Below are 72,089 nucleotides of genomic sequence, written 5' to 3'. Positions count from 1 at the left end.
AAAGTTGTTGGACTTTCACATTCAAAAAAACAATGGGACAAAAGACTCACCTACGCTGGATGGTGATTCCTCAAGGATTCGAGTACACTTCTACAATGTTTGGTAATGTACCGGCAAGGATTAAAGCAATTGGAAGAATTAGAACAATGGCAAGGTGGGAACATGACAATTACTTTACTAATAGTGTTTTAAATCCTTCTTTGCTTTTACCTGTGAATGAGGGAAAATTGCTATCTCATGATGAATAGCAAGAAATTGAACAAGTATAATTCCAGCTGTCCAGACCAAAGATATATCCCCCTAGAAACTGTTCACTAATGGAGGGAGCTTAGTAATTGAGGAGTAGAAAGCTCTGAACGTGCAATTGTAACCCTGGAAGAAGAAACAGAACTAAGACCCTTGCCAGCCAATATAGATAAAAGGTCTAGTTGAAGCAGTAAGAAGATACACTGTGGGAATTAATGTTATTGATTGCCGAAAGAATTGTCTGAAGGTGCAGGATTTGTCTAATAAATAATCCTAAACTTCACAGGAGACTCTGTTCCTCCTCTTCCACTCCAGCCCCAATCACCAAAGAGAGGTGAAAAAAGATTCTTTTGAATTACCATAGTGTAATGGATATAAATATTTATTGGTATTCATTGACACTTTTTCAGGGTGTCCTGAGGCATTACAGTGCTGAGCCAACAAAACAAGCAAAAATATCCAATTTTTACTAAAAGAAATAATTCCAAGACCTGGTACTCCAGAATATCTCTCAACAGACAGAGGACCTCATTTTGTAGTATAAATAACCCAAAGAGTATCTGGGTTAGAATCACAGAATCACTCGGATTGGAAGAGACCTTAAAGATCATAGAGTCCAACCACAACCTAACTATACTACTGTAACTCTAACAACCCCCACTAAGTCATGTCCTGGATGACCACATCCGAACTGCTTTTAAACACATCCAGGGATGGTGACTCAACCACCTTCCTGGGGAGCCTATTCCAGTGCTTAACAACCCTTTCTGTAAAGAAATGTTTCCTGATACCAACCTAAACTTCCCTAACACAACTTAAGGCCATTTCCCCTCATCCTGTCACCAGTGAGAAGAGACCAATCTCACTCCCACTGTAAGCACCTTTCAGATATTGGAAGACTGCAAAAGAGGGTTCTTGCAAATGAAATGAGATTTACATACCACGTGGAAACCACAGTCAAGTGATCAAGCAGAGAATTAATCAAACATTAAAAAGACAGATTGGAAAATTATGTTCAGAAAGACATTTGAAATGGGTAGAATTTTTCTCTTTGGTATTGTTGAAAGTTCAAATAACCCCTAGACTTATAGAAGGAGCTAGTCCTAGTCCTTTTGAAATTTTGTATGGAAAGCCATATATTATAGAATCTGTCTGGAAAAGGTGATCAGATGTACGTGGCTGGTGAACGAACATGTACTGTATATCACTTGCATTGGACAAGAATTCTTTCTTCCCTCCATAGGTATGTATAATTAAGAATTCCAATGCCTCTGGATGTGCCTATACATTGGTTTAAATCTGGGGACCAAATGTATCTCTGAACTTGGAAAGATGAATCTTAAAGATGGAAAGTTGTTGTGGTTTAACGTTGTAGGCAGCTGAACATCTCACAGCCTTCTGCTCTCTCCCTATTACCCAGTGAGATGGAGTAGAGAACCAGAAAAAAACCCCAAAAATATAGAAGAACAACTTGGGAGCTGAGAAAAATACTATTTTCTAAGAAGAGGAAGAGAGAAATAATAGCAATGATAATATATGTATATGTTTATATATGTTTATTAAATAAGTGATCCACAAGGCAATTGCTGACCACCTACTGACTGACGCCCAGACAGTTCTCAAGCAGCAGCTGCCTCCCGAGCCAACTCCCCAGGTTTATACTTTTTTTTACGTGATATTACATGATATAGAAAATCCCTTTGTACAGTTTAGGTCAGCTGCCCTGGTTCTGTCCTCTCCCAGCAACTTGTGCTCCCCCCAGACCCGCTGCTGGCAGGACAGTACAAGAACATGAAAACGTGAAATTCTTGGCTCTTTACAGCAACAACTAAAACATTGGTGTGTTATCAACATTTCTCCTAGAGCCAATACAAAGCATCACACCAGGCACTATGAGGAAATCAAACCTGTCCCAGATGAAACCAGGGCAGAACTCAATAATTTTTTCAGTAACTGTCCAAGAAAGATCAGAAAATAAAGGGTTGTGTCTGTTTATTACTTGTTTTTCATTCTTTTATTTTTAATTAATTATTTTTGCTTTGTATTGTGACCTACTAAAATCATTTTGTGTTTATCCATCCCTAGCCTGCTTTGCTGTTTCTTTCTACTCATTTTCTCCTGTTTACACAAATAGTGTCCCTTCCAAAATGATGTTTGGAATATTTGTACTTCTGAGATGTTATCTCTGATACTTGTCTTGACTGTTGTCCCAAAATCTAGGATTTTTAACTCAGTGTGCTAAGAGCCAATACACACACAGAGGCAAGGTATTTATTTTGTTTCTGTGCAGAGATGTGTGCTAGGTGATTCATCCATAAGAATAGCACATCTTCTGTGTAGTACAGGATTTATTTCATAGACTCAAGAACGTAAAACCACCTTATCTCTATGTATACTGATAAAATTTGCCTACATGAATAGTTAACTACTCTTGTTTTCATTTGAGATTATATCACATTCTACTATCAGTTCTAGTTTTAGTGATTAATGCTCCAGGCTAATGACTTTTGTACCAGTATATTCCATTTAACTCTTCATACCAAGACAAGTTTAATATGAATCTTCTTTCAAAGGTCTGGATGACTTGTTTTCTTTCAATAACATGACCTCTATTTCTGATGAGTGGTTGAAATTAGTAGTGTCTGGACGTAGATTCTTTTGGGATCTATGTGAAGAGAATGATAATTTCTCTAAGATGATTTAAAAATATAAAGATAACTGACTGCTCCTGCTTGGTGTGTCCAGAACTTGGGGGTCCTGGTGGATGAGAAGCTGGACATGTGCCAGCAGTGTGCACTTGCAGTCTGGAAGGCCAACTATATCCTGAGCTGCATTAAAAAAGGGATGGCCAGCAGGGAGAGGGAGGTGGTTGCTCTCTACTCAGCTCTTGTAAGGCCCCATCTGGATTACTGCGTCCAGGCCTGGGGTCCCCAGCACAAGAAAATGCAGAGAGAACGGGTCCAGAGGAGGGCAACTAAAATGATTAGAAGGCTGGAGCACCTCTCCTATGAAGAAAGGTTGAGGTAACTGGGCTTGTTCACATGAAGAAGAGAAAGCGGAAGACCTCATTGTATTCATCCAATACTTGAAGGGACTGTATCAGCAGGAGGAATGATGACTGTTCACATGAGTTGATGATGATAAGACAAGGGGGAATGGTTTTTAACTAAGACAGGGGAGATTTAGGTTAGACATTAGGAGGAAGTTTTTCACTCAGAGCGTGGTGACACACAGGTTGCCCAGAGAGGCTGTGAATGCCCATCCCTGTAGGCATTCAAGGCCAGGCTGGATGTGGCTCTGGGCTGCCTGCTCTAGTGGTTGGTGACCCTACCCACAGCAGGGGGGTTGAAACTCAATGATCTTTTATGTCCTCTTCAACCCAATCCATTCTATGATTCTTTCCTTTCCTTCTTCCTTCCTTCTTTCTTTCTCTGTCTTTCTGTCTTTCTTACTTTGTAAAAACATTAGTCTCTAGCACCAGCCTTCTGATGGTGTAACCGTATTCAATTGTTTGGGTTTTGTTTACCAGTCATTGACCACTTTGCTAATATAGCTACTGTTGACATCATTCCTCATCCAAAAAGATTAGGCCTTGTGTTTTGTTGCATCATTCCAGGATAGCTCTCCAAGACCAAGCTGTCCATCTATATATGAAATACTTGACTTCAGAGCTTTATAATGAGACTTATTTTAAGTGAGAAAAATCTCTGTAAATGAATGGAGTACTCTCAGAGTAAAAACAATAATTCAGAATAATAATAAAAATAATAAATTTTTCATCTGTTACTTGGAGATCTCTGTTGCTAGGGTGTTTGATATCACAGAGTATAACCCTGTCCCATAGTTACAATTTGCATAGTTTTGTTGTTCTTGTCAACAGAGTTAAGGATTGTACCCTTATCACTTATCTGATTAGAACGGGCTCTGAAAGTTAATGCTTGAAAAAGAAAAATCTTATGCAGCCCATGTAACCATCATTTCATTAACGATCTGTTAAACCATGAATCACCTACTGGCAGAGCCTTTTATTGACTGAGTAAGAGAAACGTCCTCAAATGTGATATCTTGCTGGTGCAGTGTCAGGGTGTTATCCGTGACAGTGACCCAAGGGAAACCGAGAAGGGAGAGAGGAGAGAAAAAGAAACTGCATCAGTGACCACGCGGCCGCCCGAGCAGAGCCGTGCTCCGGGGGGAGGGGGGAAACAGCGGGAAGAGATGAGTCTACAAAAACAACGGCACGATCTGAGAAGGAATGGTAACTTTACTAAATCTAATAAAATTGAACAATTGAGAGAGAGAGAAAATTTCCAAACCAAAAGCTGTGAGCTTACGTTAAGGAGGAAACTGCAGGGGAAGCACACGTGCTGAACCTCCACGGCAGCCCAGAGGAACGCGCCCAGGCAGAGCTCCGCCTGGCATCCGGTGCGGAGCTCCGCCCCTCTGCTGCTCTCACAGCACTAACTCCTTTACTGCTGCATGATGCTCTGATGTGGAATACCGGCATCAAAACCACAAAACCACAACATTCCACCCCTTATTCCACATCATCACATCATGCTTAACACACATCTATACATAACCAAAACAGTAATAAGTTACATAGAAACATATATATATACATACATATACATGTAATTACAGACTGCATTCCCCCAATATCAAATTCCCTTGTGGAACACACTGGACGTCCCCATTTTTATCCATTACCCACCAGGTGCACCCAGGTCCCTGTGCAAAAACGGTTCCACGGAGGGGTTTGCCCTTTCCAGAGGCTGGAAGGACCCACACCGCTTTTCCCAACATGCTCCTTACATGTACCACAGGGGCCTTATCTCCCTCTATGGTCTGTAGGGAGCTGGACTGTGTAGGACCCTCTCGGTTGACTGATCCCCTAGTGTTGACCAGCCAGGTGGCTTCTGCCAGATGCTTCTCCCAGTGCTTAAATGTCCCGCCACCCATTGCTCTCAACGTGGTTTTTAACAACCCGTTGTAGCGCTCGATCTTACCAGCAGCTGGTGCATGGTAGGGGATATGGTAAATCCATTCAATGCCATGTTCTTTGGCCCAGATATCCACAAGAGAATTTTTGAAATGAGTTCCATTATCTGACTCAATTCTTTCTGGAGTGCCATGTCGCCACAGGACTTGTTTCTCAAGCCCTAAGATGGTGTTTCAGGCGGTAGCATGGGGTACTGCATATGTCTCAAGCCACCCAGTGGTCGCCTCCACCATGGTGAGCACATAACGCTTACCATTGCGAGTTCGTGGCAAGGTGATATAATCAACCTGCCACGCCTCCCCATATTTATACTTTTCCCACCGCCTTTTCTGCCAGAGAGGTTTCATTCTCTTGGCTTGTTTAATTATGGCACATGTGTCACAGTCATGGATAACCTGTGCAACGGCATCCATAGTTAAGTCCACCCCTCGGCCTCTAGCCCACTTATAGGTCGCATCCCTTCCTTGATGGCCTGAGGTCTCATGGGCCCACCGAGCTAAAAATAGCTCTCCTTTGTTCTGACAGTCCAAGTCTATCTGAGACACCTCAATTTTGGCAGCTCGATCTATCTGGTGGTTATTTTTCTGCTCTTCAGTAGCTCGATTCTTGGGCACATGAGCATCTACATGATGCACCTTTACACCCAACCTTTTTGTTCGGGCAGCAATGTCTTTCCACAGTTCAGCAGCCCAAATAGGTTTACCCTTCCATTGCCAGTTGTCCTGTTCCCACTGCTGCAACCACCCCCATAAAGCATTTGCCACCATCCAAGAGTCAGTATAAAGATATAGCATGGGCCACCTCTCCCGTTCAGCCACATCTAAGGCCAGCTGGACAGCCTTTACCTCCGCAAATTGGCTTGACTCTCCTTCTCCTTCGGTGGCCTCTGCAACTCGTCGTGTGGGGCTAAACACAGCAGCCTTCCATCTGCGATGCTTCCCAACGATACGACACGATCCATCAGTGAAGAGGACATACGTCTTTTCATTCTCTGGTAGTTCATTATATGGTGGGGCCTCTTCAGCACGTGGTGTCTCCTCTGATGGGGATGTTCCAAATTTCTTGCCTGCAGGCCAGTCCACGATCACCTCCAGGATTCCTGGACGGTTGAGGTTCCCCATCCGAGCTCGCTGTGTAATCAGTGCAATCCACTTACTCCAGGTGGCATCGGTAGCATGATGGGTGGGGGGAACCTTTCCTTTGAACATCCAGTTCAGCACTGGCAGTCGAGGTGCCAGGAGGAGCTGTGTCTCAGTACCAATTACTTCAGAGGCAGCCCAAACCCCCTCGTATGCTGCCAAAATCTCCTTCTCAGTTGGAGTGTAGCACTCCTCTGAACCCCTGTATGCTCTGCTCCAAAATCCAAGGGGTCGGCCTCGGGTCTCTCCAGAGGCTCTTTGCCACAGACTCCAAGAGGGACCTTTCTCTCCAGCAGCAGTGTAGAGGATGTTTTCCACATCCTGTCCCAACCATACTGGCCCCAGGGCCACAGCACGGGCTATCTCCTGCTTAATTTGCTCAAAGGCCTGCTGCTGTTCAGGACCCCATGCAAAATTATTCTTTTTTCGAGTCACTTGATAGAGGGGGCTTACTATGAGGCTGTAGTTTGGGATGTGCATCCTCCAAAAACCTACTACACCCAGAAAAGACTGTGTCTCTTTCTTGCTAGTGGGTGGTGACATACTGGTGATTTTGTCAATCACATCTCCTGGAATGTGACAACGTCCATCTTGCCATTTTACTCCCAGGAACTGAATTTCTTGTGCAGGTCCCTTCACTTTGTTCCGTTTAATAGCAAAACCAGCACCCAGAAGAATTTGGATTATTCGCTCTCCTTTTTTAAAAACTTCCTCTGCTGTATCACCCCACACAACAATGTCATCAATGTACTGGAGGTGCTCAGGTGCCCCACCCTGTTCCAGCGTGGTTTGAATCAGCCCATGGCAAATGGTTGGGCTTGTTTCCACCCCTGGGGAAAACGGTTCCAGGTGTACTGAACGCCCCTCCAGGTGAAAGCAAACTGTGGTCTGCACTCTGTGGCCAAAGGAATAGAAAAGAATGCATTGGCAATGTCAATGGTGGCATACCACTTGGCTGCTTTTGACTCCAGTTCATATTGCAGCTCCAACATATCTGGCACAGCAGCACTCAGTGGGGGTGTGACTTCATTCAGGCCACGGTAATCTACCGTCAGCCTCCATTCTCCACTGGCTTTACGCACTGGCCATATGGGGCTGTTAAAAGGTGAGTGAGTTTTGCTGATCACTCCCTGGCTCTCTAGCTGATGGATCAAGTTATGAATGAGGAGCAAGGAATCCCTGTTGGTGCAGTACTGCCGTCTGTGGACTGTTTTTGTAGCAATTGGTACCTGCTGCTCTTTCACTTTTAGTACCCCCACAACAGACGGATTTTCTGACAGGCCAGGTAAAACAGACAGCTGCTGAATGTTGTCTGCATCTACAGCAGCTATTCCAAAAGCCCATCGGTATCCCTTGGGGTCCTTGAAATGTCCCCTTCTGAGATAGTCAATACTGAGTACGCATGGAGCCCCCTGTCCAGTCACTATGGGATGCTTCTGCCAGGTTTTACCGGTGAGGCTTATTTCTGCCTCCAACACAGACAGTTCCTGAGAACCCCCAGTCACTCCAGAAATATGAATCAATTCTGTCCCTTTATAACTCGAGGGCGTTAGAGTGCACTGTGCCCACATTGTCCACCAATAATTGTCACGGTGTTATCCGTGACAGTGACCCAAGGGAAACCGAGAAGGGAGAGAGGAGAGAAAAAGAAACTGTCAGTGGCCACGCGGCCGCCCGAGCAGAGCCGCGCTCCGGGGGTAGGGGGGAAACAGCGGGAAGAGATGAGTCTACAAAAACAACGGCACGATCTGAGAAGGAACGGTAACTTTACTAAATCTAATAAAATTGAACAATTGAGAAAGAGAGAAAATTTCCAAACCAAAAGCTGTGAGCTTACGTTAAGGAGGAAACTGCAGGGGAAGCACACGTGCTGAACCTCCACGGCAGCCCAGAGGAATGCGCCCAGGCAGAGCGCCGCCTGGCATCCGGTGCGGAGCTCCGCCCCTCTGCTGCTCCCACAGCATTAACTCCTTAACTGCTGCATGATGCTCTGATGTGGAATACCAGCATCAAAACCACAAAATCACAACATGCAAGCAGTGTATTCAAAGGAAAGGGAAGATTTACTTTTCAATACAGGTTGGGCTGCTTTCCTTAGAAGAAAAATATTGATTTAACCATGCAGTCACCAAAAACAAAACCAAAAACATTCTGTTACATATTTCAAAACTTTGTAATGTATTTTTACAGAGATTTATCTTTATGATACATGAAGTTGTTTGTTTGTTTGTTTGTTTCAACCCTCATACTATTTCCTGGTTTGCATTTTGCAGTTTTCTGTTTTACTGAACTGGTGATTGCACAGTTTTGTTTTTCTATTTTCACTTGTATTTATGGAACCTAAGTAATATTATTTCAAGTCAATTATTAAAGAATTTTTGGCTTACAGAGATATTTAACAATCCACAGGTACAAAACTTTTGAAACTTAGTTATAAAGCTCAATTGAAATGGTAGCTGCTATATCATGTTAAGAGTATGTTCACTCAACTGCCTAAGGCTGTTCTTTAGAAAACTGAAGAAGTTCTCCCTCTAGTTCAAAATATGCTCACATTTCTTTGTGCTTTATGGTACCAGTTCGTTTTTCCTGGCTCCCATTAGACATTGTGCTGCTGTAATAAAAGAGTTTGGGAGCATATCAAACAGATTTCCAATTTGTTGAAATGTTCAGTTTTGATTTGATAATCTATTAATGACGGCTTTGTTTGTTTGTTTGTTTGTTTTCATCTCATCAAATATTATCCCCCTGCAGATCTCTGATGTATTCATAATGCTAGTTTCTGTTCTTCTCATAAATGGGCTTTGTACCCAACATGAAAGCATAAAGCTGTCAAACTGTTTGCTATCGGCAATTTAGTTGACATGATTTTAGTGATCAGTTTAACTGTAATCCGAGACTATTCTAGGAAAAGTCCTATCCCATTCTGGGGAGAAGTAATGCAAAAATACAAATCATGTGTAGATGTTCATTGGTCATAACTTGTATAGCAGATCCTCTACAGGTCATCTCAGCCACTCCCCCTGTTCAAGCTGGACTGCCTAGAGCCACTTGCCCAGGACAATATTTTGATGGCTTTCAATTATCTTCAAAGATGGTGACTCCACAATCTCTGGGCAAATTGTCAGCTCCGTCATCCTCAGTTAATAAATGATTCAAGGTATTCAGAAGGAACTTTCAATGTATTAGTTTCTACCCATTGCCTCTTACCAGGCACAATTGAAAAGATCCTGGCTTATTCGCACCCTCCTTTCAGGCACTGACATCAAGAAGATCCTTCCTGAGTCTACCCTCCTCTAGGCCAAACAGTTCCACATCTTTGAGTTTTTCCTCATACTTGAGGCTTTGAATGTTTTCCAGTCATTCACAATGGGGGTAGTTTAATGCCTGATTTTGTTTCATTATACCTATTTGCTCTTTTTCATGACAGGACTTTTTAGTCAACTTATTTTTTTTTTTTTCCTTTCTGAAGTAACGCCCATAGTTTTCAAAAGCAGTTTTACCTTAAAACAAGTATTGCTCAGTCTGCCACTGCCTTCATTAAAAAGTGCGTTATTCTTTTGCTGGAATTCTTCAACCAAGCAAGAGCATCCCAGATTCTGCTTGAAAACTGCTGCTGTGAGATTTTGCTTGCTATGATTTTTATTCTAGTTGGATGTCTGCATTGTATTTTGTAATTGCCTGGCTTTTGTTTGCAATAAATGAAGGTTTTACTGAAGGTGGGTTCAGTTCTTAAAATACTTCTAAAGAATGAACATAAGTGGCAAATATTACACTAGACCTAAATCAAACAAAAACCTAAAATGAGAGAAATTTTACTGTATATGGCTCTTTGCTTCTTATCATGTTGAAATAATGCTCCCTGAGCAGTACAGGACAGAACTGGGACTTCTTTTTTAAACTGGTTTGTCTCTAACTTTGTTTAATAACTGTACGTGAGGAAGTAAGGAAATGGCAAACTGAATGCTGATGCCTTTTAAGTTAATGGTAAAAAACCTAATGTTAGTGGGGCTAGAACATCACACTTCCAATCTAGGCTGAATTACAATAGGTCACGCGCAGCACCAGTGTATATTCATGATGATGAGTTGAGGTCTAACAAAGTTTGTTTTGTCATAAAGCAATTAAAGAAGGAAAGTACAGGTTTGACTATCAAATAGGCTTACACAATGATCTCTAGCCAAGAATGAAGATGACTTGGTAACTAAGTTACAATCACCTAGTTATATGACAAATCTACATTTTTACTCTTTCATTTCCTTATCAATGAACAGTTGTTAAAAGCTGTCTTTTACAAAATATCACAGTTAAAAGTAGTCTTACTTTTACACAAAGCAAATTGTGGTATTTAGTGCTGGGGCAGTGAATGACATCTGAGATGTGCAAACCAGTAAGTTTAAAAAAGGCTTCACATATTCTTATATCTGCTAACACAAAGAAATCTAAGCTAACTGTATTAAAAAGTCACAGCTTAGATTTTAGGAGCAAATCACCGTGAGTATCTGAAGGGCCTCTTCTGTTATCTGGGCAATCTTGGTAAACTCTTTATCTCTCATTTTTGGGATTGAAGCTAATAAATCAAACAAATGAGAGAGAGAGAGAGAAGGATGTCCAAAACTGAAGGCCTTACTCTAATGCTGAAGGTAAGGTGGCTAGGGAACAAACACTGCAGACGGACAGCAAGGGAAAAAGGGATATCTCATGACATGTGAACAGCTTTATCTTGGAAAATGGAAGTGAAAAGTCTTTTGGGGTATATAGTTCTTCTCTTCTGAGAATCAGGTACTCAGAAAATGGGCAGTCCATGGAACTGGAGCATTAACTCTTTAACTCCCAGTGCACTATACAATGTTACTACTTGGAACATCAATAACAAAAATCATAAAACCATGACAGGTACCAAAACCCCCCAGTTGAATACATGTTGAGTAAGTTGAATAAAAACTAAACATTGACTGAAAGTTGACTAAAACTGAACTGCAATTACTATTTGCCATTTAAAAATGATTTCATTATTTTGATCAAAGTTTCAACCAAAATAATACTCTTTCATTCACACAAATATTCTGACTACAATATATGAAGTTTGAAAGTAACAAGCAAATTAAAGTGACCTTTTATTATAATAGCAGAGTCTTGGTATTAGTATAATAAATTGTCTTCCTACTAAGGCCTGATGACTTGTAAAATCTTTCTATTTACTGTTTGTTAGTTCTGGCACAAGATATAATGTAACTGCTGGTTCACAGAATGCCTAGTTTACGGAATCTATCATTCTGTCAGTGTTGCATCTCATCTCTCTCAGTTAGTACCTAATGCTGGCCACAGAATTATCCCACTGTGGTTGAACTGGTGTTATGTATTAGTAAAGATGCTGTCTAAACAGGAAAGAATACTTCTTCTTAAAGCAAAATAAGACAAGAGCAGAATGAAAATACATATATAAAATAACAAACAAGTTTTGCATGGTAAATATTAGGTTAAACAGTATAGAAATAACAAGTAAGAATAGAGCAATTTAAAAAGAAACTGTCAACTGTGGAAGGTAGATATGCATGTTGGCTGATGGACAGAATGAAGTGGGGAAGCATGCCATTTTATTTTGAATAGATCACCTCCTAGCCATCAAGCCAAGGGCTACAAAGTTCATTCTTCAATTGAAGCTTGTAAGGAGTCTTCAGAAATTTTGCACTGTGAGAGCCCTGCTGAAGCCAGCTTATCACTCATGCCCTTACTCTGCTCCATTCCTACATCCTAAATAAATATGCTCCTGCTGGAGTGGCTTCGGAATATTTAACAAGAGTGTGTGTGATAATAATAATATTTGATCAATAATGTTTTCTAATAGTTACTTAGTAGAAGAAAAGAGAATTTAAAATGCTAGGTCACAAAGATGAATCATCAGATCATGTCACAAACGAACTACTACAGTAGTCTGTGGTTAGAAAAAGCATGGTACTCTCCAGCCACAGCTACAGCCTACAAACACAGCGGAAATGCAGCTAATCTTAGGATAACAGTGAGATCTCAAGGTCGTGGTCTTTTTTATTTGTGAAGGAACAGACTCCCAGATGAGACTGAACCAAAAGAATCTTAGAATCTTAGAATCAATCTCTCTTGAGGGGCTGGACAACTCTCAGAAATTTCTGCAAGGCCATCTTCTATGGCATAGCGATACTGTTTTATTATTGTAAAACTGAATAGGTGATTAATGGGTCTGAAAAAACTCATTCTTTGTGCAGAGATGAGAGAAGGTTTCTGGAAACTCTAGGGTATTCCCTATAACACTGTAATTTTCTCATGTAAAATAAATGTAGATACTGCTGCAGAAATCCACAGACTATGAACACAGCAGACAACAAAGGAATCTCCATTTCCCTACTCTGAAGAATGGGAGGAGTTACTTTTAACACAGAAATAGAATGAAATCAAAGTTATAATATTTTATGAAGGTAGTGTGATAGCCTTAAATGGAATTCTCTGATTTTATACTACGTTCTTCTAAAATTAGTTTGGCAGGTGTAGAAGATAAGTATCTTGAACAAACAAACAAACAAAAAGTCAGTTGAATAAAGAAATAGAGAATTAATCACTTTACTTATCCTGCCTGACTGTGAACTGAAGACAGGAATGGAAGTTAGTAAGGATTAGGTTGCAGAACGTGTAGGTATCACAAAATTAGAGAACATCCTAACTTAGAAAGACGAGTCCTGGCTCCACCCAGGACCAACCAAAATTCAAACCATATTTTGGAGAGCATTGTACAAACACTTTTTGAACTCCAGCAGACTTGGTGCTGTGAACCACTGCCTTGACACTCTCTTGGTGAAGAACCCTTTCCTAATATCCAAGTTGAGGCTATCTGATGCAGCTCTGTGCTGCTCCCTCAGGTCTTGTCACTTACATTGTCTCTTTCATGAGAGAGAAGAAATCAGTACCTTTCCCTCTGCTTCTCTCATGAGGGAGCTACAGGCTGCCATGAGGTCCCCCCTTAGTCTCCTCTTCTCTGGACTGAACAAATCAAGTGACCTTGGCTGCTTCTAAAATTTCTTATCTTTTAGACCTTTCATAATCTCTGCAGCACTCATTTGAATGCTCTCTGATAGTTTTATGTCTGTCTTAGATTGTGGAGCCTAAAACTGCAAAAAGTAGTGAAGGTGAATGTGCACCAAACAGGTGCCCTCTCCTCTCAACCAACAAGCAATGCTGAGCCTGACACACCCCATAGTGCGACTGGCCCTTTCGGCTATCAGGGCCTACTGCTGACATTCAACCTGCCCTCAACCTGAGATGCCTTTCCATGGGGCTGCTCTCTATCCTCTTGTCTCTCAATCTGTACATATATCCAGGGTTGTCCAATCCAAAGTGCAGAATCTGTTCGTGTTAAATTTCATGTGGTTAGTGACAGCCCAGCCCTCAAATTCATTGGAATCTCACTGCAAAGCCTTTCTACCCTTGAAAAAGGCAATGGCTCCTCCGATCTTGGAGTTATCTTCAAATTTATTTAGTATACCATTTCAAGTCCTGCATTCAAGTCATTGATTGAAACATTAAAGAGAATTGGCTATTAAAAGGAACTCCACTACAGACTGCCTGCCAGTCTGATGTAAAACCATTTACTATAACATCTTGATCCTGACTCATAGGCCAATTGTTTACCCATTGTGTTATGCTTTTGTCTAGCTGTATGTTAGACATTTTGTCCAGATGGACACTGTGAGTAATAATACTGAAACCTTTGCTGAAATCCAAAAAAATTACATCAGCTATCTCCCTTTGGTCAAATAGGTGGGTAATCCTTGTCACAAAAGGAGAGTAAGTTTGTTAAACAGGACGTTCCTTTCATGAACTTGAGTTGGCTGTGATTAACCACTGCATTGTCTTTCAGGTGCTTTTTAGTAAGTCCCAGAATAATCTTCTCTGTAACTTTATCAGGCATTGCAGTGAGGCAGATAGGCCTGTAATTATCAGGGTCTTTTTTCTTCCTTTTCTTGAAAAATGGCACTATCTTTGCCACCCTCCAGTTGAGGACCTTTCCTGATTCTCAATCCATTAGGAAATAACAGATGTCTTGTGATGACACAGGCCGGCTTTCTTGAGAACCCTGGGATGAATCCCATCAGGCCCCATAGACTTATATGCATCCAGCATCAATAAATCCCAAACAGATTTGGAGCTGGGTGGGAGCTTATTATTCCCACACTAAAAGTCTTCCAGTTCAGCACTCCAGGGGTCTCAAAGTCCATAATCAATGTTAAAGACAGATATAAATAAGGCATTTAGTGTCTCTGCATTGTCTGCATCTCTTGTGAGATGACAATCCTTATCAAGAAATGGGACAATTTTATCTCCAGTCCTCCTCTTGTTCCCATTGCTGTTAACATATTTTTAATAGCACTGACAGTACTGGTCATATCAGCAATGCTCATCTCTGACACTGTGAGCCAACACAATAAAATAGGAGGCATTACTTTTGGAGCACCCCTCTTTTTCCTGCTTATGAATTTGATCCTGATCATCTACAGGGAAACAAGATGAGGCTATTAGTGTTGTTTGTGTATTGTACCACAGAACTTGACAGAATTACTAAAGTTTCCTTTCTTGATCCTTCCTCTCTCATGAAACACAATCACAATGGACCTCTGGAGAATATCTAGTCTTCCCCCCACTAAAGCAAGTTCCCTGGAGTAGAGTGCACAGGAAAGCATCCAGGTGGGTTCTGAATATCTCCAGAAACAGTATCTAGACATCTTGTTACAGTGTTCTGTCATCCTCAAATAAGTTTTTTTCTCACGTTCAGGTTGAACTTCCTGTCTTCCAGTTTGTGTCCTTTGCCTCTTGTCCTGTTTCTGTGCCACACTGAAAACAACATGGCCCAATCCACTTGGCCCAATCCTTTAGATATTTCTAAGCATTGATAAGATCCCCTCTCAATCTTCTCTTCTCCAGGCTAAACAGTCTCAAGTCTTTCAACCTTTTCTTGTAAGGGAGATGATCCAGGCCCCTAACCATCTTTTGTAGCTCTTGGCTGGACTCTCTTTCTTGAAATGGATAGCCTAGACCTTGATACAGTATTCCACATGTACTCCACATGTAGCCTCAGAAGGGCAGAGTAGACCTCTCTCAACATGCTGTCCACTCTTCATTTTGATGCACCCACTGGCCTTCCTGGCCACAAGGGCACACTGTTGGCTCATGATTAACCTGCTATCCACCAGGACACCTGGGTCCTTCTCTGTAGAGCTCACCTCCAGCAGGTCTTATCCTAACCTGTACTGATGCATGCAGTTACTCCTTCTGAGGTGAAGAACCCTACACTTGCCCTTGTTAAATCTCATCAGATTCCTCTCTGTCCAACTCTTCAGCCTATCCAAATGTTACTGAATAACAGCACAGCCTTCTGGTGTGTCAGCTGCTCCTCCCAGCTTTGTATCTTTAGGAAACTTGCTGAGGGTGGACTGTATCCCTTTACACTTTTCTGCTGAAGATGTTGAACAAGGCTGGACACAGTGTCAACCCGTGGGAAACACTGCTGGCTACTGGCCTCCAACTGGACTTTGCACCAATGATCATGACTTATTCAAGTTTACCGGTTCCCAGTCCACTCACTCTCCACTCATCCATCCCACACTTCCTAAGTTTACCTATAAGGATGCTAGGGGAGACAGTATCAATAGCCTTGCTGAAGTCAAAGCTGGTAACACTGCTGCTTTATCTACCCAGTTATTCATGACATCATAGAAGGCTGCCAGATTATTCAAGCATGATTTCTCCTTGGTGAATCCACGTTGATTACTGATGGTAAAACACAAATAAATTTGTGTGATTTGTCCGAATTCTACCACAATCAAATTCAGGCAATTCTGATTCTGTGTGTTTTTCTTAAGAGTGATGATGGTAAAAGAGAAAATTCGTCTTGGCATGGGATGTGATGAAAGATTCTGTTAAAGAAAACATATTCTATTCTAAACTGTATGGGTTGGGAGAAATTGGTATCAGCTGTTAAACAGTGGGTGAGTCCTCTTCTCTGACCTACTTCCTTTACCTTGTTCTGTGTTAATGTATATTACATTCATTTTGCTTTAAAACTAGTCTCTAATCTGAAACAGTACAGTTCTGATCTGCTTCCTAGTGGCAGGGTGGGACTTTTCTTGGGGCAGCTCAAGTTTCATAAAGAGGAGGCTTCCAGTGCTCTCACAAGGTTTTGATGAACACCTACCACATTGCACAGCCCAGTTATTTTTAGTTACTTATTTTCAGTTGTTTATTATTTGTTAACAACCACAGTTCAAGGTGCAATTGGTCATCCATCAGACCCTGAACCTGACAAAGCCTGCAAGACTCTTGCTTACTAGACTTGGCACTGCCCCTTGGTCTCTGCGTTTTCCCTGGGGCCAGAGAAACGGCAAAAGGTGCTGAACCCGGCCTCAATTCCCGTTTCCCGATGCATGTTTGGCCGTGCGCATACCCACCCAACTATCTCTCCCAGCTCTCAACAAGAGGAAGCCACCTCCTCCCAGCCGCACGGCCCCATCTCATCCTCTCCGTGCCCACCTACCGCCGAGCACGGGCTAACCAGCAGGGAGAAGGAGAGAGAGACTCAAGTCTATAACCATCCATTTAAGGCAGCAGTTGCCCCTACGTTAATTCATTACCTCACGCTCCGTGGGAGGCGGGAGCGCTCGCCAGCTGGACAGCCCATCTGGCCTATGGGGACAAGCGGCAGAGGGGGCGAGTAGGCGGTGCCGGGCGCTCGCCAATGCCGCTGCCGCGAGGGCAGGAATCTGGCTGAGCTGCCGCGCCAGCTTCGGGTTGGCTGCCGATAGCGTCAGAATCTGGGCGAGTCAGGTTGAGCTGGTAGGAGCTGTTGCTCCCTCAGTGAGGCGGTGGTAAGTAGGCGCTTCTTGCGGAGCGGCTGAGGCAGGGTCAGCTTCCGAGGACCCTCTTTTATGTTGTTTGTTTTTTTTTTTGAGCGGTTGTGCTTCACTGGTGTTTCTCGTCACCCTCCCCCCCCCCCCCCCCCCCCCTTTCGGCGCGCTGGCTAATTAATTTGCATTCGGCTAATGCAGACCTACGGGGAGGGAGCGGGTGCGTTGGCGTCGTTGTTTGCGTCTGCGGTGCCTTAGTGGGACTGGAGCTGTCTCCCCACTGGAGTGGGTTGCGCAGCGCCGTGCTCCTTGCTGCCGTTATGTAACGGTCTCGGGGGGATGTGACAAGACCGTGATTGCTTTTTTGCAGGAGTAGCGCGTTACCATCGTTCCCTTCTCTCACCCCCCTCTTCTGTTTCCTTTTCTCCACGACCTCGTGGAGGGGCAAGAAGAGGGGCTCTATACAGAGCCGCGTTCGTTCCTCTTACCCGCCGGTTAGGATGGGGCCTCCAAGCAGCCGCATCTTCAGGGGTTCTTGCTGCCGCACGGGAGTGGAAAAGCGCAGTAACAGCTCGTCTTAGGGAGAATGGGGTTGGTCTCCGGTTCCCGAGGGCACTGCATTAACAGCTCAGTGGAAGGACGGTACTGTCAACTTACTGTGGGTAGCTGGTTAGCTCGGATCTGGGCGCTGGTCTCCCGAAGGCGCTAGGAGAAAGCAGACCAAGTAAATTGCTGTTCATCTGTGCTTTGAAGCCAATATTCTACTGAAGACAACAGTAAAACCTCATCCCCTGCAGTTACTTTTTCTGCATTCTTGTGCAGAGCAAGTGATCCCCCACTCTTGTGGAGACTGCTAAAGAATTTTATTATTTTTTTCCCCTCCAAAATGCCCAAGGAGCCTTGCTGAGAGCTACCTATGTATGGCGCCTACCATGAAAAATAGCCTTCACAATATTTTTGTAACTAGGATAATTAGTGTGCTTTTAGTATGCTTAGAAAGCTGACAGGTGTTAGCATGACATTGGAGCATAGAGGACTGGTGACTTGTTTTTTCTTTTCCTTTACCTAGAGCTGTGAAGATGTGGAGGAAAATTGGAAAGATACGCTCTTACAGTCTCAGGCTTAAATTAACGTGACTGTTTATCAGATGTATACCATGTACTGATTTTTAAGATGGCAACGGCCATTTTTTTTTTTTTTTACTTTTTTCGATCCTTAGTGACAAGCTGCTTTGTTTTAAATTTTTTTTTTGAAGATCCTTACCTTTCACAACCTCTCTCTTCTCCAAACCAAAACAAAATGTTGTATTGAATGCTTTTGTGCCTTTTTGGGTTGCGGTGATATACATGCAAGCAGTCCATTATTTATAACTGTTGAAGTGACTGCCTATTATTAAATCATAGTACAGTGCAATGCTTAGGCAACATGCCATGCAAAGATCAGATTTCAGATAAAGCTTATACGAGAATCTCCGGTGGTTTATACATTTTCCCCTTGTAAATAAATGGAAATACACATCCAGTACATAGTTGCCTAATTGAAGTTATGTATTGGCTGTGGTTTAAAAAAGTATCTTAATCACAAATGCTTTTACTTTCTGTCAGCAGCTGAATATTAGAGGTTGTTTTTACTTCCTATACCTTGAGTTTAACTGGGGGGAAAAAAAAGCCCTCAAGAAGGAAGGAGGCAGGCTGGCAGCAATGTTGATTGATATTAAAATAAATATATTCTTAGTATATGCAGATATGATGAGTTGTACTTATTGTAGAGTGCTTTAGAGAATAAGCCATGTAATGTTTAAGTTTGATAACTTTCTCTTGAAGATAAGCTAAGATAAAAATTAAAATAAGTCATATTTTTCATGCCGTATGTATTTTGGTTATGTAAATCTTTAGTGTGAGAATGTGACTGCACTCAGAAGCCTGTTGCAAGAGTGGTCTTTCTTGTGGTGTAGTTACTTCAAAATACACTGCTGTTTCTATTTGTATGTTTATGCCCTTGCATAAGTTAAATGAACTCTTTTCTGCAAATGACAAGTAGGGTGTTTATTCTCTCTGAAAACAACTTGTGTGCTTTGGATAACAAATAAATGCAAATGTGTAATTTTTGACCCTTGTCTTTCTTTGCCATACTGACATAAATTGTGGAATTGAACTTTGAGGAGAATAAGTTATGTACTGTACCTGACTCTAAATACTTTTAAATGTCCCTGCCAGTTAGTTGAAAGGAGATTTTTGCTTATCGTTTTTTATTGACATTGTGTCTGGGAGCTGTGATCAGGGACATCAACTAGTGTACTACAATAAAACATGGACCAGGAACTTGGGTCTAGCCTCCAAATTATTATGATCCAAAACATGAAACAAAACACTGTAAGTAGTACAAAAAAAAGGAATGCCGCTGTTAGGATCCAAGGGTTTATGTATTTTATCTAGGTATTTAGCTATGCATTTTACCTTTCTCACATTTTAGAGTAAGGGAAATGGTAGAATTTAATGTAAGGTTCACATAGTTGTCTGAGTGATATTCTGGTGTCCCAGGGTACTCTTGGAGATGTGTGATTAATGGTTTGGTTTTTGAGAGGATTTTTATGTTTAACTTGATGAAATGCTAAAAAGATAAACAAAAAAACCTACACTGACCCAAGCTGGAAGATTTTTTTTTCTTCAGGCAACTTAATTTAAGGAAAAATAAAAATTAAAAGTCAGGCTTTCTTTTAAAACTGAATTTTCATTTCAGTGTCAAAGTGTTAAGCAGGGAAAAATATGCTAACTTTTTCCAAATATATTCTGTAAGTTGTTCTTACTTTTTCTTCCTCTCAGTTTCCTTGGGCCCAAATGCACAAAAACTGTAGAGTAACAAATATTCCTTTAGCAAAAAGGACTTGTCCACATGAAGAAATAGTGCATTAAAATCCAATGGCTGTATAGTTTGGATCTTAGAATACTCTGAAATAGTGGTAAGATTGATTGTAGATTGAGATGATATTATTGATGAAATACCCTCACTATAAATATGGCCTTTGAGTACATGTGGTACAGGATAGCAATATGTAGGCTAGTCAGGTTTCAGGATAAGTTTTCTGTCTGGAAGTTTAGCTGAATTGCTGGATGGAGCAGTGCAATCAGATTTTTGTGCTGGTCTTATTTCTTGGGTTGAAGTAATAAGTTCATCAAGACAGATGTGAAATCTTTCTCTACTGTTATGTGTAGTCAGTGAGCAATTCAGCTTGTTCTTACCTGTGTCAGGGCTCTGAAGTGGAAGTGGAGAAGTCTCAGTTCTTTCTCTTACCAGTTGTCATAAGGTTCCCTCCCCTTCCTTTTTCTTCTTCCCCATCTCATGGTGTCCTGAGTGTGTAATATGAACTTTTGTCTTTTCCTGGATTAATAGTGGAAGCTGAGAGTATACAAGAAAAAATTTTCTGAATTTGCAGTACATCTGTCTTAATAGTCTTATGTTATTAATTCTTGCCCAGTTTGGCTAACGTCAAGCATATACTTTCTAGTACAAATGTCAGAATATTAGGCAAAATGATTTAAAATAAATATTAAGATCTAGGGTCATGGCCTGAACCAGTGATTGAGCACCAGGTGAGAAGGTGTGGCTAACCCAGGGAGGTCAGGTGCAAGGAGTGACTGGAAGGGTCAACCCTTACACTCATGGAAGAGTGAGCAGCATCTCTCTTCAGAGGTCATACTCAAGAAGTTACCAGTCTTTGGAAAGGGTGAACCACCTTTGTCTATATTGCTTTCTGATCTAAATTTTAACAGTTACCTTTCTAAGTGGGATCCTATCCTAGTAGAACATATTATGGTAGCTTCCATTGCTCTGCAGTGTTTATTTGATTAGTACTACAGAAATTCTTGCTGTGGAAATTCAAAAGAGAAGAAATCATGTTCACAGAAGCATTGTTTTCTTCTTAATTTTTAAGTTAAAACCAAATCAGTCTGTCTCATCCATTTCTGCTGTCAGAAGAAACAGTACTTGTAAAAACTCATAGGAACGTTTGAGAGACGTGAGAGTACTGTCAATTTAGCAAGGGAAGTGTTCACCTGTTCTGAGCTGTGGACATGTGGAAAAAAATACTTAAAGGATATTTTATTTCTTTAGATTTGTATAATATTGGAGAAACAGACTTCGAAGAATCTCTTGTGTTCTCAATCTACTCTGAGTCTCATACTGGTTATTTTCAGTTAGCTACTGGAGACCAATTACTTTGAAAAAAAGACTAACTGGTTTCTTACAGTACTTCATTAAGTACATCTTCTGTACTGGTCTAATGTGCTGTCATCAGGATGTGGAGTATTTGCAGCTATTTTTGAAAGTTACCTTTAGTATTTCCACTGGTTGATTGTTTCTGCCAAAGAACATCTTCTTTCCAAATTACATTAGAGTAGCCTGAATTTTCATCTGTTGAGGCTTCTTTTGCTGTCTTTGACAATAAAGAACCATTTTTTTATAACGCAGTTTCTCTACAAAACTAGCTGGGCACTTACTCAATTACTCATTCACCTGACAAATTACACTCACAGAATTCATAAAATATCTCATTGTACAGTGTCTTGTTCTATTATTCTGTAGTTCTTGTACCACCACCCATTCCCTGATCGTAGGTGATGTTTTGTGACTTTGAAGTGTCAAAGTAATTTCAAGCCTTATGAGTTTGCTAGTTCTATTTTTTTTCTGATAAAATTTTATCCTTGTCAGTCAGTATCATCAATTTGTCTTTCTCATATTTTTTACCTGTTGATTTATATGAAGCTCCTCACCTTACTGTTATTTGAAGTGATCTCCTGACTGTACATCTCTGATCTCCTTCACCGAGCAGATCTTTATGACTTGGATTTTTTTGCATAAATACTTTTAGAAAGTTCTGTTGAAGTTCAAATTACTATTCTTGTTGGATGTGAGTGGTAGGAAGAGATGATGGGTAGTGTATGAAGAACTAAGTATGTAGTATATAAGCTAGCTCTACAGTTGTAAAATTAAAAGTCAGAGAACTTGTGCTCAACTAATCCTACAGCGATAATAGGTTCATCATGTTATATGGAGATATGTTATACAATTAACAAGTGCAGAAGTAGCTGTTGTCTTCTAGTCTTTCTGGAACTGTGATTCCCAAGTATTTTCTTGATATTCTGTAAGAAATTGTCTTAACAGTGTGATTAACTTTTTCTCCCTTTGGAAAAGTGTCATGTTTAATTTTTATGAACCCATTCTTTGGAATGGAGAAATCTAATATACTAAGAACCTAAACTTAATTGTGTGAGTACATGATGATTTTGTACCAGTAATTATGTAAGTGGCATTAGAAAAGGAATAGTAACAGCTGCTTGTCAGTAAACAAAATTTTTGTGCTTGACAGTGTGTTTTCTAAGGTTTTTCTTAATGGAGTATTCAACATCAGAGTCTGTGTCCTGGTTTCAGCTGAGAGATAGTGTTAATAGTATGTTGGTTGTTGGTAAGTGAAGGGTGCCTGCCTGGGGTCAGACCAGGCCACCTGGTGGGGGAGAACCACTGCCTTTATCATGCTATGATGGGCTTGAGGCAGGGCAAGGACAGCTGACCTGAATAAGGCACAATGTTTTTCCATACCATGTGACATCATGTGGAAGGCTATAGAGCAGTAGGGAATTCATAAAATCAGAGAAGAATTAAGGTTGGAAAAAGTCCTCTATGATCATCTTGTAGAACCATCATCCCAGAACCACTGCCCCCTACTAAACCATGTTCTTAAGTGCCACATATACCCTTTTCTTGAAAATCTCTAGGGACAGTGACTCTACCACTTTCCCTGGGCAGCTTGTTCCAATGCCTCACCAATCTTTCAGAGAAGAAATTTTCCTAGTATCCAACTTGAACCTCCCTTGGCTTTATCACTAGTTACCGGGAAAACAGGCTCACCCCCACCTCCCTACAGCTTTCTTTCAGGTTGTAGAGAGCAGTAAGTTATCCCCTGAGCATCTTTTCCTCCAGACTAAACTCTGTTCCTTCAGCTGCTCCTTATAACACTTGTATCCCAGACCCTTCACCAGCTTCCTTGTCCTTCTTTGCATACACTCCAGGGCCTCAGTGTCTTTCTTGTAGTGAGGGGCCAGAAAGCGAACACAGTACTTGAGATGTGGACTGACCAGTGCCATGTACAAGGGGATGATTACCTCCGTGGTCCTGCTGACTATGCAGTTTCTGATACAAGCCAGGATGCCATTGCTCTTCTTGTCCACCTGGGCACACTGCTGGCTCGTGTTCATCCAGCTATCAGCTAACACCCCCAGATCCTTTGCACAGCTTTCAGCCACTCTGCTCCAAGCTTGTAGTGATGCATGGATGCGTGAGGTTGTTGTGACTAAAGGGCAGGACTCAGCACTTGGTATTGTTAAAGCTCACGCAGTTGGGCTCAGTCAATTGATCCAGCCTATCCAGATCCCTCAGTAGGACCTTCTTACCCTCAGGAAGATTGCTTCCTCCCAGCTTGATGCCACCTGCTAACTTCTTGAGTATGCACTCAATCCAAATAATCTATAAAGATATTAAACAAGGTTGACCCCAATGTAGTCATGGGTAACACCACTAGGGACCAGTTGCTGGGTGGATTTAATCCCATTCACCACCAGTTTCTGGGTCTAGCCATCCAGCCAGTTCTTTACTCAGCAAAGAGAGCGTTTGTCCAAGCCATGGGCTGCCAGCTTCTCCAGGACAATACTGTGGAAGATTACTAAAATTTAGGTAGGTTACATCCATAGCCTTTCCCTCATCCATCTGGCAGGTCTCCTGGTCATAAGAGGAGATCATATTGGTCAAGCAAGATCTGCTTTTGATGAACCCATGTTGGAAAGATGTGTAACGCTATGGTTGTCCAGCGCAGGCTGTGTGATTACACAGAAAACGATCTGTTCTCTGACCTTCCTGGATACCAAAGTCAGGCCTAGGGGCCTGCAGTTCCACAGATTCTCCTTCAACCCTTCTTGTGTATCAGTGTCAGATTGACAAGTCTCCAGTTGTCTGGGGCCTCCCCAGTTGTCTGGGATTGATGATAGAAGATGGAATCTGGCATAAGCTATTTCTTCAGTACTCTCAAGTAGATACTATTTGGCCACTTGAATTTGTGGCAGTCTGGGTGGAATAGCAGGTTGCTGTTTCCTCCTGAACTATGGTGGTTTTATTTTGCTTCCCATCCACATTTTCCAGTTCAGAAGGATGAATACCCTGAGGATAACTGGTCTGACTGTTAAAGGCAGAAGCAAAGAAGGCATCGAGAACCTCAATCTTATCCTTGGTGGTAATGTTACCCAATGCATCCAATAAAGGCAGCAAACTCTCTTTGGCCCTCCTCTTGCTGTTAATGGGTTTATGAAAACATTTTTTTTATTGTCTTTAACAGTGGTGGCCATAATAAGTCCTTGCTGCGCTTTCTCCTTTCTAATTTCCTCTGTGTATCCAAGCAATGTCTTTCTATTCTTCTGGAGTTGCCTGGCCCTTCTCCCAAAGATGGTAAATTGCCTATTTTATTTTTTCCCCAGCCCCCAGGGTCTGAGAAATGTTCCCTGTTCAGCCACGCTGGTTGCTGTCTCTGACAGTATGTCTTATGGCACACAGGGACAGCTTTCTGTGCCTTTAAAACTTCCTTCTTAAGCAATATCCAGCTTTTCTATACCCCTTTTCCCTTCAAGACTGACTCTCAAGGAATTCTCTCAATGTTCCAAACAGTTCGAAGTCCACCCTCTGTAAGTCCATAGTAGCAGTTTTGCTGACCTGCCTTCATCAGGATTCAAGAACTCATACTGTTCTTTTGATTTGGTTGGAAGACAGCTTCCAACCACCACATCTCCCAACAGTCTTTTTGTAAATAGCAGGTCTAACAGGGCACTTCTGCTGGTAGGCTCTCTTACCAGCTGTTTCAAGAAGTTATCTTCCACACTCAGCAGGAGCCTCCTCGATTGCTTTCTTGCTGCTGTATTGCATTTCCAGAAAGTGTCTGTTAAGTTAAAGTGCCCCATGGGAACAGGTGCTGGTGATAGCATAACTTCTGCTAACTACTTGAAGAATGCTTCATCTGCTTCTACATCCTGGTTGGGTCGTCTACAGCAGACTCTCACAAGGATGTCAGCATTGTTGGCCTTCCCCTCAATCCTTACCCATGAGGACTCAACATTATCATTTCCAGTATTGAGGTCTATCACATCAAGGTGCTCCCTAATGTGGAGAGCTACCCCACTGTCCTCCTTCCTTGTCTATCCTTACAAAATAACTTAGCCTTCCATTGCAGCACTCTGGTCATGAGAGTGACCCCACCATGTTTCAGTGATGGTAACTAAAGTCATAATTTTCCTGCTGCCTAATAGCTTCTAGATTCTCCTGTTTGTTGCCCATGCTGTATGTGTTGGTGTAGATGCACTTCAGCTGGGCTATTGCTTTTACCTCTAACCCAGGCATTCTTTCCCTAGGCTCATCTCCAGTGAGCCTGGTTTTATTCCCTTCTCCATTCAAACCTAATTTAAAGCCCTGTCAACAAGCCCTGCCAACTAAAATCCTTTTTCTCCCTTTGAGACAGGTAGAGCCATCTGTTGCCAGCAAGTCTGGTTCAAAATAAACCACCCATGATCAAAAAACAATTCCTTCTGTATAACCAACTTCTTAGCCATGTGCTGATCAGGTGGGTTTTCCTGTTCCTCTTAGTACTTTTCCATGCAGAAAGGATCAAAGACAAGATTACCTGAGCTCCTCCTTCAAAAAACCACCTTGATGCTCTCAGGTTTCTCTTGATAGCCCTCAGGCTTCTCCTTGAAACTATATCTGCCAACCCAAACTTCCAGAGGTAGGTAGTAATTGTAGGGCCATGACAAGACTAGGGAGCTTCCTGGTTAATATCACGGGCCCCAGAGAGGAAGCAGATTTTCCCTGTGGGTAGGGTCTGGTCAGCATATCAGGCCCTCTGTTCCCCTCAAAAGGGAGTTGCCTATGACAATTACCATTGTTTTGTTCTTGGCAGAGGCAGTCTTGAGGTGTGGAAGTGGCTGACTTGCCCTAGACAACCCTATGGATGGACCTTCATCAGCATACTCATTTGCCTGTCCTTCATGTTCCAGAGCTTCATACCTATTGTGCAAGGGGACCTGGGAAGGTGAGGTAGGCTGGGAGGGGGTTTACCTGCCACCCCAAAGAGGGACCTGTTTCCGTTCTTCCTTCTCTTTCAGGTCTCTTCTGTCTGCCTGATTGTGATAGCCTAGGGGATCCACTGCTGCTGGTGGAGTGTCCTCCTTGTTTCTTTCTTGCAGAATGACAGAGCGTGACTCTACTGATCAGCCTCCCTTTCATGCTCCCTGAGGAGGCTGCAGGCTCACTGCTGCTTGGGGATTGTCTGGGTGTTGTTTGGCATGTAGTGTGATGTTGGGTTTGTAGTAGGGTGTTGGTTGGTGGGCAGTTGTATTGCTAGCTACAGTTGGTTGAAGGGCAGTGAGTAACTGCATTGTGGATATATATGCATAGGAAATAATTTGTTCCTTTGTATTGAATAGTACTGATGCTTATTGCTTTGTATATTTGAAAAGAGTAGTACTTTGATACCGGTACATGTTTAAATATCACCGCTGAAATTGTTTGTCTTAAGAGTGACTTTTGGGGTTCATTTAAAAATATACAAATAGATTTGAATTGATTTTTGTATGTAGATAAAATATGTGAACCAGAACAACAAAATGTAACTGAATGTTGTCTGCAAGGTTCAACCTCTACTACCATACCACCAATATGCACCTCTGATGCCAGTGACCAACATAACTTTTTGAGCAGCCTGCGTGTGTATGTATGTGTGTGTGTGTATATATATATATATATATATATATATATATATATATATACACATATATATGTATATACACATATATATGTGTGTATAATATATATATTTATATCCTTTTTTATATTAGTAAAATAGATTTTGGCTCAGGCGAGGTGTTCCATTTTGTTTCCAGTTCTTTTTCTCTTGGTGGGGAAAGGAGTAGTAAGCAGCTGGGTGATGCTTAGCTGCCTACCAGGTTAATCTGCAATAGTCTGACATATTGTTTTGCTAAGGAAAGAGTGTATTTCCTGTTGAAATTTTTAATGCAGTTTCATCATATAGGGCATCTTGTCCATAGCACTAAATACATATATACTGTTAAAAAGAACTTCTGCTTTGGCAGTATGGTTACTCAAAAAGCCTGTAAAAGGATTTAATTTTATATAAATGAACGTAAGTAAAATAGTTTTTATCTATGCTTGGTCTTCAGTGTTTGCTGCTTGTTTTCCACCTGTGTTACATGCTAGGGTGGTTCATTGTCATGTCTGGAGAAATATGTCCAGAGCAGAACTCAGAAGAAGAGTGAACTCTGATTTCTATTGATGGATGTGAAAGAAGTTTAAGCATTAACAACATTGTGTAAAACATTGTATCTTATTAGAAGGGAGTTATATTACTCTGGCTGTTTATCTCTTCTTTCAGCTTGAATGTTTATGCAAAAATGTGGAAAAAAGATTCCATCTGCTGTAGTTTCACTGCTGTTTTTATTTGGCATAAATAGTTACTGATAAAAAATAAATGAGAATTCCCTCTAACTAGAAATCATTTTAAATAATGAAGATAGGTCAAATACTGAAATAAAACAGATGCAGTCATACAAATTCAGATGCTTTACAGAGTTTGATAATATTTACAAATAATTTACAAATCCAATTTATTCATATAAAAATAGGAACAATTTAAATCTTTTAAAAATTGTTCTGTTTTTTTCCTTGAACCGAATAAAAGATGTTCAGAAATTTAGTATGACACCTATTTGTGGTGCTATGCGTAAGTATCACCAATGGTACAGTAACAGATTCTGATAGATGTATGCCTTACGCAGTTGCATGCTTACAAACACTCCATGCAGAAATTATTAACAGGAGGATGGAAGTTAGAACAGGTAAAAGTTAACATAAAGCTGTTCTTGTGGGCAGAATTCTTTGCAATATTTTCTAAAAGTCAGTGACCTTCCAGTTTTAAGATCATCTAAGAAATATCTTTAGGAATTCTGATAGCTTGGCAAGACCCAAAAGGTTAGAATGTAGGTGTGGGGAGGTGTCACCTGGGATTAAGGTGATAACCTTAAGATAACCAGGAAGGTTTTTTAGAGACCATTGGCAGAACGAGAGCTGATTGTAGGGTCATGGTTTTAGATGGAGATTTATTATTATAGAAAGAAACTAACACATACCATATTAAGTACAATTTCTAGCAACTAATGTACCTTATTTTTGTTCAGAATTTCTAGACTTGAATTTTCAGCCACCCAGACAGATCCTCTATAAATCAGGTCAAATTGTGATCAAATCAACACATGATAGAATTATAAACTAGACTCAGGTTTAAGTAAAACGGGAGTCACTCAATTCTTGGAGGAAGATGATGATCTTGGATCTTGATAACACTAGACCCATCATCACCATCACAATGGATGTCTTGTACAACGCTGCCCATGGCATAATTAACAGCCTACTTGAATAGCCTTTGATTGGTTATGGTATCCATATTGTCAGGAGCAGGATGTGTTTCTTTTGAGAGTTTTTTGTACAGAAACAGGAAACCTGAGATTGAAAAATAAGTAAAATTATTAATGTTAGCAACATATAGTTATCATAGAATCATAGAATGGCCTAGGTTGGGAGGGATCTTAAAAAATTATTGAGTTCCAACCTGTTGCTAAGTAGTAAATCAGGGATTAGGTCAGATAGCCTAGGGGCACTGTTGAACTAGGCCTTGAATACTTAATGGGGCATTCATGACTTCTCTGGGCAACCTGTGCCAGTGCCTTGCCACCCATTGAATGAAGATTTCTTTCCCTAACGTCTAACCTATATTTATTGTTTTTTAGTTTAAAGTCATTCCTCTTTGGGAAAATTTCTGCTCCAATAGGCTTGCTCAATTATCTTTATCCCAAAACAAGACAGAAGAGAGTCTTCTCCTTTCTTTATTTGAATAAAGGGGGAGTCTGCTGGGGCATACCTCTGTGGTGTTGCTGAAAGTATCAGGGGATACAGCCTCTTTTTTATCTCTGTACCCCAGTGCTAGTAAGTCCTTTCTCCACTGTCTAAAGTACTCAGGGTTCACATTCTTCATTTGCCTGTGTACTCATTCTCCCAGTAGGTACCCTCCTTCGTTTCCTTTGTTTACACATTGTAATCAATATTCAGAATTTGTTGTTTTGCCCAACTAGAGCTATCTTTGTATCCAGTAAAGTAGTAAAGTATATAACTTTTTTTTTCTGTCCAGCAAAATAGATTTATGTGCTCATGCTAAGCTAACATCTCCTGCCGTATATGTGCAAGATAAGTTTGTTTAGCCAGTTATTTTTCTCAGATCTTATGTTGCAAGGATATCTTATCCTTTCTTCTTTCATATCACCTTTGTCTTACCATCATCTGCCTATGTAACAAGTCAGTCCCCTTCCTGTTTACTAGCTCTCTTTAAGTATTTTGTTATTTTGTTGTGTTGTGTTGTAGTTCAGTACTTATTTCAGCTTGCTAATTTTGCTAACTGAGTTGCAAAGGATCTACTTTGTGTCTCTTTTTTTTCCCTATTTTATTTTATAGTTCTCAATAAACCAGTAGATTTGGGGTTGTTGTTTCCTTGAGTGTTCACTAAAATGTTTGACATGATCAAACATATTAGAAGGGCCATGACCTTTGTAAGATCATAGCAGAATCCTGTTTGGCTGGCTGAACTGTAAGTTTTCCTTAGTTCATAGGACTTTTAACTCAGTTGTCATTTGTATCAACTAGTTGACATTTGGTGAATTACAGAATTGAAGAGTTGAAGCATTTTTATTTTCTTCCACTTGCTTGGAGATGACATCCAGAATAAGCTTTTCCATCACTTTCTCATGGATGGAGGTGGCCGAGGCGACTCTCACATAGTTTCCTGTGTCCTCTTTCTTACTGTGTTTGAAGATGGGAATGGTGTGGGCTTTACTCCATCCTCAGGCACCTCTGCCGTTCTCCATGACCTTTCAAAGCAGCGTGGCAATTGCCATGATGGCTCTGTCAGCACACATGGGTGCATTCAGTGAGTGCCTATGGATTTCTGTGCCTCAAATTTGCCTAGATCCTCCTTGACCAAGGGGAAGTCTCCCTTTCTTCAGATTCTCTTCAGGGTCTGGCATTCATGAGAGTCAGTCTTAGCAGTGAAGACTGAAGCAAAGTAGTAGTTCAGTAAGTCTGCCTTCTTAGTGTTCTTTGTAACCAGAGTACTCACCTCAGTAAGCACTGGGCCCACATTTTCTATAGTATTCCTTTTGCTATTGACATATTGAAGCTGTCACGTCCCATCTGTAATCATAGGCTGGCCTTTCTTTTTGTCCTTGATTTCCCATGCCAGATTTATTTCCACTAAGCCTTAGCTTCTTCATTGCATGCCTGTATGTCCTCTCAGTGTTCCTGTATTACTCCCAATGTTCTGTGTGTTTCTGGAATCCCAATTTTGGGACACTTTTTTCACAGATCCTTCTGAACACTTAGCATCTGCTTGTAAGTTTTCCTTACTGTCTTCTGTGGCTGCTTTTGTGATGTGAGCCTGCTAGATATCAGCCAGCAATATTTGGATAGGATAGGTGGCTAAGCCTTCCCTCCCTACCTTTGTTGTCTCTGGAAATGTAGCAGTATTTAACTGCGTGCTAGACTTTTTAAACAGTGATGGAAAGAGCTTCTTTGTTTAACTGTAACTATTATAGTATGCATCTAAATATAGTTCATGCTTTTAGAAAACTGACTTAATTTTTTAAATCAGAGTTTAGAGTTGTTATTTTAGAGTAGCCAGTTTCTTTGTCAGTTCTACTTACACCTCTGCTGTGCTTCCTACTCAGATTACTGTTAGTCTTTATTTCTAGCAGGAACTAGCAAGCATCTTCTGATCCCTTTCAGGGTGTATGTGTGGGAAAGAGTAAGGAAGTATCAAAACTACATTCTGATTTGGATTTTTGACCAACAGGCTTTTCAGTAGTTGTTTTTGAAGTTCTCTCAGTATGGCACAATGTACTTCTCTCAGTAATAACCAAATACCATTAAAGGATCTGAACCATAAAAAATCTGATTTCATGTTCAGTGTTTTGCAATTTTTTGCTTTACAGTGTAATGTGTAAATGAACGTTTTCTCTTTCAAGTATTTTGTTTGCATTAAGAAACACAATTTTTAATTGAGGGTAAGTCAGTATTTTCATAAATGAGATAACTTCAGTAAATTTTCTGTTATACTTTGGATTTTAAGAAGCAGCCTCTAACTGTGGTTCAACAAGAAAAGGAGTATCCATGAATCTTCTGTAGCTACCAGTTTTAATCTGCCTTGACTTCCTACTTTAGCTAGTGAAGATTTCTTTGAAATGAGACTAATATGCATATCACACATCTTCATTTAAAATGGAAGCCTTTCCTATGGGATATGTCCTGTTGTTCCTCTCTCCTTGTTGCCCAGAACTCCTCAAATCACATCAGTGCGAAGCTCAGTTACTGATGTCTGAAGGAACTAATTCTAGGACTAAATTACCTTAAGGCCTAATACCTTCTTTACCTTCATTTAAGCATTTTTCCTATGTAAAGTTTATAGACATTTAATTTTTAGTGGGGGCAGGATTACCCCCCTCAACCAGGCCATAATTTTCTAGTTGTGACCTAGGAAATGGTTGGCTTTCTGGGCTGTGGGATCATGTTACTGGCTGATCTAGACATGGTTTTGATGAAAATGTACATATCTGTAATAGTTGTACTATCTAACTGTAAGTAAACTAAGTAAATTAATTGTTGTTTCACTGTTGGGAGACTTTCAGAAAAGTTTAAGGTAAAATTACTGTTCTTTGGAGATCAGGTAGGGTACAAAGATGTAGAAATGGAAATTGGTTAAATGCTTAACTTCTTAATGAGCTTCTAATTTTCAATTTTTGGCCAGTGACTTTCTGTTTATTATTTCATAGGTACACACTTAGTAAATTTATAGTATTAATCTTTGAATTTAGTGTTTGATTTGTTCCACTACCTATGCAGACAGTGTAAACAGGAGGATTAAGATAGAACTAGATTTCTTAAAATTTACTTGAACGTATTCAAAGCATGCAGTACAGCTTTGGCCATGTTGCATTTGTTCAAGTTAAGGGACAAAGGACTTTTAGTATAGTTTCAATTAAAGGATTGTTTCTAGTCATGCTTTAAGTCTGATCTCTAGAAATTCAGAATGGTTATTGGATTATTATCATTCATATTTTCACAGTGGTTTTCTTGTCGATCTAAGCTGATCGTAATTCCTCAGATATGGGTTTATGGTGTTAATGGAGTCAGGATAATAGAGGAGCTCCCAAGAATTCTCTGGTCTAGTTAGAATGTACCACCATCAGATTGGAGAGATCATAATGAGAATTTGATGAGAATTAAAACGAGATTCTGGAAAAATAGAAACATAGATCTAAAGGAGGAGGATTGAATATTGAAGTTACTGCTACAAAACGTGTTTTCTTGTGTGAGGGGTATAAGACTAATTCAAGTCTGATGATTTAATCATGAATTTTTATTTTTATTTGGTCTCAGCATTTCCAGTTGCAGCCAGAGATTATGAATGTGAACATTTCTCCTTCAGGAGCCTGACTGGCCTCATGCTGCATAACAAGTATTTATGGTTGGTTCTCCAGAGTACAGAGGAGGATTAGCTGTGGTTGTTCCAAGTAATGGAAGCTAAGCAATACTGTTAGAGGGGGAGAAGTCTAAAATTGTTTCCATTGCTGATGAATTTGTAATCAAAATATAGTATATAAGCCAAAATTTCCCATCTGATGCGAAAATTAACTAGAAATCCATACCAATCTTTGCATATATTGCCCACTTACCTTGTACTGCTGTGATATCAGAAGGATATGTGAGTTAAGTATGATGGGCTTTTTAGCCCTCATGCCAGAATTTGTCTAAGTTCTGATATCTGAAGCACTTCTTAATGTATTAAAATTTGTGACGGCACCACAGATCTGTGTGTGAGCAGATGTATACATGAAGTAGTTAGGACAGGTGCAGGGTGTGCCCTATCCATTGGTTTTTCAGGGCCTCTTACTTTTCCCAAGTGAATAGTGGATGGGCAGAAGTCACATCCTTTCTTAATGCTCCTGCATTCTGGATGTGTTAATTCTAAAGGAATTTTATAGCTTCAGTTCTCTGGGCAAGAACTTGAGAAACAACTGGAGAACCTTGTCCAAGCATTTCTGAGGCTTCCTTAGTCGTTATCCCTTTAAAACATGAATATTTTTGCTGCATTTTCAATTAAAAATAATGAAAAAGCCAAGGACTATAGAAGATAAAGGACTGTTTATTTTATGTTTTAAAAAAATATGGATAGTAGTGCCTATAATTTAAAAGACATACGCTTTTTCTCCTGATTTGAATAACTGTGATGAATTCATGTTGTCATAAAAATTCATCTCGCCATTAAAAAAGAAGGAAAGAGCAAGTGTTCTCTTGTTGTCTGCTGTGGAAATGGTGAAACAAGGTTTGTGCCCTGTTTGGGAATGTCATTTTCCTGCTTCAGTTGTTTGGTGAAGGGTTACTAAGTGCTTATGATCTTCATGGACCACTTACTCTTACTTTATGACATGTCAGACTGTAACCTGTAGTTTAATAGAAAGTAAGCTCTATTGCAAATTAGGGTAACAAAGTTTATCTTCCTCTTCTTTATAGCACAATGACTGACAATAAAGCAAAGTCGACCAAACCTGCAAATAAGACTCCTCCAAGGTCTCCTTCAGATCCAACAAAGGACCGAGCTGCAAAACGATTATCCTGTGATTCAAATAGCTCCCATGAGGGAGCTATGGCAGGAGAAATAAGTGCTCTGGAAGAGGCCTTTAGAAAATTTGCTATCCATGGTGATACAAGAGCCACAGGAAAAGAAATGCATGGGAAGAACTGGTCTAAGCTGTGTAAGGACTGTCAGGTGATAGATGGGAAGAATGTGACAATAACAGATGTTGACATTGTCTTCAGTAAAATCAAGTAAGTTCCTCTCTGCTATCGTTTATCTGTCTCTCTAATATGCTTTGTGGATAACCATCTAAATTTATATTTGGTTCTTCAAAGACATTGTGAGTCACTATGCCTTTGTCACAGTCAGTCTCCTTTAAATGTTCCTTAGTGAAGCTGTTGCTTTCATTTTCTGCCTGCTACATTACATTGATTTCAGCATAGCAGGTATTGAAAAGTAATGCAGTGCAGAGAGACTGAATAACATATTTCTGTTTTGATTATGTCCTAACAAACTTTATTTTTTTTGTCTACAGTAAATGCTGTGAATGATTTCTGAATGAAGTCAGGATGTAGTCTTGCATCTTGACAAAACTCAGCCTCAAATAACTGAGGCTAAGGTGGGATATATACTAAGCCCTTTTTCTGTACCTAGTCTTGATATCCAGCAAAACAGCTGCTCCTATTTGAAGTGTAGGGTACTGGTCACACCAAACTTGGTTTTTTTATATATTTTATTTTATGATATATGATGGTGGTGTTTATTTTTAAATTGTCTTTAGCTTTTGTCAATTTTAATTCTCCTTCATTACAGGAAATTAAAAAAAATCTTGATGCTACTTTCTCATGTTGATGTCTAAGCAAGTTGATGATAGGGCAACTCTGTGATAATTAGCTGATTTAAAGTAGTATCTGTTGTGATACCTGCTAGGGTAAAATGAACCCAGTTTCATTATGCAAAAGTCAGTTGTGAGGTGTCAGGGACTTAGGGCTGAAGAAAAACATCAGTGCATCACATTGCCATTGATCCGAAGTCTCTACTCAGCTCAGAATTTCTTGTCTCCTTCTGTGGAGTGTGCCTGTTCAGCATTTTCTAAGATTGCTGTTAAGAGTTGACATTTCAGAAGAGATACGCTATCTTTCCCCTTTCTCTCTATTACTTAGTAATTGGAATACTTTTGCATTTGTTGCAGTTATCTTAATTGTTTATTAGTTGCTTACTCTTTCCTTATTTGTGTGTATACATCATGTATTTTACAACTACTTACTTTTTTCTCGTTTCAGATTTAACCCTAAGCTAAAGGTTAATGATAAATTTGGAATGCATCAAGAAAGGCCTACTCAGTACATAAACTCCTTATGTAATCTTACAATGAGCTATTTCCAAACAGGGCACTACAGTTATTTTTGTGTCATTTTTGTTTTACAGTTCAAGTTGTTTTTTGTTTTTTGTTTTTTTTGTTTTAGCATCCTTGTTAATGAAGAAATTAAACAATGTAAAAGAATTTTCAACACCTCAGAAACTGCGGTGTACTGCTTCCATGCCAAATGAAAGAGTTAAGTTTTCAGGTATCTGAAGCCTCTGTACTTCACTACTACTTTTATGTTCAACAGCTACACTCTTATCTCACAAGACAGACTTTGGCCTGTGATTCTGATAGCCATCTATAGAGTTTCACTGAGACAATGTTGGTGGCTATTGGTAATTGGCCAGGGTACACAGTCCATATAGTAGAAGAAATCTTCTGCTGTATAAGATTACAGTTGCATGTAGCCAAGCAAATTTTCTGTCAGTTCTTTAATTGGGAAATGAGTTTGTTAAGCAGAGTTTGCTTTCTAGCCGGCAAATGCTTGTTGTGAACACCAATGGAAAGTTTTTTTAGAATACTAGAAAACAAGTACTATATGATCTGTTTGTCATCTTGATAACTTTCTCATGATCGATTTATTGTTCTACAACCAATGCTTTGTTTATTTATTTTTTTTTAGCTAAGCTGTTACACTTGAAAACAAAGTTAAGTTGCAATGATATTCTATGAGAAGAAAAAAATTTCCAAATTACTAAGCGTGAACTTTTACTGACAGGACCAGAAATGCAATTTTTTTTTTTTTTTTTTTTTGCAATAACTTCAGCTTGGGCTTTCTGGTAAAATGTGGAGTTTAATATTATATCTTAGTTTTAGCTAACTTCAAGAATTCCTTTTTCCACTTTCTGTCAATATACAATTCAGCTATCTGTTCTTTGTACTTGACATGTTTAGAGTGGTAATGCATTTTGGGTATACTGAGCTTAGTGACATGCAACTTCCAGATGTGCAGTAGTATTTAGAAATGAATGGTTTTCATGAGAATGGCAATTCCGTGATTATCTTTTTAGTAGCTGAAATGATTGCCTGCTTTCTTGGAATTGATGTATTAACGGACTTGTTTCTTTTATGCAATTCTTCTGGAGTTGCAAAAGTTTATTGGTCATAGTTCTTTTAGTGTGCTTGCAAGATGGATTGGGTGAATCTTACTGCCTTAGACAAAGCAATCTCATTGGTGGCACAAGAAAAGGGCACATAAATGTTCTGCATTTGGTATGAAAAATGTGTCTGCGTTCTTGTTAATCCTGCAAGACTGTGAGACGCAACACAACAACCTAAGAACTTGAGGGTTTTTTGTATTAAGGAAAGCAGAGTATCTAATAATAGGTGTTACTGATCTCTGACCAGCACTCCGGCATGTTGTTCTAGGAACTTCAATTTCTTTGTTGAGGTCAACAACTGCACTCGGGAATGTGGTATGTTAGCTATGCCATACACATACTTCAATTGTTGTATGTAGTTAATATGGTAATACCCATGATATAAATGCCTCTGATGTTATTTTAGAACTGTTATCACTCAGTACTACAAGACAACGATTTAAGCGCTGCCATAAAACTGTTAATTCTATGATATTATTAGACAGAAAAATCAAAATATTTCTGTTTATACTGACATGTTACTATGGTTGCAGGCAGGCCTGGGTGACATCAGGGCTTGGATCCATTATGAGCATTTATTTAGGTAGTTGTCTCCATGGAAACATTTGTTTGTTTTGATGTTACTATGTGCGAAATCTTAAACAATTTTTTCAGTTCTATACAGGATTGTTATTGAAAGCTGGTTAATCTACAGAAGCTTTACAAATATACCATGATCTCCACCCTTTAAAATATTTTTGCTGAAAGATCAAGTGAAAGCATAATTGTCCTCTTAGATTCCATTAATGGTTGCTTATGTTGCTTTGACATGTTTTCTTGTTGCTGAGGAAGCCATGTGTTCTAAAGGCCAGAAAACACTCCTCCATCTTTATGAGCAAGGAAGTTTTTGTTCCCATGGAGAATCTTCACAACAATTTTTGTGTGCCCTGAAACAGTTCCACTCATATTCTATATTTAGTACATCTTGCAGAGTCAGCTGTTTAGCCTAGTTCCCACACTGAATCTGTCAAGTCTCTACAGGAGTGCTTCCACCTGAGATCAGCTTGGACTTAGTTCAGCATTAGTTAACCATTGCTACAGGACCATGGAAGAATTAAAATGGATGTTTTCAGTAAGAAGCTGGCAAGATCATGCACTCATTTTCCTTTTGTCAGTACTCCAAAAGTGATGCCTCCTACTTATTTCCATGAACACTACAACAGATACAGAGTGCAATAACACTGTTTGATGTAGCTGAAAGTTTGCTCTAAAACTCTATTTTTCAACATAATCGCCACTATTAGCTATGCATTTTTCCCAAATGTGAACAAGAGCCTATATGCTGTACTTGTGAAAGTCTGCACTAGCAGAGGTAACCCATGCTTTTGCAGCTGCTATGTTGAAATAATTGCTAGGAAAATATTGCCCATGCAGTTCATCTTTCATTGACACAAGCAGTTGGAAGGTGCTAAATTCAGACTATATAGTGCCTATCCAGACAAGATAGGTAACTTGCTCCACAGTCGTCTAATTGGTATGAGGCCCAGGGATCTCTGTGTTTCAGGAGAAATGTTGTCTTTTTCTCTGGACTGACTCTGCAAGTTCAAGCCTTCAGCTTAGTCAGCATTGCAATGTAGCACACTGTTGTTGATAGTTTGTTTGGCTTCCTGGAGATCCAGTAGGCTCACCCCTTTCTGATACCTCAACACTAACCAAATTGTTTTCTTTCTTTAGTATAATGGTGATTATTTTAGTTGTACACTGTTACTTTCCTTTCATGAGTGGCACAAGCTTCTGAGGATGCTTCTAAACCTCTGATGGCAAAGTTGAGATAGAGGTCCTGTTGAATCCAGAAAATTGGTGCCCACTTAACTGTATCAACAGTTTTCCTGCTGCAAACAGGCCAAGACTATGCAGCGTAACTTTCAATAGATGGATTTTTCTTCTGCAAATGGCCATATTATTCTGCTGAATTATGTTCTTTGCGTGTGTGTGTGTACTTTTATTGCATTTTTAACTGTCATTCCCTTTTGTCTCAGTGATTCTGTTTCTTAAGCATATTTGTTGCTTTAGATCAAAACTGCAAATTGAACATTTGGCTCTTTACAGTTCTCCTTGCTCTATAAACTGGTCTTTGGTTTTATCTATTATCTTGAGATTGAAGGGCAAAATTTGCCAGTTAGTAGATGTGACATGGAAAGAGAGAAAGATCTTGGACTTTTGTTAAACTTGTTAGGGTTTAAAAGACTACAGCTTTAATTTTCTATGTTTGATCTGAGGACTGTTGCTCTTCTAGGGAAATGGAGATCTTCAGGGGATTGTCAGTAAGGCTTTCTCAACTGGATCTCCTAAGAGAAAGTTTGGATACTGAGCATAGAGATCATGTATCTCAAGAAGTGAGGTGAATATTTTCTGTTGTTATCTGAGGGTATGTGTACTCCCTAGGGCTTTCTGGAGTGCTTCATAACAGGCATAAAAGTACAGGACTTTAGAAGAGGAATAAGCCACCGTAATTTAATGAGAAGAATTAATTCTTCATTTCTGCTGACACAGTCGAGCATTGTACCACTTAGTGTCATTTGTGATCATGAGCACCAGCAGCTGCAGAGCAGTGATGATATTTGGCACCAGGCTGTGACTCCCATGACACATGACAGCACTAGCTTCATGGCCCAGATGTCTTCAGTCTTTATTCTGTGCCCTTCAGCTGAAAACATTGTTCAAAAAAAAAAAAAGTAAACTAATGAGTGAAGCAATTGTACTGATAGGGGCTGTATTATTTATGCTGTGCAAAAGATAGGACTGATGTTTTATTTCACAACAAGAATGTTCTGTTTTTCTATCAGCCAACAACAGACATACGATGACACTGTAAGATGGTAGTAGTTCATTCACCACAACTGAAAAATAAATATAAGAAAACAAGATAGATCTGTGTTTATTGATCGGAGTTCATTATACAAGATTTCCAGGTATACTCATTACAGTATGCCAGTTAACACTGGATTTGTGTCTGAGTGTTATTTGTTGAGCTTTTTAAAGGGAACTGACAGCAATTGCGAGGTTACTTCACTTGGAGGAACCAGAGCAGCAAGAGATTGATATGAGAAGGTACTGAAGTGAGGATCTGTAGAGGAGATGGTATGCAGCTTGAACGCATCATCAGTCTGTATTTAACAGATTGTACGTTCAAGTCTCTAGCAGTGAGACAGTGCCATGGGATAGGTGGAGGGGTGATGACACTATTTACTATCCTGTCCAGTCACTTCCCTTAAGATAATTCGTGGTACTGGGAGAACTTAATTAAACCTATTTTGATAACTCCTTATGCTCAGTCTACCATGTATCTGGAAATGGGTCAGTGGCTTGGAAGTACTGCAGGGGATCTCATTCTCCCCCTGCTGAAATGACCATTAGCTGACCCTCCTTTGTGCCCAGATGGAGTTAATCTCTCCCTTACCCACTAAGTTTGTCTGTTATTGTGTAATAGGTCTGCATGGTTTCAGAAGATAAAAAAATGTGCCTGCAAAGCTGCTGTATCGCTTTTGCAAGACCCCCTACTCCAACCACTCTCTTGTTAGTGGGGTGATCTCCTTTCATTTTAATATTTGGGACATTTAACTTTTTTTGTTTCTCAGTTTACAATAGCACACCAATGTGCTAGTTGCTGCTGAGCAGTGTTGTACAGAGCCAAGGATGTTTCCGCTTTTCACCTTCTCATAGTATCTTACCAGGAAGGGTGTAAAGCAAGAAAAGGCGGTTACTGAGCCCTTATTTGAGGTAGAGGCGCTATAGAAAGAGATAATAGAGATAAGGGGGATGAACTCACCCCTCTCGGCGACCGTTTAGTTAAGGAACGCAGCCCCCTCTCGTTCGAACACTGGCGCGCCGGAAGGAAGGGAGCCAGGGAGGGGGAGGGGGCAACCCGCGCAGGTTCTGAGTGTATCTGTGCTCCCGGAAGTACTGCCGGAAGCACCACCGAGAGGGAGGGGGCGAGAGGACGCGTGGACCTGGGCTTGTGCGCTCCAGTCACTCAGATTCTCATTCACTGGTTCAGGCTGTGACCAGGCAATCCCACTACAAAGGGGGTTTGAGAGGTGTACAGTAATTTGAGGCTTGACAGAACAAGGACAGCTGACCTAAACCGGCCAAAGGGATATTTCTTATCATATCACGTCATGGCAAAAACTAAAAAACTATGGGGAGTTTGCTGGAGGGACTGCTGCTGTTCAATGAGTGGCTGGGTGTTAGTCAGTGGGTGGTGAACAGTTGCTTGTACATCATTTGTTTCGTAAACATATATATATTATAATTACTGTTATTTCTCTCTTCCTTTTCTGTCTTACTGAATAACCCTCAGCCTATGAATTCTACTTTTTTTTAAATTTTTTAAAAAATCTTATCTCCCCCCATCTCAGTGGGGGCAAGGAGAGTGAGTGAAAAGCATGTGATATTAGCTGTCTGCTGGGTTAGACCACAACAGTAAGTCAATAGGTAAGTATCAAATCTAAAACAGTGATAGCTGGACTGGAAGGAGAGGCTGAAGAGATATTATAGATCATCAAAGATACACTGTTGGAGGAAGCAAATCAGATCTGGTAATACTTGGAACAAACTGGATACCCTTTATTCCATGTGCCCTGATGTGATGTACTCAGAAGTTCTAAGAGAATGGGCAATGGAGTTGCTAAGCTACTCTCAATTTTGTGGCAGTTTGGTGAGAAGTGTATGAGGACCACAATACAGTAAATGTTACTCCTGACTTCAGAAAGGGAAATAGTTAGCTTTACCTCCTTCCTGGGGAAGATAATGGAGCAGCAGTCCTGGAAGCCACTTCCAGGTATATGAATGACAAGAATATCATCAGGAGCAGTCAGCATTCATTTACCCAAGGAAAAGTCAGCTTGACCAACTTGAAAGACTTCTACAATGAAATGTCTGGCCTGATAGATAAGGACAGAGCAGCAGGCATTGCGTGTCTCTATTAGGCCTTTAAAACACTGTCTCCCATACAATCTTTGTAAGCAAGCTGTTGATGTATGAGCTGGGTGCATTCAGTGAGTAGGATCAAAAACTGGCTGAACATCTGGGTGCAGAAGGTGATGATTAGTGGTGTGTTGTTAGGGATCAGTAATTAGTTGCGTGTACCCTGTGGATGAATACAGGGCCCAGTTCTGTGCCACATATTTATTAATGATATGGATGACAGGGCAAAGTGTACCCTGAGAAAGTCTGCACGTGACTCAAAACTGAGAAGAGTGGCTGGTATACTAGAGGGTCATGCTACCATCCAGAGGGCCCTCAGCAGAACAGAGAAATGTGCTGACAGGAATCTCAAGCAGTTCAGTAAGAAGTGCAAAATCCTGCACTTGAGAAGTAGCACCCCAGTAATATATGCCAGGGACCAATAAACTGGAAAGCAGATCTGCATTAAAAGCCCTGGTGTTTGCCTGTTCTGGTGGAAAACAAGTTGAGCATGGGCCAACCAGTGTGCCCTTGCTGAAAGTAAGGTTGCAAGGGTATCATGGGCTGCATTAGGCAAAGTGTTAGCAGCAAGTTGAGAAAGTTAGTTAGTTCTGCATGGCCCTGGTGAGGCCACAGTAGCAGTAGTACATCCAGTTCTGGGTTCTGCAGTACAAGAGTGAAGTGGATGTACTGAAAAGTGACACAGTGTGGATAAAGGGACTGGAACACCTTTCTTGTGAGAAAAGCTGAGGGAGCTAGAACAATGCAGCCTAGAGAATAGAATAAACATAGCCTTATGTTTATTCTTTGATCTGGGTGGAAATAGCAATGGTGTATGAATACATGTGGATTTAGTTTGTTGGGCTTTTTTCTTTTATGGATTGTCATCACAGTGCAGCATCAACTTTCTGAAAAATGTAAAATGTTAACCTGTTTGTATTGAGTTGCTTTTTCTTTATGCTTCAGTTTCAGGCTAACTTGTTCCACGGAAAACTTTGCAGTGTGTTTTGTATTTCCCCATTGTTCGTAGGCATGCTAGATGACTTTGAAACTAACTCTTAAAGCACCTATGTAAATTCACTTTATTTCCTAATTTCTGATACCCATAAGAATTAGGTTGGGCTCATAGTTTTCCTGTTTTATTTCTCATTTCCTGTTTTTTCATCTTTTTTTTCCTGAATGACAGGCAAATACTTTTTCCACTTTTTTTTTAACGAATTTGCTTAAAGTAAGCAAAGCAGGTTTGTTCCTGGTTGGAATAACTTAATGTTTCTACCAGCTTGTAGTTAATTGAACTATTCTGTATCCAAAGCAAGAACATATTTTAAAGTATTGAAAGATTGATCTAGATCTCAAATGTATGCTTAAAAAAAATCTATTGTGGCAAAAGGAATATTTTGCACATCTGGATGTTCATATTTTCTGTTTTCAAATACAGTTGTTTTTATATGATTTTCTGTTGGGTATCTCTTCAAATATTCTCCTTCTCTAACTGTAAACAGTTTGAAAGACTGTTTTGTCCTCAGTCTACCTTTTCTCTTGATTTCTATATAAAGGAAATGACTGTTAACAATGCAGAAAAATTGCATTAATAAATTTAACTCTCTTACTGCTCTTTTAGAACACATGAAGACAAGAGGGAGTTGGGGAGCAGGAATGGGGTTTGTGAACGTTTGAGTTCTATGGAAATTCAACTCTAAATGAATTACTCCTAACATGGAAAGGTTGGATGCAGTTTGTTTTTTTCCCCAGAGCTTTCAAGTCACCCCTCCCTACACCTCTGAGTTATCCCTTTTGTGTAGGAGGGTAATTCTCTGGAAGGGGAGATGTGCCAGTTCTTCTTTATTTTAGGTTACGTATCTTGTTTCGTTGTTGAGAGAATTTGAGGTATTTCTATTGTGTATATACCTGCTCTCTGAAGTCTTCTTTCTTGAAGCATTGTAGGGTGAATAGTTCTAAAGAAAGGAATTCAGATGGAATAGTGTGGAGAATGGTATATTTCCATATGGCTCTATACAAATGGTACACAGACTACTGGAAAAAAAAAAAAAAAGCTCACCTTTTTGTTGGTCAAGGCATGCTGATGACTCCACTAGTGAGGGATCTCCAACAAGAAATCCTTCCCTAGTGGTGGTCAGCCCTTAAATGGGGTCTGGGAGAGGTGGAGCCAGACTCCACCCCTTCCCATCACACAGGTACATTACCTTCACCTGTGCCCCTGCGGCTGAATCAGTACTTGCATCAGGTGATCAATCAGTGGTTCAGGTCATGATTGAACAGTTCCCCTTCAAGCATATGGTTTAGCTCTTGGCAGTTGGTCATGCCTGACAAGTTCAATGTGAGTGTAAAGGCAAAGGGACCAGTGCAAACAAGGAGATGTTACAAAAGGAAGGAAGATGAATGCTCATCTGTCTTGGAGGATCTAGACTTGCATGGAAAAGACTACAGAAGGAGGGATCTCCAACAAAGGTCCTTCCTCAGTGCTAGTCAGCCTTCACCTGTACTCCCAGGGCTGACCAGGTCTTTTCTCCAGGTTCTCAATCAGTGGTTCAGGCTGTGACTTACACTCCATATGCTCCAACCCTTCACAACATGAACAGCATGATTGAGCCAGCTGGAGCGTGAGCCTTTCCTAATTTAGAGATCCAGTGCTTTGTGATGTCCATACAATTTGCCCATAGCAATACAGGTTAAGATAATGTAAGACGATTGATGATTGGCTCATGGTTGAGGTTCATGTTCTGTTATGGTGTTGTGGTTTTATGATTTTTGTTATTGGTATTCCACATCATAACATCATGTAGTGCATTGGGAGTAAAAGAGTTAATGTTCCAGCTCCACGGTTCATTGATAGTTATAGGTATACCTGTCTCAGAAAAGAAGAGCTATGTACCCCAGGGGACTTCGCATTGGTTTGTATTTTTATGTTCTTTGGCTCAGAGGAAAAGATAAAACCTGTTCGTGTGTCACAAGACTCTCTCTTTCCTTTGGGGATCTACCCAGCAGCAGGTGCTCGATGCCGTCTTGCCTTCAGCGTAAGGCCTTTGGTTTATTGGGCACTCTCTCTTGCTCATTTTTATTTGATTTATTAGCTTTAATTCCAATTATATTGTATTATATTGTGTTACTTTGCTTTCCAATATCTTATTTAGTAAATTAGCTTTCCTCCTCAGATTGTTGCCGCTGCTTTGTTTTCAGGCCCTTTTCCCCTTTCTCGGGGCATTGGTCTGCGGATCGCCCACACCAGTCATCACGGAACTGGGCTGAACCAGCCTGTAAACTATTGACACATAGACCAGTGCATGACAGTGTTACTGGAGGCATGCAGTTGTTTGGTGCAGGTCTGCCTTATGTTCCGTCAGTCCCACGTAGGCCATCACCAGGTATTGTTCTTGTTCTCACAGCAGTGTTGGAGTGCTTTGATGACATTTCACTCCTTTGGGTGATCCTAGAGACTCAAAAACTCACAGGGAGTAGTACAGATGTTTCAGAGGTGCTAAGAGGGGGACATCTGCCCTCCAAGGCAAAATATAGGCCATATTCCTGTTCTGGGTCAACACTTCAGCTTGAACTGGGGCATGTCCAAGCTGTCTGTACCAAACCCTTTGGCCAGATATCTGTGACTGTATAACTATATCAGGCACCAAGGTGGGGGGAGGGAGGGGGTGGTCTGATCTGCCATAAGAACATGATGAGGGTCCCCTTAGTGATGAAGACCGTAGTGTTGACCACAATGTCAGTAGGCCATGTACTTGAGTACTGGAGGAACTGCTGAGCCTCCCACCTCCAGTAATCTCCCCCGAGGTGCAAGTAGGCCACACCACTTCGGTCCTACTTGCAACTTCGAGGGCCATTCTATTCTATGGGTTCTGGGCTCTAAATTTTCAGTTGCAGGGAGCAGAAGATTATTGTCATTGGGGCATATGGGGTCATGCTTGATTATCAGTGCCTAAAATTTGTATCCTAACGGGGATACAAAGCTGCAGTTCTGTCCATTGGGTGTTCTGACCATCCCCCTCTTCAAACTGGATTGTTTCAATGGAGGGATGATATTCTGCTGCTCTCTACTTCCTCAATTCACCCTTGCTGGACCCATCCATATACCAGGCATCTTCAGGAATAGACTATTTTCCTTCCTGGATGGGACTCTTCTCCACTGGAGCAATCATTGTCTTTTGTGGCACATTGCTGTGATATGCCACTGAGCCTAGGATCTCCTGAAGTTCTTTTTTAATGGTGATGAAGACAGACTACTCCTCTGACTGAGACACATGACCTTTCATGCCACTGTCTGTCCGTGGCTCACCCCTGTCTTAGGAAGGTGTGTCAGATTTTTAACCCACCCCTGAATTGGCAAAGTAATCTTGAGGGCCTGTTGAAAAGGCCTGTTGAAAAGCCTCATGTTCCATTCTCCCCCAGTCCCATAGTTGGCTCTTCTTTTGAGTTGATACAAAGGCCTCAGCAGCTGCGCTAAGTGGGATATAAAGAAACACCAGTATCCCAGTATATCCAAAAGTTATTGCAGCTGTTTAGGTGTCATAGGGACGGGGAATGTCTGAACCTTCTCTCTTACTGCACTGGGCAGTACTTTTTAGACTACTGGTTGGTCTTTCCTAATCAAACTACTCCCAGAAATTTCACAGATAAGCCTGGACCCTGCACCTTCAGTGGATTTATAGCACATCCTTTTTCCTGCAGGTAGTCAGTGAATATACTGCCTCCAGGGAGTCAGATGTCAACATGAGATCATCAGTATAGAGATACAAGCTGACATCATTAGATCTTCTCCAGTCTGCCAGGTCACATGCCACTAGGTTATGACTGTACTGGCAATAAAATGTTCAAGTAGCACTTAAAATTTTACTTGAACTTCGTAGTGATTTAAAAACATATGTGTAGCACTCCCGCCCCCCCCCCCCCCCCCTCACCTTGCCATCATGTGAATTGGCTAAATGTATTTGAAAAATACTGTTTTTATAGAAATATAAATCCTATCTAGTAACTTAAAAAACTTCTCATCATGTTAGACCTTGTAAAAAGGTGGAACTAGGCTTTTTGCTGTAATAGTACAAAAGCTTGGGGAAAACTTCCAGGAAAGTTGGTAGCACAAGAAAGTTTCTCTTAATGAAATTTTAAGAAAAAATTGAGAGAAGAAGGATGTTTGGATGATATGTTGCTAGGGAATGTCTTGGATATTCACTGTTGTTGCATAATAATTTGTTTCTTATTCTCTTACCTGCATGATGATTTACTTTGAAGGTCTTAATAAAACCATAATTTAAGCTCTAATTTCTTGAGACTTAATGATTTAACAGCTTACAGTGTTAAGTCCTATTTAATAATGATATTTTTCTTTGAATTCATGTAATTGTTTGGATGTTGCCTCAGTGAAATAAGATGTTGTATCACATAATCATGCAATATCTGGTCCTTCTTAGTGAGACACTTTTTTTCTCTGTTGAGTTTCTTTAATAAAAATATCACTGTCTTCTTTTAAATGTGATTCCTACTTTGGTGTCTTGTTTATTTTTTCCTCTTCTCTTTGAAGTGCCACACAGCATTCTTGGAAGTGGTTAACTGCTCTCATCAAAGGTGTCTTCCTTGAATGTCAGTGCAGTCAAAACATAACATTGCATAGGGAGAGACAGCATTAAAGAAGGTTACTGTCAGTCAAAGTCCAGAAGATGCTGGTGTTAACAATACAGTTCATCATTCTTGGCCTCTTCTTCTTAATCTCTGATTTTCATTTACTTACATAAATTCATATTAATTAATAGTAGAAGAAGAAGTCCCACAAAATTGCTAATAATGCAAAAGTGACATTTTGTATGCAATAATATTAGATTAGTTTTATATATTATCTTTATATTCAATATTGGTTTGTTTAATTAATTTGGATTAATTGTGTAGGTGCCCTTCTTCAGCTTGTGATGGTAGGTAGTTTCAGTAGTGCTTGTGCAGAATATATTTTCACTGAATGTAGACTGCTCTCCCTTTTGGTGAAACATTTTAATGCTGCTGTAGAGACTGAATCAAAGTAAACCATCTGCTGTGATTTCCTGTGACCACTCACATGAGATCATTGGTGGGCTCTGGATGGATGATTTGTATAATTACTGTTTTTCCTTGGTGATGAAACAACAAGTAGATGTGCACTACTCAACTCTAGAAGAAAGTACAGATCATGTTGATTCTTTGCTGTGTCTGGTCAGCTCTAATGCTTTTGCCATAAGCCTCTACACTTTAATAAAAAAAAAACTTTTGCAGCTATTTAATCTTTCACTCTTTGAAAGATGATGCACTATTTAAGTATGATATGTTGTAGTAAGGAAAGAGCTTCTTATCGCTAGGTTGCATAGGATTGTCATAGCCTGGGAAGATAGCTGAATGAAATCATTAGGTATTGATAACTGTAATTAAATCTTCATCTGTTTCTTAACTTCTTTCTTCTACTTTTATGAGGAAGACTTAATGAGCTCTGTGACTCCATCATCATGGATTTTTGTATTTTGGGTATGTCCAGAGATGTCTTGGCAGTTCTCAAATACTAGGTCAATACAGTTGCAGTTAAGAAATTTCTTACTCCATTCTCTGTGATCAGTGTGTGTGTTTGCAGTATAGTGCATATCCTTAAGATGGCAAGAATGAAAGAGAGTTTTGAAATAACTCAATTTTGTGAATAAGAAAACTGGAATATCTGCAGAAGGACAGTTCTTAGGCACTGTCTTCCTGCTTCAGCACTAGTTTGTCCTCTAGTATATGGGATCAAGACCTGTTTCTAGGGTAGTTTTCTTTCTTTCTTTTTGGTTTGGTTTGTTGTTACTTTAAGGCTGTGTCTTGCATCATTCTGTACTCTTCTGCAGCTTTTGCTGTCACTTGCTTTGTGTCCCTTGGCAGTTAACTTTCACTTGAGTCATGCTAACAAACAGTGCCAGTCCTTCATGTATGCAAATAAGTTTCTGTGTTTGTGAATTACTCTGGAGGTTTTATATCTTTTACTAGATTCTTGCCCAGAAGCAGACAACATGTTGAGGATAAATGCAGTATGCTTGGGATAAAGTTTGAATGTTTTAAACTTGTCTGTTTTGTGTGTGTAAAGTTTCTCCATTCCTTGAGTAGAGTTCAGAGATTCACAACCAGAAAATCTTTTCTTTGTATAATACTTATTTTGAAGATTTTTATCAGTAGCTAACTGTTGCATGGATCTGTATTCTTAAATAGCCAGATGCAGAATTGTTTCAGTTTAAGAGAATAAAAATAAAAACAAACAACCTAATGCACTGCTCTCTGAAGCTAATTTCATCTGTTCTAATCCCTATTTTATGATCAGATGTACCTTCTGCTTCAGATTTTTCTTAATCTCATCCTTCTTGAATTCATTAATTTCTATTCATCCCTTTTATTCATTTTAGAGAGTTTTCCTTTGGAAGCTTTTACCTTCTGCATGTTTTTGCTAAGTAATTTTCTTTCTCCTCTTTCCCTCTTCATTCCCATCTGTCCTGGTTTCACTTGGTCAGTAACGGGTAAGGTTGGGGGAGTCTAATGTGTCCCTTAAGGAGTACTGATGTTGTGTGAGAAGAGGCAATAATCAGCAGTATTACTGTAAAAATTACCTAGATTAAAGTAGAATTAATTCCTACCTTTTTCTCCAGACAGAACATGCATCAGTCCAGCACCATACATCATGTCTCCTACTCTGGGCTGTTACAACAAATGGAACACTAGTCATGAACTAAATGGACTCTGTGGACAATTTAGAGGTGTAGACTATAGCAGTGGTATCTATGTAATTAATCAAGGTGTGTGAGAAAGTGTTGGGTGTAAATGATACGGAATAAGAGGTGAATATTGTCCTGGTTTCAGCAAAAACTGTTAATTATGCACTGATGTTCTGATGGTTGGTGATGGGAATGTGACTGGGGCCAGGCTCTGCAACTCAGTAGAGAAGAGCCACTGCTGTGACTGGCATGACAGCAGGTTATGGGATAGAGCCAGGGTAGGTGGCCTGAATTAGGAAATGAATTATTCAGTACCATATAAAATCATGCAGAAGGCTATAGATTTCTGGGGTGTTGGCTAAGGGACAGCTGATGTTTGGGATTGCTGGGTATTGTTCGGTGGTTGGTGAGAACTTGCAATGTTGGTTGGCAGGCAGTTGTGCTGTTAGCTGGGCATCAGTCATTGGGTGGTGAATAATTGCATTGCAGCTATATACATATAGTTATCATTGCATATTTCTTTACTTTTTCCCCTTCTGTCTTAGTAAACAGTGTTTATCTAAATTTACAAGTTGTGTTTTGTTTCTAGTGCTGACAAAGATACCTACTAGTGGTGCAGTGAACTACTTAAGTCCTCTTGCTTCAGATTTTTAAAGCTCTTCACAAGCTGTCACATCTTCATGTGCTTAGAATAAACTAGATATATTATACTTGTCTCATTCTGTATAGACAAATACTACCTGGAGGTGAACTGGTACTTCTGTGTTCAGTTCCCAGATGAACTATATGTATTCTTTTGTCCTCGCTGCCTTCTCTTTGATTCCAGAGAGATTTCTATGAGTTTTATATGGCTATCGCTATGTTACAAGAAATCCATCTTGCACTGAATTTTGCTCTGCGCCATGTCTGTTGCTTTGTTGACCTTGAATGATGATAAAACTGATAATGGCAATGCCCTATATTCACAGGTTATGTGAACCTGTTCAGTTTAGGTCCTTACTTCTGATTGGGCAGTGTTGCTAGAACCAAGTAAGTTATATTCATAGAGTAATTATGAAAGTTGTCTAGTCATCCTGTTTGTTTGGTTCTAATATTTTTCTGAAGGGAACTAATTTCTGTTCAATAGCCATGTGCTCAGATGTCCCATCTCCAAATATTACCACTACCTTAGGTGAGGATCTATAACAAATTCTTCCTAGGATCATTTTGCTAGTGATGTCTCGATATCTTCAATTATATCAATGATACCTTCTTTCCTAAGAATTTGCCAGTTGAATTCTGCTTTCATCAACATCCAGGAGTCCAATTTCAGTATCCCAGTTCTACCTATTAGTCACTGATGCTGGATAATGCTTCAAGTTTTATTTTCTCTTGATTCTTTTACTGCTACCTTTCTTTAGAGCTATTAAATATTACAGTGCAAAACACCTGATGGAGTTGTTCTGCAGTATCGTTCTTTCTCCCCTCTCTCTTTAGTTGTATTTGCAAATAGAAAATTCTATTGGCATGTGAAAATCTAGCTGTAGTGAGTTTTAATTTATGAGATTGCTACTTATGAATTGAGTAAGATCCATGTTTCTTTTTCTTTAGTTAGGATTTAGGGAATAATTCTGGTAGATATTTATTGATGAAAATTTTTCTGGAGTTGTAGTTTACTAATGAATGTGACACCATTACAGGATTAACTTGGATTATTTAGATGATTAGTTCTTAATGGAAGAATGACTCTTACAAGAGTGTGAGAGCAGGAACGGCACATTAGAAGTTGTCCAATAAAATTTAACATGCCAGTAAGTCAGAAACTAACAGATAAGCCACTTGGGCATTCTGTTGCCAAAGCAATCCTTCATTTATGTCTTCTTTGGGAAGGGCATAAATATAGGGAGTATTCAAAGTTGAGGTTGCTCAGACTTTCAAGTGAGAATGTGGTCAAGTTTTGAGTGGCATCTGTATTGGCTGAGACATACAAGTCCATGGTGAATTTAGGGTATGTAAACATTTGAAACAAAACTCATTGGATAGAAGTTTATTCAGAAACATTTGTTGTACTCCCATCTGTAATTATGCTGCCTTCAGGCCTACGTCAGAGTTTCCATACTCCACAGACCCAAGCTTTATATAGTCAGATGACAACTGCCAACATAAAACAGCACCTATTAGTTTATACTGATGTAGTCCTTCCTGGCATAATAGCAAGAATAGAAGCTTCTTTCACACTTTCTGCACCATCCTTTTTCCTCTTGAATCTAAGGAAATTAAAAGGAAGCATGATTAGCAAGTGGTATAGGTAGATTAGACTTTTAGTCAGGAAACTGTTAAAATAGGAGACTGCTGAGTTAACTGAGATAGTGCTATTGTAGATGGGTTTCTGATATTGGTTGAGGACTTTGTATGTAGGTTATATGGAGTGTAATTGTCTATTTTTTAAGCTGAAATTGTTGACAGTTACTAGTTCAAACAGTATACAGGTCCAAATAATATAGGAGTATTAATTTGCATGACTAAGTTTTCACATTACACTGGTCCAATCTTGTTATCACATCACGATGTTAGTAATAACATTTGCAAATAAATACTGTGTCATTTGCTATTACAACTTAATTTGGACCAGTGCTTGATCCTTTGCATTTTATGTTTGTTATGCTGATTTCTGGGCTTGGAACTGATTGTTTTACATATATGAACCTGGGCTCCAAAAACAAACTGAGGAATTAAAACTTTATTTCAGAATATAGTGGTCACATGTGGAGAGATCTATCAAGGAAGGGAAAATGATGGAACCTTCCAGACCTACTTGTTAGTGTCATCAGTCTGTTCCATAACGTAGGGACATTATGGAAATTTAACATATACCTTGAATATACTGTTTCTTCCACTGAATGATGATGCATTTGAGTAATTCTTTTCTTACAGGAAGGATAGCTTAGAATAGAATGCCATGGCTTATCCTTTCTAGACATAAAGGTGTCATTGTATCATATTCATGCACAAGGCTTTAAAATTTTATATTATTAATATCCCTCTTGTACATATTTTTCACTTTTCATTGAGGTGACCACCTTTATGATGCTTATGTTTTCATGAAAGCCTTCTTTTTCTACACGCTCTCTATTGTTGATGTTTTTCCTTTCCATTTCCTTCCTACATCCTCTTCCCCACTCTTTTCATTTCAGAAACTGCTGTTTTTGAAGTTCAAACCCCCAGATTTTAAATGGGATAATAAAGAATGGTGGGGAGGGAAGCCACAAAAACAAGCAACAAAAAAAGAACAACTGTATACCAGAATAGAGTGCCTTTGGAATCAAGAGTCGTGAACTTGAAAAATTACTTCAGGGAGTTTGCTATTTTGTTGCTGCATGATGATCCAGGCTAAGCTGTAGCAGTGCTGATCGCTGACTTCCAGGTAGCATTTGTGATGTAGAAAGTTGCAAGTGAAAGGTCTTCATGGTAGATTTGGCTATGATTCTTCTACTGAGCAAGGGCCTTAGTGTGGTCTTACACCGATGCTTTGCAGTGGTTGCCAGTGTTGTCTTTTTCTAAATAAGAATATGGCCTCTTGAGCTACTTGAAAGTTCTGGTACATGTATCATCAGAAGAAGGATGTTAAATCTATTAATGAGAGTCCTGGATAAATTCCAAGTACTTAATTGTACACACACTGTGTGCAGGGTTTTTGTTGTCGTTGTTGTTTTTTTGTTTATTTGTTTTGATTAATTAAATGTTGGATTTTATTCTTTGTTTTCACTGTCACTGTTTTCTTTTACTAGCTAATTCTACGAGATAATCCAGCATGGACTTCACTTAAAGCAGAGAAGGGTTGCGAAATGCAGAATTTGATAAAAATATATTATTTATTTCTGTCAATTCTGCAATTTATTGGTAGTATTGATAGGGATATAGGGGCTTGCTACATGTTGAGCTATGTTGGAGATGAAAGATACAAGTAGTGAACTGTTATTTGAAAGACTTCATTAAGGTTGGGATTTTTTTGTAAATTAACAAATTTTCCTTTTTATTAAGTAAGAGATTTCATTTTGAGTTAGTTGACATAAAATTTGTTTCCTAACTGTTGGCATCTAAAACTGCAAAGTCTTCCTTCCCCTGTTTGTTAGTGTAGTCAGTCTCATGTTTGAGTGTGATTTGACTCCTGAAGAAAAAGGATATTTGACTCATTCTGGACGGTGACTTTTTGTAACAGTAGAATGTAAATTAAATTCATTTGCAGATTTTCTAGCTTGATTTCTTTCTTGCCAATGCATACTTTCTTTATGCTTGCATCTATCATTTATTCATTGATAAATAGCTGTCCCTGTTAGAGGGATTAGTCTGGGTTGTTTCTTTTTTTTGCTAGTTTGCTGGAGACGCTCTCTAAATTGACATCGGAATAAATGCTTAGGCTGCAAACAAATCTGATGTATTTTCTCAGCAACGTGAGTTTGACCTAGAGGGTTTCCTTATTGTTATAAGCAATCAAAAAATCTTCTATTATTCTGCTGTAGCTTTAATTAGTACAATTTTCAGTGTCAGTCAAAACATCTTTTGGGGAAGTATTCTATTTGAGCTGCTGAATTTTAGCTTAAAACTAATGTATACATTTTAATATGTAGATTCATTTATAGATCAGGGAATATGTAATTTAATATATAGGAAAAGGAGTATTAGCAAAATCCTTTTCTCTGGAACAAAATAAAAGCAAATACTTTACTAGTGTGGGAATATGGGCTTCCCATTGGTACAAACAACAGAAAATCTTCAGCTCTGAATTTCTGGGGACTTTGTAAGACTGCTGTATTGTTTTCCATAAATATGTGAATGTTTTACAAAGGTGGTGGTCTAAGAAGGAAAACAAGGACGGTATGTAAATTAATCACTATAAAATTTGTCAATCTGTGATAGAAGATTTTAAAGCTTTCTAATGATGCCGTAGCGTGGTTAACACCAATCATTATTCTTAATTTAATTTTGAACACATTGAACCTGTGAGTAAAATGATGTGAACTGTTATTCAGGGAATCATAGAATCATAGGGGTTTGAAGAGTCCTCTGGAGATCCGTACAGTAGATTCCGTAAAGCAGATTCCGTACAGTACGCTGCACAGGAAAGTGTCCAGGCAAATTGTGAGTCTCCCCAGGGGAGATATTGCAGTCTCTCTGGGCAGCTTGTTGCAGTGCTTTATCACCCTCAAAGTAAAAAAGTTTTTCCTCGTGTTCAGGTTGAACATTGTGTGTTACAGTATTTACCCGCTGCCTTTTGTCCTTTTGCTGGGCACTGCTGAAAAGAGCCTGGCCCCAGTCTCTTGACAGCTGAGGAATAAACAAAAGTAACAAAACTCGCTAAAGATGCTTCTGTTTTTGTTTTTTATGGATACAGATCTACAGGTGATCAACAAGATGAGTTCATGTCTTGCTTTGAACTACAGACATTCTGATAGCTTGCTAGTTTCCTCTAGTTCCTCTTTATTTCTGAACCATCACCCAAGGAATTACTTTGTGTTATCCTACTGATGTTCGTAAAAATGTGATGTTTTAATGGGTTGGGAAATGCTTTAATATAGCAAATGGCTCTTTCCTTTCTGTTTTTCTCTAGTTCCCCGTGGTAAATTAAAACCATTTTATTGTTCTTGGGATATTTGATGTGTTCTCATATAATTTCTTTCAATTTCTGTATGTTTTGGCAGGGGAAAGTCTTCTAGAACTATTAGTTTTGAGCAGTTTAAAGAAGCTCTTCAGGAACTCTCCAAGAAGCGATTTAAAGAAAAGAGTGATGAAGAAGCAATTCAAGAAATATATAAACTAATTGAAGGAAAAGCACCAATTATATCTGGAGTAACGGTATGTTACTGTTCTCATGGATGGATTATTTTAGCTGTCTTTTGCTCTACCCTAGTTTTATATTATCCTGCTTCACTCTGCAGTCTTAGTCCAAGTTAGTAAAGTCTGTGGTATCCATGAGTTTAGTCAGTGAATAATCTTTCCTGAAACTGGTTTTGCACAAATGAGCAGTGGAAATGTCAGCTGAGAAATCTCTCTTAAGTTCTATAGTTTGTTAGGTTTCTACAGGATTTCAATCTTATTGTGCTCCCATTTGAAATAACTGGTAGTTTTGATACCTAAAATGTTGCGCCTTCTTTTTGTCCTTCAGTCATTTTAATTCATCACAGTAACTTGTTCTTCTTTCAGAGAAGATCTGAATTGTGCCTATTCATTTAGGCCTCACTTCTGTTTTCTGCATTTCAGCAGTAGGTATTGAAATGAGCAGTGGCTGCTAACAGGGAAACAGTGTCCTTCTAATGAATGATAGGGTGACTTGAGAGCTTTACTTGCAGGTTAGAATTGTGTGGGTGCTGCAGCTGTATGTGAATGTGATAGTAGCACAAGGAAAGTGATGTAGGGCTAGATGAAGGGTCACAGAGTCATTTAGGTTGGAAAATACCTTCAAAGTCAAGTCCAACCATCAGCCTGTCTCACCACCCTCACTGTAAGGAATTTCTTCCTAACATGTAGGCTAAATCTGCCCTCATCCAGTTTAAAGCCATTTCCACTCTGGACCCACTGCAACAGCTTGATGGCCTTGTATTATGGGCACAGAACTGGACACCTCCAGATGGGGTCACATGAGAGCAGAGTAGAAGGACAGAATCACCTCCCCTGACTTGCTGGCCATGCTTCTCTTGATGCAACCCAGGATACAGTTTGCTTTCTGGGCTGCACGTGCATGTTGCCAGCTCATGTTGATTCTTCCATCAACCAATACCCCCAAAACTTTCTCCTCAGAGCTGCTTTCAAGCTATTCTCCACCCAGTCTGTATTTGTGCTTGGGATTGTTCCAACCCAGGTGCAAGACCTTCCACTTGTTCCTGTTGAACTTCATAAGGTTGGCATAAGCCCACCTCTCATGCCTGTCCAGGTCCTTCTGGATGGCCTCCCTTCCCTCTAAGGAGTCAACTGTACCATTCAGCTTGATGTCATCAGCAAACTTGCTGAGGATGCACTTGATCCTGCCATCCATGTTGCCTCTAAAGATTAATATTAAATAGCTCTGGTCCCAGCACTGATTCCTGAAGAATGCTGCTCACCAGTAGTCTCCATTTGGACATTGAGCTGGAGGCATCTGAATGTGACCATGCAGACAATTCCTTATCTGGTGAGTGGGCTGTCCATCAAATCCATTTTTCTCCAATTTGGTAACTAGGATGTTGTATTGGACCGTGCCAAATGCTTTGTTAAGTCCAGGTCAGTGATGTCAGATTCTCTTGCATTATTCACTGATGCTGTAACTCCACTGGGTGAGTTGTATGCCTGTCTAAGCCATGAGCAGGCACTTTACCCAAGAGAATCCTGTTTAAAAACACAAAAAGAAACAGCATCAAATGCTTAAGTACAACTCAAGTAGACAACATCCATAGCCTTTCCCTTGTATATTAATTGACTTGTCATAGAAGGAGATCAGATTAGTCAGGTAGGACTTGCCTGTCTTAAATCCATACTAGCTGTATCTGACCATTTGATTGTTCTGTATATATTGTGTGATGTCACTGAAGATTATCTGATCCATAAGCTTCCCTGGTACTGAGGCCATTTGTCTGTAGTTCTGTGGATCCTTTTTGTGCCCTTCTTGCAGAGTGGTGTCATGTTTGCTGAACTCCAGTCAGCTGGAATCTTCCTAGTTAGCCAGGACTGCTGATGCAAGTGGCTTTGTGAGCTTCACCAAGTTCCTTCACTGTCCTTGGATGAATCCTGTCAGATGTGATAGGTTTATGAAAATTCAAATGATATAGTAGGTCACTTCCAGGTTCCTGTTGGATTGTAGGAACTTGATATTGTTCCCTGTCACTATTTCTCAACTCAAGAGGTGGGTTCCCTGAGAACAACTGGCTTTATTCTTAAGAACTGAAGCAAAAAATGCATTAAGTACCTCTATATTATCATATCTTTCATCCTCATGTTTCCCTTCATATCCAAAAAAGGATAGAGATTTTCTTTAGTCCTTTTTTTTTGATGTTAATGTGTTTATAAAAAAACATTTTCGATGTTGTCAGAGGTTTTTGGGCTGTGACTAATGGGGTGGGGGACCCACGCCCTGAGAAAGGGGGAGAAGGGAGATGGGTTGAAGAGCAAAACAGCAGCAACGATCTGAGGAGGAAAACTAATTTACTAAATAAGATATTGGAATTTAAATAATTCAGTATAAGACAGTGTAATTGGAGTTGAAGCTAATAAATCAGGTAAAGTGAGAGAATGTCAGAAATTGAGGGCTTTATGCTAAAGCTGAAGGTGAGATGGCTAGGGAACCTCCACTGCTGAGATGTCCAGCGAAAGTAAAAGTCTGGGAACTTGTGTGTGGTTTTATCTTTCCCTCTGGGTAGAAAACAGGAACACAGACTCTTCTGGGGGTATGTATTTCTTCTCTTCTGAGAGCCAGGTACCTGGGAATTCAGCAGTCCACAGACTTGGAGCATTAACTCTAACTCCCAATGCATCATATGATATTATGATGTAGAATATCAATAAGAAAAATCGTAAAACCATGACAGATGTCCTAGAGAATCATAGAATCACCAAGGTTGGAAGAGTCCTCTAAGATCATCCAGTCCAACTGTCCGCCTATCACCAATATTTCCCACTAAACCATGTCCCTCAGTACAGCATCTAAATGTTTCATCAACACCTCCAGGTTTGGTTACTCCACCACATCCCTGGGCTGCTTGTTCCAGCACCTGACTCTTTAAGTATTTCCTAATGTCCAACCTAAATCTTCCCTGGTGCAACCTGAGACCATTCCCCCTAATCCTATGGCTCATTATGTGGGAGAAGAGGCTGTCTCCCATCTCATCACAACCTCTTCAGTGTACGGAGTGATAAAGACACACCTGAGCCTCCTCTTCTACAGACTGAACAGTTCCAGCTCTCAGCAGCTTGTCATAAGCCTTGTACTGCAGACATCTTGCCAGATATGTTCACCTTCTCTGAATAAGGCTCCAGGGCCTCAATGTCATTCTTGGCAGGATGAGCCCAAAACTGAACAAAGTACTCAAGGTGTGGCTTCACCAGGGCTGAGTTCAGAGGGATAATAACCCTTCTGCTCCTGCTGACAGCACTTTTTCTGATACAAGGCAGGATGCCATCAGCCTTCTTAGCCACCTGGACACACCGCTGGCTCATGTTCAGCCAAATGTCAGCTAATATCCACAGATCAATTTCCTCAGTACAGTCTTTCAGTTGTTGTGCCCCAAGCCTGTAGTGTTGCCTGGGGTTGTTGTGGCCAAAGTGCAGGACCCAGCACTTGGACTTGTTGAATTTTACCCCATTGGCCTCAGTCCAGCAATCCAGCCAGTCCAGCTCACTCTGAAGTCCTTCCTTCCCTCAGACAGATTGATGCTTCCAGCCAGCTTGGTGACATCTGCAAACTGATGTTGCACTCAGTGCCCTGTCTTGGTTTTGTGATTTTTGGTATTGGTATTCCACATCATAACATCATGTAGTGCACTGAGAACTAGAGTTAATGCTCCAGCTCTGTGGATCATCGATAGTTCCAGGTATACCTGTCTCAGAAGAGAAGAAGAACTGCATTCCCTAGAGGACTTTGTGTTGCATTCTATTTTTACATATTTCCACTCAGAGGGAAAGATAAAAACTGTTTGCATGTCCCGAGACATGTTCTTTCCTTTCGGATACACTCAGCAGCAGGTGCTCGCTGCCGTCTCACCTTCAGTGTTAGAGTAAGGCTTTCGGTTTATCAAACACTCTCTCTTGCTCATTCTATTTTATTTATTAGCTTTAATTCCAATTATATTGTATTATATTATGTTATTTTGCTTTCCAATATCTTATTTAGTAAATTAGCTTTCCTCCTCAAATTGTTGCCGCTGTTTTGTTTCTAGGCCCATCTCCCTTTTCCCTTTTCCTCTTTCCTGGGGCATTGGTCTGTGGATCCCCCGCACCAATCATCACAGAACCAGGCCGAACCAGCCTGTAAACCATTGAAATGCCCTCAGCCAGGTTGTCAATAAAGGCATTGAATAGGTCAGGCCCCAGTATTGACCACTAGGGAACACCACTTGTGACCAGTTGCCAGCTAGATTTAAGTCCACTTACCACCACTCTCTGGGCCTAGTGATCTAGCCAGTTCTTTACCTGGTAAAGAGTGTACCTGTCCAAGTCACAGGCTGCCAGTTTCTCCAGGAGAATACTGTGAAAGATAGAGTCAAAGGCTTTACTAAAATCTAGATAGACTACATCCATATCTTTTCCCTTGTCCACCAGGTAGGTCTCCTGCTCATAGAAGGAGATCATGTTGGTCAAGCAGGATCTGCTCTTGATGAACCTATGCTGGCTAGGCCTGTTCCCCTAGTTGTCTTGCATATGCTCTGTGATCTCTCTCAAGATGATCTGCTTCATAACCTTAAGCTGACAACAAGGTCAGGCTGACAGGCCTCTTTTATTATAGAATCACAGAATTGTAGGGGTTGGAAGGAACCTCTAGGGATCATCCAGGCCAACCCCTCTTGTAGATGAGAGTTACACTGGCAAGTTTCCAATCCTCCAATCGACCAGGAATGCTGTTAGATGATGTCAGCAAGGCATTTGATACTGTCTCCCACAACATACTTAAAACAAAGGTGAGAAAGTGTAGGATAGAGTGGATGGTGAGGTGGGTTATGAGCTGTCTGTCTGGGAGAGCTCAGAGGGTTGTGATTGGCGGCACAGAGGTTCAGTTGGAGGCCTGTATCTAGCAGTGTTCTCCAGGGGTTGTTGTTGGGTCCGGTCTTGTTCAGCATCTTTGTCAGTGACCTTGATGAGGGGATAGTATCTACCCTCAGCAAGTTTGTTGATGATATGAAGCTGGGAGGAGTGGCTGACACACCAGAAGGCTGTGCTGCCATTCAGTGAGACCTGGACAGGCTGGAAGGGCACAAATGTGCATAAGAACTTCTACACAGTAAGGGTGACAGAGCACTGGAGCAGGTTGCAGAAGAGGAACAGTAGCAATGCCTTGACCAACTTCCAGCCCAAGTACTTGGCTATTGCTGTTTTCAAAGTTTTCTGTCAAAGTGGAATGATAAGGAATAATGTAAATAAAAAGCAGCTATTTAAAGGTAGTAATATACAGTAAAGCAAGAAAACCCTTGCATAAGCATAGGAGCCTGCCAGTTTATTGCTAAACATCTCCCTTATGAGGGAAGGCTGAGCAACCTGGGTCTATTTAGCCTTGAGAAAGGAAGACTGAGAGAGGATCTGCTCATTTTCCATAAATATCTAGGATGTGGGAGGCAAAGCTACAAGGCTGGACTCTTCTCAGCGCTTCACTAAGATCCATACAGAGCTTTCCCTAACTCAGAGGGCTACCCTGCTTCCTCTGCTTCCCTAACTGTCTTTCCTGTGGGGCTTGTAGCCATCTATGGGAGCACTCCAGGCATTCAAGTCATCCAACATCAGACTGCAGACAATGATACTGTAGCCCTGAGACTGTTGTTTTCATTTTATTCCATAAAGCATGTATTCATATAGAAGCATTTAAGCTGCATAGAACTGTAGAATGTCCCAAATTGGATGCCCACAACGATCATCAAATCTGATTCCTAGCTCCACCCAGGACTACTGCAAATTGAAGTCTGAGCTTTGTCCAAACTCTTCTTGAACTCTGTCAAGCTAGGCTTCACACAGTCATTTACTCACTACCCCCATTTTCCAGTGTTTTGGGGGGAGAGTCAGGAAAAAAAATGTGTTACTCATGGGTTTAGATAAAACTATTTACTAAGAGGAAAGGAAAAGGATAATAGTTATTACTGTCTATATATGAATAACAAGTGATGCACAAGCAATTGTTCACCACCTCCTGGCTGATGCCCAGCTAGCCTCTCCGAGCAGCTGAAGAGAGCAAGGTGAACTCCCACACCCTTCAAAAATCTTGATCCACATGATGTTATATAGTAGGAAATATCCCTTTGGCCAGTTTAAGTCAGCTGTCCTTATTCTATTCCCTTCCAGCTCATTGGGACCTTTGCTGAGAATGGCCTTGGCTCTGGACATCAGTGCTTAGCAGTAACTAAACATTGGTGTGTTACCAACATTGTTTTTCTCTCTGAACAAAAATATAGCATAATACTAGTCACTTCAAAGAAAACAGTTCTGTCCCAGCAGAAGAACAGAACAGAACACCTCACAGTCCTAGGTCTTGGTACTCAAGGCTGCTTTCAACTATGCCAAATGTCTGGGAGCAGGCAATCTACAAGACTTATTCTAGAATGAATAAAAAAAATGAGACAAGTGATCAATGATTTGAAGAGATGCTTTGTTGGACATGCAGTGTGCAACCTAAAGGAAGATCTAGTTAATAATATAGAACTGTAGAATGTCTTAGGTTGGAAGGGACCTCAAAGATCATCTAGTTCCAAAACCCCTTGCACTGGACAGTTGCATCCACTTCATCAGATTGACCGGGGAGCAACTGAACCTGTCTTTGAACACTTTGAGGGATGTGGCATCTACAGCTTTGCTGAGCAGTCTGTTCCAGTGCCTTGCTGCTCTCTGAGTAAAAAAACTTCCTCCCAATATCTGTTTTAAATGTCCCCTCTTTTTAGTTTAAGATCATTTCCTTTTGTTCCTGTTCACCAGGGGAGGTTGTGTTTGATCAACTTGGTAGCTTTCTATGATGTAACTACTGGCTGGATGGCTTTCTTGTGTTGGGAGTCCCAGAACTAGATACAGTACTCCAGCTGGGGTCTCACAAGAGAAGAGTAGAGGGGCAGAATCGCCTCCCTTGAACCTGCTTTTGTTGACCATGCTGTTGTTCCTGCAAATAGAAGAAAGGTGTGCACACTGAGTTAATGAAAAAATAATAGTAAAAAGAGAAGCGTTATAGTCTGTTCTACTCCATATTTAAAAAGACAAAGTCTTCTTTGAAAATAAAACTTAGCAGGATGCTTAGATTGAGCCCTGCCCTTTTGTTTAATGTTTTCATGACCCGAAGGAGGAGGAATATTTTGATTTTAAGTATTCATCATTATAAACACAAAAGGAGAACAGAATGGAGGGTGGGGTGTATAGGATAGCTTTATTGTGGCAGTTTATTATCTCAGATCTTCACATTCAGTTTAGGAAAAACTGCAGGAATTACTCAGTCAAGAACAATTCGGGGAAAGTCTTTATATCTCACAGCCATTGTTCTTACACTCATTTAATGTATTGTGACTCTTGTGATATAGGAAGCCTAGTGATCCATCCTGGGCTGAAAGAACACATGATGTGGAATCACTGTTGTTGCTCTGGATGTGTGATTTTGCTTGTCCTGGGGCTTTTTAGCTTTTGTTTAACCTTTTTTTTTTTTCTGGACACAAAGCATTTCTTTTTTCTTCTGTGATGTCACTTTACCCTTTATTTAGAGTTTTGAGGTTTCTTTCTCCTCACACATGCACGCATGTCACTGTTTTAAAATTTCAGTTAATACATATGAAGTCAAAGGTCAGAACCATTGTTCCAGCATGATTTTTTTTTCTTTTAAGATTTGTCATGGGGGTGCTGAAAGACCTGTTTTATCACCTTTCTATAATTGACTGTATTGCTGAACACTGAGAATATGCTTGACTTGCAGATGAGGAGTAAGTTATAATAGAACACTTTAAAGTCCTAGAGCTAGACTTCATTAGTCTGTGAAACAGCATTATGAAGGAGACAAGTAGGAAGTAATAAATGTAGACAGATAACCAGTATATTCCAAATGGATAAATGCAAAGGGAAATAAGTGTAAAAAAAAAAAAAATCCACAGTAGAAGAAAAAGAAAGCAAAGGCAAAATTTTTTTTGTGAATCTCTGAATTGTAAATGTTTTGACATAGATGTAATTTACTCACACTCTTACAGAAGTGTGTGCAATTGTTGGACATTTTTATCTTTCTATTTTTTAATAATCTGCAGTAGGCAGATGGTCCTTGAGTTCTCTTGTAACTGTGTACTATATGTTCAATTTACTAGTGCTCTGAGGAATGTAAAGTAAATTCTTGGATGGGCACCAGGCCAGGAGTTTTTACCTTGCTACTCACCATTTCTCAGCTTTCAGATTTTATTGCATTTTTGTTTTACTCAGCTGAGCTGCTAGCACAGTTGCTGTTTACAGGGTATATTTTTTACTTAGCTTAGCTGTGAGTATGGGTTTTCTGGTTACAAGTTGCTAGCAGGACAGTATGTGTGAGTAAGCTGTATGTTTTCTTGCAATACTTCTTCATAGGCTGTATGGGAACTGTTGAATCATGGCCCGAACCACTGATTGATCACTTGAGGCAAGCACTGAGTCAGCTGCAGGAGCACAGGTGAAGGCAATTCACCTGTGTGACCAGAAGGGGTGGAGTCTGGCTCCACCTCTCTCAGACCCCATTTAAGGGCTGACCACCACTGGGGAAGGTTCTCTTGTTGGAGATCCCTCCCTTGTGGAGTTCCAGGTGAGCCTCGACCTTTGGTGACAGGTGAGCCCTTCCTAATTTATCAGCTGTCTTTATACCATCTGGATCACCTGTACAAAAATGTACTATCTTCATTATACTGTTTGGGTACTATTCATTCAGGGTATTCACCCTACATCACCCTACAATTGGCAAGCCAGGCAGAGTTGGAACAAAAAAATAAATCATCAACTGATATGTCTTTCATTTGGAATATCTTCAAATGGGTTGGGGGGAGAACGTTATCCCCCTAGAACAAACACTCCTGGGTCAGATCCTGAGATTTATGGGGTCACCCTATTATGGTTTATCCACTATTGTAAAAAAATGGGGACCCCTGCAGGTTACGGGGACTATTTCTCCTTCTCTGACCTGCTTAACAGATTATTTCCAGGGACCAGATGAGGGTGTATTTATTACAAAGTGCTGGCTAGCTGCATCTGCTGTGGTTTGGCCCCTGGTAAAGGCGCTACACCAAATGGAAATAAAAAATAAAATCATAGAATGTGGGAACCAACTACTAAGAGACCATATCAAGAAATTAGAACAGCAGTTGGGCACGCAGACAACAAAAGAAACAGGACTAAATGCCCAACAAAACAAATATGTAGCATTTCAGTTGAGGACACTCAGGTCCCTGAGATAATGGACCTCAGTACTTCAAAGGGCAAGGTCTCTAAATTGCATCTCAAAACTCCATCTACAATGGATCCCTTTGAGATCCACCCAATTACAACACAGAAAATGAAAAAAGTACAAGATAGACTGGCAGGGGTGCCTCCTGACTAATGGCCCCCTGCTGAAACATACTTGAATATAGAGGCTCGCCCATATGCAGCAAACAAATTGATGGACCTAGTACAGCAGTTCCATCAAAAGCCTAGGGAAAGCATACCATCATGGCTACTAAGACTATGGGATGCAGGAGCTGAAAGTGTATTAGTTAATGGGACAGAAATGTCCAAGCTAGCATCTGTAACCATACACCCAGTGCTGAGGCAAAGATTATATACCACCATCCAATGTAATGAAAACAACTTTATTAAAGACAGGTTGATGGTGGCATGCTGTCTAACATGGCCCAATAAAACAGACATACTGCTTCATACTGGTTTATGGTCCTCTATGGAAGAAAAATTTACAGCAGGTATGAGAGACCTGATATTGCAGCAAGCCCCTTCGCATCTTTACAGGACATTGGTCCCCATACCAAATCCTTCAGTAGCTTCAGAGGCCATTATCCAACAAGAGGCCCAACTGGTAGCAGACCTGGTGGAAACGGAGCACGTACAAACTAGGCGCGATGTCTGCATGGTGGAAGAAGCTGAGACCCTCCCAATTAGAACCCAGAAGCCTGCCCCATGTACACCCCAGTCAGGCCCCATATGGGTGTCTCAGAAAACTATGTTCAGTGATCTTATATGGGCTGGGGTTGCATTTGCTAAAATTGATAGGCAGCCTGACTATATTTTATTACAGTTATGGAAACAAATAAGAAACAATCAAAAATTTCAGAGTACTCCCAGAAAACTGGAGTATGAATAATACAAGGAACACCCACCACGACCTGGGATTTGGCCAATTTTGTAGTGCCAAATAGAAGAAACCTCCACAGGTGGCTCAGGCCACGGTGCCTGAGCTGCTTGTGGTAACAGATCTCAAGCTGGCCAAATTCATGACGTAACAAGGGACTATGGGGCCTCCAGACGGGACTGGAGCCCCTGTGTAGAGTTAGAGATATATTGGATGGAAACAAAGATATAAAAAGTAATGGCTTTGGTAGACACCAGTGCAGAATCCAAACCCTACATCATCCTAGATAGATATAAGTCTTACTTTCTGTTTTCCAATAAAGAAAAATGGCTACACCTGCAAGACTAATGGTTACACTAAGACTACCAAGTAGAAGATCTCAAAGGTCATTTGGGAATGCTTTTTAAGAAACAAATGCTCCAGAAGTGATTTTCTTTTAGTGACAGAACTCTCCCCCTCCACACTGTCTTTCCCCCCAATACGTAATGTAAAAGCTACACTGCAAAACACGGAAGTATTGTATACGTTAGAAGGGAGACGAGCAGGAGTTTATAGAATGAGATTCTCATTAAATAATGCACGTGGGTTGACAAATATCCTCAGAACAGCTTTTATTTCAGTTGTGGGGAGGATATGTAGCTTCTTGGTGGACAAGACATAGTTACAGCATTCACTCCTGGCTAATCCATGTATTCTGTTCTCTTGGTTTATGCTTTCCACATCTCTGATGTTTTAATGTTTAGCATTTCAAGGCATTCAAGCTATTTTATTCTGTGGAAGAGCCTTGTGTTACTTCAAAGGCCTTTAGGTCTTAATGAACACTTATTTAGGCTTAAGGCTGGGGGGAAAGGTGGGGAATGAAGCTTTTGATGAAAGGTGTTTCCTAGCAGATTTGGTTCACTGCAAGGAAGCCAATGTTGCTTTTGTCTATAAAATACACCCTAACATATGGTAATTCAAAGAAGCATACCCAAATTGTATTAGTTTATCTTAGCACCATTTTCATTAGAATACAAAAATCTTTTGTTTCCCCTTTTCTTTTAGTGTGCTTTCTCTTCTGATTTTAAAATGTAAACTTAAAGATCCAGGTGATCATTCCAAATTCGATCACACGGGTAGCATGTTCCCATGCTGTTCTGTGAAATATCTTCTTATTTATTTGTGTAGTCACATTTTCTTTGTCTTAGCGACAACAAAACTTTGATTTTAAGTAGCCCTGTATGACTCAGTGGAAACAACATGTGAGAATGTCCGACTTTCAGTCCTCCTAGTTGTTTTAACTCCCAGAGCTTAGAATTAATTTCAGTCTCTTGAAACAAGGAATTCTAGTTATATTGTTTTGCTGAAACAAAGATATTTTTCTACACTGGTGGAGCTGTACCTCTATGCTTGGATGTTAACAGGTTTCAAACATGGCAGTTCCCTGTGGTTTGTTCATGTCTTCAGTACTTTAAACTTCACTATTAATCAGAGGTATCTCACATTGAAAGTCTCTACCAAAATTTTGTTATTGGCTATATGATTATTGTAGTTATATATCATGACTGTAAACAAATATTTTTGTTTAATTTTGCTAGAAGTGTGTAGAAATTTACATACTCTCCATCATTAGCCTCATTGCCATGAACAGTACCTGTTTAGGGAGCATTTGATTTCTGATGTGTATGTTTTTGTGTCTTTTCTTTCTTCTAATAGAAAGCGATTTCATCTCCAACTGTGTCACGCCTTACAGATACATCAAAATTCACAGGTTCCCACAAAGAAAGGTTTGATCCCAGTGGGAAAGGAAAAGGCAGAGCTGGCCGAGAGGATCTGGTGGATGCTTCGGGATATGTATCTGGCTATAAGCATGCAGGCACATATGATCATAAAGTACAAGGAAGCAAGTAAGGCTGAAGGTTTAAAATACAGGGGGAGAAAGGGAGAGAGAGAATATATTTTTAAGAATGACATAGGTGAGTCCCACATGTTTCAGTTATTGTGAATGCTAAGACTATGTGTTCAAGAACTTGTTTTCAGAAACTGGAACTGATTTTAACATCTGCTGAACAACTTGCAGCGTAGCACCACTTCATTACATTCCTTGTATGTATATTGGCAAAAATAAATGTATCAGTACAAGAAGGACATCATTTTGTTGAGCTCTTTTGACAAAAAGAAAAAACAGTGTCAAGAGCTGTTATACCATGCTTTGTCAATCCGAGCAAAAAAATTCAAACATTCCTAAATATCCAGTTACTCTGAGCTTGTAGAAGATAACCCTTTGAAAAAAGGTTTTCATAGCAGTATTTCTGAAAAGTGTGCAGTTACTTACGCAGTTTGATTTCACTACTGTTTTGGGGCTTTTAAAAAATGTCTTTTATGGGATCTGGCACTTTCCGTAAAAGATTCAACAGTTTATTGTTGTGGAGTAAGTTGTTGTAATATATAAGGCGCTAATCTGTAAATTTCATACACCATTTATGAAAAACTGAAAAAAAAAAAGGAAAAAAATATTTCTGTGACAGTACAGGTTCTAATGTATATATGTCAGCAGAAAGAAATGGAAAATACCCACCATTACTGTTCTCATGTCTATACTTTCTGCTTTGTTATTGTGTTTACTGTAGCATGTTTCTGACTGGCTGGATTTAGATGGAGCTAATGTACTAACTTGGTGGGTGAGGAACAAGATACTACTAAGAAAGTCAACTAGATCTTTTTGTAGTCTGTTCTCAAATATGAACTACCCAACATTTGAAATTAAGAGGGCATTAAAATAATAATGCTTCAAAATATCAATTGACTAAACACTGCCAATCAGATTGCTATTAAGTGAATGTTGTACACATACACTGGCACATACCCCTTTAAGCTATAACGTATGTGATGGAAGTTTATGACATTTTTTATTAAGGACATATAATATTAATATCCACAAAAATAATTATAATTAATTGTAATTAATTGCATATAAAAACATACTGTTAAACCCAGGCTACATGTTCTCTTAGTTTTTTCTGAAGCCAAAGGATTTGTTTCTCTGTGCTTCCTTACTTGGGAGCAATTTTATTGATGGAAATAGCTTTCCATTTCTATAGAAAAAACAGTTCTACACATTTAAGGTACAGGCAGCTGAGTGACCTGCCTCTGACACAGATTGCCAAAACAAGTTAACAGGAATAAAAATCACTCTATTTTTGTGTGTGCATGTGTATACATACATATTACTGGTTAAACAAGGGAGAAAAGGCCAGTTGTATTTTCTGTGAAAGCTGAACAAGTACTTTGACAAATTATTCTGTCTATAAAATTATGAAAGATGTATTTTGGAGTATTTAAAAACACCTCCTAGCAATTTTGCTTTGCTTATTTTCAGAAAGAGCTCTTGCACTGATTTTAATGTTTTGACTGTGGATAAAGGCTGATAAGTTTACAGTTCTTCTCCTACTCTGATCAGTATGCCACTCAGAGTACATAAGCTGAGTGAGCAGCATGTGTCATCATGTTCCTTGAAGGTCACACTCTCTATTTGGCCCATATGCAGAAAGAGCACTAGTTTACTTGTTTTCAGTCCCTGACCATTAATGTTTTTTTTTTTTTTTTTGTGACATTTTGTGGCCTTTCTTGTAATTCTGCTTCCAGTGAACCTTTGAGCCCATACATCAGCCTAAAAGCAAAACAATAATGTGCAAATAAAAGGACTTCCTCATGAACTTGAAGATTTTTTGTTTGTTTATAATTTGATTTGGTTTTTGTTTTGAGGAGGGAAAGAAGTTTGCCAGAACTCAGCACATGCTATTGTAAGGATTTAAATATCTTTTTCCCATGATTGGATCTAGTTTTCTAGGAAGATTTTTGACATATTTAAGGATGCTCAGGATGAGAAGCCTTTTGAAGTCCTGACTTACTCATTGCTCTTGAAGAAATATTTCAGTAGAGTGAAGGAGTATTCACTCATTTGTTGCACTGGTTACCTGTCACACTCTAAAAAAGAAAATAGTGTATTATTATACAGAGGATGACTAAATTTTTCCAGTGTGGCAGCAGACTGGCTAACTGCAGAGAACCCTCTTTGTGGTATAACACTCATGCCTGTGCAACTGAAGAAGGCCCTGGGACAGACCTGTAGCTTTTTTTATAAGTAAAAATAAGTCTGTAACTCTTGACAAATCCTCAGCTAAGTTACAAGCATGATCAATGCCCCTGTTCTTCCCATTGACTTATAGACTTTTCAGGTACCAATAAGCTGTAAGTTAAGATCTGGACCCTGCTTGAATCAAAGGTGAGGCGTGTTCTGTTGCAGAGCTCTTCCAACACATTGATGATCTTACTGTTTGTTGCTAGCTAGCTATCATTTCAGGCATAGAAGGTGAAACCTAACCTGAGGTTCACAAGTGATAGGCTTTCAAAGCACACGAATACAGATACCAAACTGCTGCTGCACAAGGAGGAATGATTAGTTAGAAGGGTTTTATGGACTTATTAGGTTTTAAATTACTAGTCAATGACATGAGAGAAATCAGCACGCTCATAAGGTATGAAGGCATGGAAAAGAATTGGGAATGGGGACAGATACAAGCTGACACTAGAAATGGAACAAAACTACATGCTTGGAAGAGACTGATGGAACTAGCTGGGAGTCTGCTAGAGCATAACTTTACAGTATGAAATTCCTGCCAGAACAAAACACTTAGTATAGATGTAATGCAAAGTTGTACAGTATTTTCAGTGATATATGAAGTTTTAGATCAGGACCTGAGAAGGTGCTTCAGACAGCATGTGGTATAATATATTTTGAAGAACACACTTCTACACTGCAGTTGGATGGCTTTAAAACTCTTATCAAATGCATGAAAAGAAATTCTGATATGACAGTGGAAAAAGGAAGTCGTTGCTGGAAAGGTAGTAATCTGTAAACATTTTCCCCTCTACACTTGATACAGAACGTGCAGTCTGTGAATGAATGCTCAGAACCATAGAATCATAGCTGCATTATATGCATCTGTGTATTAGAAGTTCAGCAACTCATTTATGCTCTTACTTTCTTGCTAATTTTAGTGGGTAATTAAAAGCCTAAATAATAGCTTGAATCTTTAGTCATGCTTCTAAATGTTCTACGCCTATTTGGAAATGAGGGCAAGTGGTATAACAACTACATTTTATTTTTTGTTCATTGACTATTCCCTGTACTCTTAGGACAGCAAGTACAGCTTGTAACTCAGACCTCATAGGAGAGGTCACAAGGTGGAATAGATTATGGACTTAATCCTGTGCACCATTATTCCAGACTACCTAAGTGACATGTCTGAAGTAAGGACATATGTAATCAATAAGGTTTACACTCATCTTTTTTTTTTTTTTTTTTTTTTTGGGGGGGGGAGGGGAGAGGGGGGCGGGCATCTAAACTCATTCCTTCAGACTTTCCAGTCTAATTTTCAGCAGCTTATCTGCAGTACTCTTTTATATGATATCATCTATAAAACCCTATTATTCCTAATAATTTTGCATTCAGTACTACTGAACGTTTTTTTTTTAGATAAACATGATAAAAAATATCAGCTAGCTGCTAGTGATAACCATATTTAAGAACAAACTCAGATTATATTGTTCATTTAAAATTAAAGCCTCAGATACTACAATAGTACACAATCTTACCTACATCTTAATCTGACTACCAAACCTTCACAAGATTGAGAAGAGCAAAAAATCCTGACTGAGGCAAAAGAATAATATCATAGTAAATCTTAAGTAAAATGTGCTGAAGAAGTTTTATTATTAGTGCCTGTTTGCTAATTGTTCTACTTATTCTTTGTGCTTTAGTTACTTGTTGAGAGTTTTCCAACAATCATGCCTGTATGGAAAATCAGAAACAAAATTTACTGTCCTTTTTATATCTGTCAAAGCTATCACATTAGCGTTACTGAAAAGGAGACACTGAAATATATGTTGTTTCAACGTTCCAATGTCAACAGTTCTGATTAATTGTAACAAAGTATTTGGAAAACCAAAGGAAATGCTGAACATTGGACAATGGCCAGTATGGCCATTTCTTTAGGAGAATGAAAGGGTAATTTCCAAATTACTGATGTGTCACACATTGTTATTTTTCATTAGCACTGAGGTTATCCTTCGAAGATATTTTGGATTAAAGTATGGTATTTCCATGTATTTTAGTGATGTTACCTCAATCAAAATTTGCTCTGATACCTTTTTGGAATCATGAAATTCATGTAATATTTATTTCATATGTTTTCACACTATTGGCTCAACTAATACCATTTTTACGGCAGATTGAATTTGTTGGTAATCCAGAACTAGGGTATATGACTAGTTATGAATTTGGCTTTCAAGTGAGAGATATCAAGAGAGCATCCTTGTCTATCCTTCTCAAAAACACAAAACTTTAAAGTTGTAGTTAAAAAGTTTTTTTTCTTAAGCCTTGTCATAGTTATAATTATATTTAATTATTTGTGGCTGCATGTATGATAAGTGTCAGCTGTTCAGAATATAAACTAGCCTTACAGAAATTGCATGTATTCTGGGGGCATGCGCCTGTCATCTGTAAGTAAGAGTTCTCTATTAGCACTGGCCAAGAAACAAGCAATTTACTTTCATGATAGATAAAATGCAATGTGTTGCACTTACTACATATCCTTTAAACTGACTGTTAGCCTCGTGTGTGTGCTAAAATAATAACATCTTTGTGTACATTGTTCGTAGTGTGGATGTTATGTTCTTTCTTTGTCTGTTAGTTGGTGGTAGGTAATGTAATACAAGAGACTTGTACAAGTTTGTGTGCACACATACTTTTTTAGATTCAGATAAATAATTTAACCATGTAGGCGCTGTTGTAGACCTTAAATCCTAAAGGGCCAAGCTCTAATCCTGCAGCTGGTGCTATTCAGGGCCAGTTGGAAATGCTACCATTCTATCTCCATAGTATGAAAGTAGAGATAGATCTAAGAGTGTTTTTATGTTTT

At 39.8% G+C, this 72,089-nt stretch overlaps 1 protein-coding gene across 3 annotated transcripts; it reads left to right on the top strand.

The window, feature by feature from the left end:
• Positions 1–17,161: 17,161 nt before the first annotated feature.
• Positions 17,162–68,828, top strand: TPPP (tubulin polymerization promoting protein). 3 transcript variants are annotated; one of them, XM_065753064.1, is made up of 5 exons: positions 17,162–17,270; positions 26,239–26,370; positions 33,969–34,283; positions 54,839–54,992; positions 66,823–68,828. In XM_065753064.1, the coding sequence occupies exons 2-5, from the start codon at positions 26,327–26,329 to the stop codon at positions 67,015–67,017; spliced, it is 708 nt and encodes a 235-aa protein (XP_065609136.1). In that variant the 5' UTR covers positions 17,162–17,270; positions 26,239–26,326; the 3' UTR covers positions 67,018–68,828. The 3 variants fall into 3 exon arrangements, with proteins under 3 accessions (XP_065609136.1, XP_065609135.1, XP_065609137.1); XM_065753063.1 differs by having other exon boundaries at positions 26,239–26,375; XM_065753065.1 differs by lacking the exon at positions 26,239–26,370.
• Positions 68,829–72,089: the final 3,261 nt, after the last annotated feature.

The sequence above is a fragment of the Cyrtonyx montezumae genome, unplaced genomic scaffold (assembly GCF_038088225.1).
Source record: "Cyrtonyx montezumae isolate F1298 unplaced genomic scaffold, pur_monq_1.0 scaffold_8, whole genome shotgun sequence".
Classification (NCBI taxonomy): Eukaryota; Metazoa; Chordata; class Aves; order Galliformes; family Odontophoridae; genus Cyrtonyx; species Cyrtonyx montezumae.
This window is presented reverse-complemented; position numbering and strand designations above follow the sequence as displayed.

Coding starts and splice junctions, on each gene's coding strand:
- TPPP (XM_065753063.1), top strand. CDS start 26,290: ATGGACCTTCATCAGCATACTCATTTGCCTGTCCTTCATGTTCCAGAG. Junction 26,376..33,968: donor AGGGGACCTGGGAAGGTGAG/GTAGGCTGGGAG, acceptor TCTTCTTTATAG/CACAATGACTGACAATAAAG. Junction 34,284..54,838: donor ATTGTCTTCAGTAAAATCAA/GTAAGTTCCTCT, acceptor ATGTTTTGGCAG/GGGAAAGTCTTCTAGAACTA.